This window comes from Platalea leucorodia (genome assembly GCF_965183815.1).
Source record: "Platalea leucorodia genome assembly, contig: HAP1_HAP1_SCAFFOLD_112, whole genome shotgun sequence".
In the NCBI taxonomy this organism is placed as follows: Eukaryota; Metazoa; Chordata; class Aves; order Pelecaniformes; family Threskiornithidae; genus Platalea; species Platalea leucorodia.
Window position 1 is genome coordinate 3,452 of NW_028121422.1, and position 69,054 is coordinate 72,505.

A 69,054-nucleotide genomic window follows, 5' to 3' on the forward strand; every position below is an offset into this window, starting at 1 on the left:
GTCTCCTTGTTATTCGCCTCATTGTGAGTGCAGGGAATAGAACACAAGTGAAGAGAAGAGAAGGGTTGAGTTGGAAGGGACCTGCAGCGATCCTTCCGGACTCTCTAGCTGAGGTGAAGACGACCAGCAGGAGCAAGGCAAAGGCTGAGAGGGCTGCCGTCACTTTCAGGAAAGGTATGGAGGGTGAAGGCCAAGGGGGGAGAAAAGCTCTTGAGTGCAAGGAAAACGATGGTCAAGAAGAGAAAAGGATTTGGGACTTCTTTCCCAGAAGAAGACCTCAGCATAAGCAGGGGAGTAGCAAATGTGCCTTGGTGCATGGGTCAGGAACGGCGAGGCCATCCTGCACGTGCTCTCCGTCTCTGCCCAGTTCACGCCGAGGGAAGCAAAAGCCTTGCTTTCACCTCTGGCATCCCCCCAACCAAAGGAATGCAGATGGGACAAACAGCCTTCACGACGTAGTCTGAATGTCCAGATGTATTTAGCAGGACGCCCAGCAGCTGTGCCCAGGGCATGGCCAGCAAGGGCAGGGACAGCCTCCTGAGCCTCCTGGGCGCAGGGACTGCCTCGGGGCCAGCAGCCCAAAGGCCTTCCTGGGAAGGATGCTGGGCGGAGGGCCGGCGGGCGGGGCTGCGCAGGGGGGGCCCCATCACCCCCGTGTCACAGTGCCAGCACCCGGCAACGCAGCAGTCACCATGCCCCGGGGCAGCCTAAAAGGGAGCACGCTCCCGCATCGCGCTGCCATAGCTGGCCTGGGGGCAGCGCCAAGACGTGCGAGAGGAAGTCCTTGAGGAGGCGGTGGAATTACTTGGCGAGGGCTGAGGGAGGAAGGCCGCAGGAGGCTCAACGAGGCTGCTGGAGACGAGAAGAACCCCCAACAGCTGGAGGTTGGTGAGGCTGGCTGGCCTTTTCAGCTGGCTAGCAGTGGCAAGAGCAAGGGAATGCCTTCCTGAGGAGCACTGCAGAGCTCGCCATCCTCATCCGCTGCGGAGCCAGGGTCAGCAGCCATGAGGAATGGGATGCAGAGATGTTGGCGGGGGTGCCGGTGCTTTGGAGCAGCCACTGGTGCCTTGCCAGGCGCAGGAAGGATGGTTGTCCCGCAGATGGATCAGGCCGAGGGCGTTTTGCCCCTCTGGGAAGGCCCTGAGGTGGCAGCAGGTGGAGGGAGAATGGGGGTTGGGCATCTCCTGGGAGGCGTGAGCAGCCTGCGGGCCGAGGAGGCAGGTCTTGCTCACGTGCTGAGGGAATATCCCATGGCCGGCGACGCTGGGGTCAGGAAGGAATTTTGCCCCGGGGCAGATTGGCTCTGGTGCCCGGGGGTTTTTGCCTTCCTCTGCAGCATTGAGCATGAGCACTTGTCAGGGCTCCTCTGGGCCATTTTGGCTGGGTTACTGCCTGCTGCTCATGCACCACGAAGGTGGCCTCTCGTGGCCTGCAGCTGCGGGGAGGAAGGCTTTTTTCCCCCCACGGTGGGCTAGCAAGTGTCCCCGGGGGTTTTTTGCCTTCCTCTGCAGCACTGAGCACGGCCCCTTGCCAGGGCTCCTTTGGGCCGTTTTGGCTAGGTGCCTGCTGCTCCTGCTCCACCAAGGTGGCCCTCGTGCCCCGCATGCGGGGGGAGGACGCTTTCCGGACTCCGAGGGCGGACGCCCAGGGTGGCCCCCGGGGGTTGCTTCTTCTCCTGCGTAGCATTGAGCGCAGCCCCTTGTCAGGGCTCCTCTGGGCCCTTTGGGCTCAGTTCTTGCCCGCTGCTCTTGCACCTGCGAGGCGCCCCTCGTGCCCTGGCGCTCCCTGGCTCTTTTGCCCATTGCAGGTTTGGAGCGGGAGCGAGCTCTGCTCTTCCCTTGGCTCCGTTTCCCGAGGTGTCCTTGCTTGTGCAAAACAGCCTGTGCTTGGAAGGGCTGCAGGCTTGCTGCACCATGCGGAGCTGCCGCTTTTCAGCTCCCCCTGCATGCGATGCAAGCGCAGGGCAGGCAGGAGAGCGCTTTTCATGCCTCCCTGGCCAAGCAGCACAGCGGAGCAAGTTTTGGAAGGCAAAAGGGGTGCTTGTCATCGACACGTGTCCTACTTGTGAAAATAGCCCAGGGCACCACACCCCTCCTCTTCTTCTGCTTTTCGGTGTGGGGTCGGTCCCCATCCTCCTTCTTCAAGTTCTTCTGCACTGTTGAGAAACGAGGGACTGCTTGGCCTGTCTTCCTGCTGCTCCTTTCTGCAGCTTTCCTTTGCCAGACTGCAAGGGATGCTTTTTCAAACTAAACTAAAGAACACATCAGCCTGCTCCTGGCTGCACATGCGCATTGTGTTCATGCTTGTGAGCCTCGGCTCTGAAAGAGATTCAGCAAAATAGCCTAAAAGAGCCTAAACCAAAATAAGATCAAATAAAATGATAAAATAATAAAATAACAAACCAAAATAAAAACGCGTAAAGCAAGGTCAAATAAAATAAGATAAACCAACATAAAATAAAATCATAAGAAATAACCCCAAGAAAATATAGTAAAATCAAATCCAATAACATCACAGGAAAGAAACAAAACTAAACTAACATAAACCAACCTAACAAGACAGAAAATAAAAGAAAGCAGAAGAAAGTCAAATCAAATGAAATCAAATCCTCTTTCTACTTGTATCCTTTTTGATTTGTGTCCTCGAAAGTGTTTCTGGAGCTGTAAACCCCCTGGCATTTCAGGCAAACAGTGGTCTCCTTGTTATTCGCCTCATTGTGAGTGCAGGGAATAGAACACAAGTGAAGAGAAGAGAAGGGTTGAGTTGGAAGGGACCTGCAGCGATCCTTCTGGACTCTCTAGCTGAGGTGAAGACGACCAGCAGGAGCAAGGCAAAGGCTGAGAGGGCTGCCGTCACTTTCCGGAAAGGTATGGAGGGTGAAGGCCAAGGGGGGAGAAAAGCTCTTGAGTGCAAGGAAAACGATGGTCAAGAAGAGAAAAGGATTTGGGACTTCTTTCCCAGAAGAAGACCTCCCCATAAGCAGGGGAGTAGCAAATGTTGCTTGGTGCATGGGTCAGGAACGGCGAGGCCATCCTGCACGTGCTCTCCGTCTCTGCCCAGTTCACGCCGAGGGAAGCAAAAGCCTTGCTTTCACCTCTGGCATCCCCCCAACCAAAGGAATGCAGATGGGACAAACAGCCTTCACGACGTAGTCTGAATGTCCAGATGTATTTAGCGGGACACCCAGCAGCTGTGCCCAGGGCGTGGCCAGCAAGGGCAGGGACAGCCCCCTGAGCCTCCTGGGCCCAGGGACTGCCTCGGGGCCAGCAGCCCAAAGGCCTTCCTGGGAAGGATGCTGGGCGGAGGGCCGGCGGGCGGGGCTGCGCAGGGGGGGCCCCATCACCCCCGTGTCACAGTGCCAGCACCCGGCAACGCAGCAGTCACCATGCCCCGGGGCAGCCTAAAAGGGAGCACGCTCCCGCATCGCGCTGCCATAGCTGGCCTGGGGGCAGCGCCAAGACGTGCGAGAGGAAGTCCTTGAGGAGGCGGTGGAATTACTTGGCGAGGGCTGAGGGAGGAAGGCCGCAGGAGGCTCGACGAGGCTGCTGGAGACGAGAAGAACCCCCAACAGCTGGAGGTTGGTGAGGCTGGCTGGCCTTTTCAGCTGGCTAGCAGTGGCAAGAGCAAGGGAATGCCTTCCTGAGGAGCACTGCAGAGCTCGCCATCCTCATCCACTGCGGAGCCAGGGTCAGCAGCCATGAGGAATGGGATGCAGAGATGTTGGCGGGGGTGCCGGTGCTTTGGAGCAGCCACTGGTGCCTTGCCAGGCGCAGGAAGGATCGTTGTCCCCCAGATGGATCAGGCCGGGGGCGTTTTGCCCCTCTGGGAAGGCCCTGAGGTGGCAGCAGGTGGAGGGAGAATGGGGGTTGGGCATCTCCTGGGAGGCGTGAGCAGCCTGCGGGCCGAGGAGGCAGGTCTTGCTCACGTGCTGAGGGAATATCCCATGGCCGGCGACGCTGGGGTCAGGAAGGAATTTTGCCCCGGGGCAGATTGGCTCTGGTGCCCGGGGGTTTTTGCCTTCCTCTGCAGCATTGAGCATGAGCACTTGTCAGGGCTCCTCTGGGCCATTTTGGCTGGGTTACTGCCTGCTGCTCATGCACCACGAAGGTGGCCTCTCGTGGCCTGCAGCTGCGGGGAGGAAGGCTTTTTTCCCCCCACGGTGGGCTAGCAAGTGTCCCCGGGGGTTTTTTGCCTTCCTCTGCAGCACTGAGCACGGCCCCTTGCCAGGGCTCCTTTGGGCCGTTTTGGCTAGGTGCCTGCTGCTCCTGCTCCACCAAGGTGGCCCTCGTGCCCCGCATGCGGGGGGAGGACGCTTTCCGGACTCCGAGGGCGGACGCCCAGGGTGGCCCCCGGGGGTTGCTTCTTCTCCTCCGTAGCATTGAGCGCAGCCCCTTGTCAGGGCTCCTCTGGGCCCTTTGGGCTCAGTTCTTGCCCGCTGCTCTTGCACCTGCGAGGCGGCCCTCGTGCCCTGGCGCTCCCTGGCTCTTTTGCCCATTGCAGGTTTGGAGCAGGAGCGAGCTCTGCTCTTGCCTTGGCTCCGTTTCCCGAGGTGTCCTTGCTTGTGCAAAACAGCCTGTGCTTGGAAGGGCTGCAGGCTTGCTGCACCATGCGGAGCTGCCGCTTTTCAGCTCTCCCTGCATGCGATGCCAGCGCAGGGCAGGCAGGAGAGCGCTTTTCATGCCTCCCTGGCCAAGAAGCGCAGCGGAGCAAGTTTTGGAAGGCAAAAGGGGTGCTTGTCATCGACACGTGTCCTACTTGTGAAAATAGCCCAGGGCACCACACCCCTCCTCTTCTTCTGCTTTTCGGTGTGGGGTCGGTCCCCATCCTCCTTCTTCAAGTTCTTCTGCACTGTTGAGAAACGAGGGACTGCTTGGCCTGTCTTCCTGCTGCTCCTTTCTGCAGCTTTCCTTTGCCAGACTGCAAGGGATGCTTTTTCAAACTAAACTAAAGAACACATCAGCCTGCTCCTGGCTGCACATGCGCATTGTGTTCATGCTTGTGAGCCTCGGCTCTGAAAGAGATTCAGCAAAATAGCCTAAAAGAGCCTAAACCAAAATAAGATCAAATAAAATGATAAAATAATAAAATAACAAACCAAAATAAAAACGCGTAAAGCAAGGTCAAATAAAATAAGATAAACCAACATAAAATAAAATCATAAGAAATAACCCCAAGAAAATATAGTAAAATCAAATCCAATAACATCACAGGAAAGAAACGAAACTAAACTAACATAAACCAACCTAACAAGACAGAAAATAAAAGAAAGCAGAAGAAAGTCAAATCAAATGAAATCAAATCCTCTTTCTACTTGTATCCTTTTTGATTTGTGTCCTCGAAAGTGTTTCTGGAGCTGTAAACCCCCTGGCATTTCAGGCAAACAGTGGTCTCCTTGTTATTCGCCTCATTGTGAGTGCAGGGAATAGAACACAAGTGAAGAGAAGAGAAGGGTTGAGTTGGAAGGGACCTGCAGCGATCCTTCTGGACTCTCTAGCTGAGGTGAAGACGACCAGCAGGAGCAAGGCAAAGGCTGAGAGGGCTGCCGTCACTTTCCGGAAAGGTATGGAGGGTGAAGGCCAAGGGGGGAGAAAAGCTCTTGAGTGCAAGGAAAACGATGGTCAAGAAGAGAAAAGGATTTGGGACTTCTTTCCCAGAAGAAGACCTCCCCATAAGCAGGGGAGTAGCAAATGTGCCTTGGTGCATGGGTCAGGAACGGCGAGGCCATCCTGCACGTGCTCTCCGTCTCTGCCCAGTTCACGCCGAGGGAAGCAAAAGCCTTGCTTTCACCTCTGGCATCCCCCCAACCAAAGGAATGCAGATGGGACAAACAGCCTTCACGACGTAGTCTGAATGTCCAGATGTATTTAGCGGGACGCCCAGCAGCTGTGCCCAGGGCGTGGCCAGCAAGGGCAGGGACAGCCCCCTGAGCCTCCTGGGCCCAGGGACTGCCTCGGGGCCAGCAGCCCAAAGGCCTTCCTGGGAAGGATGCTGGGCGGAGGGCCGGCGGGCGGGGCTGCGCAGGGGGGGCCCCGTCACCCCCGTGTCACGGTGCCAGCACCCGGCAACGCAGCAGTCACCATGCCCCGGGGCAGCCTAAAAGGGAGCACGCTCCCGCGTCGCGCTGCCATAGCTGGCCTGGGGGCAGCCCCAAGACGTGCGAGAGGAAGTCCTTGAGGAGTCGGTGGAATTACTTGGGGAGGGCTGAGGGAGGAAGGCCGCAGGAGGCTCGACGAGGCTGCTGGAGACGAGAAGAACCCCCAACAGCTGGAGGTTGGTGAGGCTGGCTGGCCTTTTCAGCTGGCTAGCAGTGGCAAGAGCAAGGGAATGCCTTCCTGAGGAGCACTGCAGAGCTCGCCATCCTCATCCGCTGCGGAGCCAGTGTCAGCAGCCGTGAGGAATGGGATGCAGAGATGTTGGCGGGGGTGCGGGTGCTTTGGAGCAGCCACTGGTGCCTTGCCAGGCGCAGGAAGGATCGTTGTCCCCCAGATGGATCAGGCCGGGGGCGTTTTGCCCCTCTGGGAAGGCCCTGAGGTGGCAGCAGGTGGAGGGAGAATGGGGGTTGGGCATCTCCTGGGAGGCGTGAGCAGCCTGCGGGCCGAGGAGGCAGGTCTTGCTCACGTGCTGAGGGAATAGCCCATGGCCGGCGACGCTGGGGTCAGGAAGGAATTTTGCCCCGGGGCAGATTGGCTCTGGTGCCCGGGGGTTTTTGCCTTCCTCTGCAGCATTGAGCATGAGCACTTGTCAGGGCTCCTCTGGGCCATTTTGGCTGGGTTACTGCCTGCTGCTCATGCACCACGAAGGTGGCCTCTCGTGGCCTGCAGCTGCGGGGAGGAAGGCTTTTTTCCCCCCACGGTGGGCTAGCAAGTGTCCCCGGGGGTTTTTTGCCTTCCTCTGCAGCACTGAGCACGGCCCCTTGCCAGGGCTCCTTTGGGCCGTTTTGGCTAGGTGCCTGCTGCTCCTGCTCCACCAAGGTGGCCCTCGTGCCCCGCATGCGGGGGGAGGACGCTTTCCAGACTCCCAGGGCGGACGCCCAGGGTGGCCCCGGGGGTTGCTTCTTCTCCTGCGTAGCATTGAGCGCAGCCCCTTGTCAGGGCTCCTCTGGGCCCTTTGGGCTCAGTTCTTGCCCGCTGCTCTTGCACCTGCGAGGCGCCCCTCGTGCCCTGGCGCTCCCTGGCTCTTTTGCCCATTGCAGGTTTGGAGCGGGAGCGAGCTCTGCTCTTGCCTTGGCTCCGTTTCCCGAGGTGTCCTTGCTTGTGCAAAACAGCCTGTGCTTGGAAGGGCTGCAGGCTTGCTGCACCATGCGGAGCTGCCGCTTTTCAGCTCTCCCTGCATGCGATGCAAGCGCAGGGCAGGCAGGAGAGCGCTTTTCATGCCTCCCTGGCCAAGAAGCGCAGCGGAGCAAGTTTTGGAAGGCAAAAGGGGTGCTTGTCATCGACACGTGTCCTACTTGTGAAAATAGCCCAGGGCACCACACCCCTCCTCTTCTTCTGCTTTTCGGTGTGGGGTCGGTCCCCATCCTCCTTCTTCAAGTTCTTCTGCACTGTTGAGAAACGAGGGACTGCTTGGCCTGTCTTCCTGCTGCTCCTTTCTGCAGCTTTCCTTTGCCAGACTGCAAGGGATGCTTTTTCAAACTAAACTAAAGAACACATCAGCCTGCTCCTGGCTGCACATGCGCATTGTGTTCATGCTTGTGAGCCTCGGCTCTGAAAGAGATTCAGCAAAATAGCCTAAAAGAGCCTAAACCAAAATAAGATCAAATAAAATGATAAAATAATAAAATAACAAACCAAAATAAAAACGCGTAAAGCAAGGTCAAATAAAATAAGATAAACCAACATAAAATAAAATCATAAGAAATAACCCCAAGAAAATATAGTAAAATCAAATCCAATAACATCACAGGAAAGAAACGAAACTAAACTAACATAAACCAACCTAACAAGACAGAAAATAAAAGAAAGCAGAAGAAAGTCAAATCAAATGAAATCAAATCCTCTTTCTACTTGTATCCTTTTTGATTTGTGTCCTCGAAAGTGTTTCTGGAGCTGTAAACCCCCTGGCATTTCAGGCAAACAGTGGTCTCCTTGTTATTCGCCTCATTGTGAGTGCAGGGAATAGAACACAAGTGAAGAGAAGAGAAGGGTTGAGTTGGAAGGGACCTGCAGCGATCCTTCTGGACTCTCTAGCTGAGGTGAAGACGACCAGCAGGAGCAAGGCAAAGGCTGAGAGGGCTGCCGTCACTTTCCGGAAAGGTATGGAGGGTGAAGGCCAAGGGGGGAGAAAAGCTCTTGAGTGCAAGGAAAACGATGGTCAAGAAGAGAAAAGGATTTGGGACTTCTTTCCCAGAAGAAGACCTCAGCATAAGCAGGGGAGTAGCAAATGTGCCTTGGTGCATGGGTCAGGAACGGCGAGGCCATCCTGCACGTGCTCTCCGTCTCTGCCCAGTTCACGCCGAGGGAAGCAAAAGCCTTGCTTTCACCTCTGGCATCCCCCCAACCAAAGGAATGCAGATGGGACAAACAGCCTTCACGACGTAGTCTGAATGTCCAGATGTATTTAGCAGGACGCCCAGCAGCTGTGCCCAGGGCATGGCCAGCAAGGGCAGGGACAGCCTCCTGAGCCTCCTGGGCCCAGGGACTGCCTCGGGGCCAGCAGCCCAAAGGCCTTCCTGGGAAGGATGCTGGGCGGAGGGCCGGCGGGCGGGGCTGCGCAGGGGGGGCCCCATCACCCCCGTGTCACAGTGCCAGCACCCGGCAACGCAGCAGTCACCATGCCCCGGGGCAGCCTAAAAGGGAGCACGCTCCCGCATCGCGCTGCCATAGCTGGCCTGGGGGCAGCGCCAAGACGTGCGAGAGGAAGTCCTTGAGGAGGCGGTGGAATTACTTGGCGAGGGCTGAGGGAGGAAGGCCGCAGGAGGCTCGACGAGGCTGCTGGAGACGAGAAGAACCCCCAACAGCTGGAGGTTGGTGAGGCTGGCTGGCCTTTTCAGCTGGCTAGCAGTGGCAAGAGCAAGGGAATGCCTTCCTGAGGAGCACTGCAGAGCTCGCCATCCTCATCCGCTGCGGAGCCAGGGTCAGCAGCCATGAGGAATGGGATGCAGAGATGTTGGCGGGGGTGCGGGTGCTTTGGAGCAGCCACTGGTGCCTTGCCAGGCGCAGGAAGGATCGTTGTCCCCCAGATGGATCAGGCCGGGGGCGTTTTGCCCCTCTGGGAAGGCCCTGAGGTGGCAGCAGGTGGAGGGAGAATGGGGGTTGGGCATCTCCTGGGAGGCGTGAGCAGCCTGCGGGCCGAGGAGGCAGGTCTTGCTCACGTGCTGAGGGAATAGCCCATGGCCGGCGACGCTGGGGTCAGGAAGGAATTTTGCCCCGGGGCAGATTGGCTCTGGTGCCCGGGGGTTTTTGCCTTCCTCTGCAGCATTGAGCATGAGCACTTGTCAGGGCTCCTCTGGGCCATTTTGGCTGGGTTACTGCCTGCTGCTCATGCACCACGAAGGTGGCCTCTCGTGGCCTGCAGCTGCGGGGAGGAAGGCTTTTTTCCCCCCACGGTGGGCTAGCAAGTGTCCCCGGGGGTTTTTTGCCTTCCTCTGCAGCACTGAGCACGGCCCCTTGCCAGGGCTCCTTTGGGCCGTTTTGGCTAGGTGCCTGCTGCTCCTGCTCCACCAAGGTGGCCCTCGTGCCCCGCATGCGGGGGGAGGACGCTTTCCAGACTCCCAGGGCGGACGCCCAGGGTGGCCCCGGGGGTTGCTCTTCTCCTCCGTAGCATTGAGCGCAGCCCCTTGTCAGGGCTCCTCTGGGCCCTTTGGGCTCAGTTCTTGCCCGCTGCTCTTGCACCTGCGAGGCGCCCCTCGTGCCCTGGCGCTCCCTGGCTCTTTTGCCCATTGCAGGTTTGGAGCGGGAGCGAGCTCTGCTCTTGCCTTGGCTCCGTTTCCCGAGGTGTCCTTGCTTGTGCAAAACAGCCTGTGCTTGGAAGGGCTGCAGGCTTGCTGCACCATGCGGAGCTGCCGCTTTTCAGCTCTCCCTGCATGCGATGCAAGCGCAGGGCAGGCAGGAGAGCGCTTTTCATGCCTCCCTGGCCAAGAAGCGCAGCGGAGCAAGTTTTGGAAGGCAAAAGGGGTGCTTGTCATCGACACGTGTCCTACTTGTGAAAATAGCCCAGGGCACCACACCCCTCCTCTTCTTCTGCTTTTCGGTGTGGGGTCGGTCCCCATCCTCCTTCTTCAAGTTCTTCTGCACTGTTGAGAAACGAGGGACTGCTTGGCCTGTCTTCCTGCTGCTCCTTTCTGCAGCTTTCCTTTGCCAGACTGCAAGGGATGCTTTTTCAAACTAAACTAAAGAACACATCAGCCTGCTCCTGGCTGCACATGCGCATTGTGTTCATGCTTGTGAGCCTCGGCTCTGAAAGAGATTCAGCAAAATAGCCTAAAAGAGCCTAAACCAAAATAAGATCAAATAAAATGATAAAATAATAAAATAACAAACCAAAATAAAAACGCGTAAAGCAAGGTCAAATAAAATAAGATAAACCAACATAAAATAAAATCATAAGAAATAACCCCAAGAAAATATAGTAAAATCAAATCCAATAACATCACAGGAAAGAAACGAAACTAAACTAACATAAACCAACCTAACAAGACAGAAAATAAAAGAAAGCAGAAGAAAGTCAAATCAAATGAAATCAAATCCTCTTTCTACTTGTATCCTTTTTGATTTGTGTCCTCGAAAGTGTTTCTGGAGCTGTAAACCCCCTGGCATTTCAGGCAAACAGTGGTCTCCTTGTTATTCGCCTCATTGTGAGTGCAGGGAATAGAACACAAGTGAAGAGAAGAGAAGGGTTGAGTTGGAAGGGACCTGCAGCGATCCTTCTGGACTCTCTAGCTGAGGTGAAGACGACCAGCAGGAGCAAGGCAAAGGCTGAGAGGGCTGCCGTCACTTTCCGGAAAGGTATGGAGGGTGAAGGCCAAGGGGGGAGAAAAGCTCTTGAGTGCAAGGAAAACGATGGTCAAGAAGAGAAAAGGATTTGGGACTTCTTTCCCAGAAGAAGACCTCAGCATAAGCAGGGGAGTAGCAAATGTGCCTTGGTGCATGGGTCAGGAACGGCGAGGCCATCCTGCACGTGCTCTCCGTCTCTGCCCAGTTCACGCCGAGGGAAGCAAAAGCCTTGCTTTCACCTCTGGCATCCCCCCAACCAAAGGAATGCAGATGGGACAAACAGCCTTCACGACGTAGTCTGAATGTCCAGATGTATTTAGCAGGACGCCCAGCAGCTGTGCCCAGGGCATGGCCAGCAAGGGCAGGGACAGCCTCCTGAGCCTCCTGGGCCCAGGGACTGCCTCGGGGCCAGCAGCCCAAAGGCCTTCCTGGGAAGGATGCTGGGCGGAGGGCCGGCGGGCGGGGCTGCGCAGGGGGGGCCCCATCACCCCCGTGTCACAGTGCCAGCACCCGGCAACGCAGCAGTCACCATGCCCCGGGGCAGCCTAAAAGGGAGCACGCTCCCGCATCGCGCTGCCATAGCTGGCCTGGGGGCAGCGCCAAGACGTGCGAGAGGAAGTCCTTGAGGAGGCGGTGGAATTACTTGGCGAGGGCTGAGGGAGGAAGGCCGCAGGAGGCTCGACGAGGCTGCTGGAGACGAGAAGAACCCCCAACAGCTGGAGGTTGGTGAGGCTGGCTGGCCTTTTCAGCTGGCTAGCAGTGGCAAGAGCAAGGGAATGCCTTCCTGAGGAGCACTGCAGAGCTCGCCATCCTCATCCGCTGCGGAGCCAGGGTCAGCAGCCATGAGGAATGGGATGCAGAGATGTTGGCGGGGGTGCGGGTGCTTTGGAGCAGCCACTGGTGCCTTGCCAGGCGCAGGAAGGATCGTTGTCCCCCAGATGGATCAGGCCGGGGGCGTTTTGCCCCTCTGGGAAGGCCCTGAGGTGGCAGCAGGTGGAGGGAGAATGGGGGTTGGGCATCTCCTGGGAGGCGTGAGCAGCCTGCGGGCCGAGGAGGCAGGTCTTGCTCACGTGCTGAGGGAATAGCCCATGGCCGGCGACGCTGGGGTCAGGAAGGAATTTTGCCCCGGGGCAGATTGGCTCTGGTGCCCGGGGGTTTTTGCCTTCCTCTGCAGCATTGAGCATGAGCACTTGTCAGGGCTCCTCTGGGCCATTTTGGCTGGGTTACTGCCTGCTGCTCATGCACCACGAAGGTGGCCTCTCGTGGCCTGCAGCTGCGGGGAGGAAGGCTTTTTTCCCCCCACGGTGGGCTAGCAAGTGTCCCCGGGGGTTTTTTGCCTTCCTCTGCAGCACTGAGCACGGCCCCTTGCCAGGGCTCCTTTGGGCCGTTTTGGCTAGGTGCCTGCTGCTCCTGCTCCACCAAGGTGGCCCTCGTGCCCCGCATGCGGGGGGAGGACGCTTTCCAGACTCCCAGGGCGGACGCCCAGGGTGGCCCCGGGGGTTGCTTCTTCTCCTCCGTAGCATTGAGCGCAGCCCCTTGTCAGGGCTCCTCTGGGCCCTTTGGGCTCAGTTCTTGCCCGCTGCTCTTGCACCTGCGAGGCGCCCCTCGTGCCCTGGCGCTCCCTGGCTCTTTTGCCCATTGCAGGTTTGGAGCGGGAGCGAGCTCTGCTCTTGCCTTGGCTCCGTTTCCCGAGGTGTCCTTGCTTGTGCAAAACAGCCTGTGCTTGGAAGGGCTGCAGGCTTGCTGCACCATGCGGAGCTGCCGCTTTTCAGCTCTCCCTGCATGCGATGCAAGCGCAGGGCAGGCAGGAGAGCGCTTTTCATGCCTCCCTGGCCAAGAAGCGCAGCGGAGCAAGTTTTGGAAGGCAAAAGGGGTGCTTGTCATCGACACGTGTCCTACTTGTGAAAATAGCCCAGGGCACCACACCCCTCCTCTTCTTCTGCTTTTCGGTGTGGGGTCGGTCCCCATCCTCCTTCTTCAAGTTCTTCTGCACTGTTGAGAAACGAGGGACTGCTTGGCCTGTCTTCCTGCTGCTCCTTTCTGCAGCTTTCCTTTGCCAGACTGCAAGGGATGCTTTTTCAAACTAAACTAAAGAACACATCAGCCTGCTCCTGGCTGCACATGCGCATTGTGTTCATGCTTGTGAGCCTCGGCTCTGAAAGAGATTCAGCAAAATAGCCTAAAAGAGCCTAAACCAAAATAAGATCAAATAAAATGATAAAATAATAAAATAACAAACCAAAATAAAAACGCGTAAAGCAAGGTCAAATAAAATAAGATAAACCAACATAAAATAAAATCATAAGAAATAACCCCAAGAAAATATAGTAAAATCAAATCCAATAACATCACAGGAAAGAAACGAAACTAAACTAACATAAACCAACCTAACAAGACAGAAAATAAAAGAAAGCAGAAGAAAGTCAAATCAAATGAAATCAAATCCTCTTTCTACTTGTATCCTTTTTGATTTGTGTCCTCGAAAGTGTTTCTGGAGCTGTAAACCCCCTGGCATTTCAGGCAAACAGTGGTCTCCTTGTTATTCGCCTCATTGTGAGTGCAGGGAATAGAACACAAGTGAAGAGAAGAGAAGGGTTGAGCTGGAAGGGACCTGCAGCGATCCTTCTGGACTCTCTAGCTGAGGTGAAGACGACCAGCAGGAGCAAGGCAAAGGCTGAGAGGGCTGCCGTCACTTTCCGGAAAGGTATGGAGGGTGAAGGCCAAGGGGGGAGAAAAGCTCTTGAGTGCAAGGAAAACGATGGTCAAGAAGAGAAAATGATTTGGGACTTCTTTCCCAGAAGAAGACCTCAGCATAAGCAGGGGAGTAGCAAATGTCCCTTGGTGCATGGGTCAGGAACGGCGAGGCCATCCTGCACGTGCTCTCCGTCTCTGCCCAGTTCACGCCGAGGGAAGCAAAAGCCTTGCTTTCACCTCTGGCATCCCCCCAACCAAAGGAATGCAGATGGGACAAACAGCCTTCACGACGTAGTCTGAATGTCCAGATGTATTTAGCAGGACGCCCAGCAGCTGTGCCCAGGGCATGGCCAACAAGGGCAGGGACAGCCCCCTGAGCCTCCTGGGCCCAGGGAGTGCCTCGGGGCCAGCAGCCCAAAGGCCTTCCTGGGAAGGATGCTGGGCGGAGGGCCGGCGGGCGGGGCTGCGCAGGGGGGGCCCCATCACCCCCGTGTCACAGTGCCAGCACCCGGCAACGCAGCAGTCACCATGCCCCGGGGCAGCCTAAAAGGGAGCACGCTCCCGCATCGCGCTGCCATAGCTGGCCTGGGGGCAGCGCCAAGACGTGCGAGAGGAAGTCCTTGAGGAGGCGGTGGAATTACTTGGCGAGGGCTGAGGGAGGAAGGCCGCAGGAGGCTCGACGAGGCTGCTGGAGACGAGAAGAACCCCCAACAGCTGGAGGTTGGTGAGGCTGGCTGGCCTTTTCAGCTGGCTAGCAGTGGCAAGAGCAAGGGAATGCCTTCCTGAGGAGCACTGCAGAGCTCGCCATCCTCATCCGCTGCGGAGCCAGGGTCAGCAGCCATGAGGAATGGGATGCAGAGATGTTGGCGGGGGTGCCGGTGCTTTGGAGCAGCCACTGGTGCCTTGCCAGGCGCAGGAAGGATCGTTGTCCCCCAGATGGATCAGGCCGGGGGCGTTTTGCCCCTCTGGGAAGGCCCTGAGGTGGCAGCAGGTGGAGGGAGAATGGGGGTTGGGCATCTCCTGGGAGGCGTGAGCAGCCTGCGGGCCGAGGAGGCAGGTCTTGCTCACGTGCTGAGGGAATAGCCCATGGCCGGCGACGCTGGGGTCAGGAAGGAATTTTGCCCCGGGGCAGATTGGCTCTGGTGCCCGGGGGTTTTTGCCTTCCTCTGCAGCATTCAGCATGAGCACTTGTCAGGGCTCCTCTGGGCCATTTTGGCTGGGTTACTGCCTGCTGCTCATGCACCACGAAGGTGGCCTCTCGTGGCCTGCAGCTGCGGGGAGGAAGGCTTTTTTCCCCCCACGGTGGGCTAGCAAGTGTCCCCGGGGGTTTTTTGCCTTCCTCTGCAGCACTGAGCACGGCCCCTTGCCAGGGCTCCTTTGGGCCGTTTTGGCTAGGTGCCTGCTGCTCCTGCTCCACCAAGGTGGCCCTCGTGCCCCGCAGGCGGGGGGAGGACGCTTTCCAGACTCCCAGGGCGCACGGCCAGGGTGGCCCCCGGGGGTTGCTGCTTCTCCTGCGTAGCATTGAGCGCAGCCCCTTGTCAGGGCTCCTCTGGGCCCTTTGGGCTCAGTTCTTGCCCGCTGCTCTTGCACCTGCGAGGCGGCCCTCGTGCCCTGGCGCTCCCTGGCTCTTTTGCCCATTGCAGGTTTGGAGCAGGAGCGAGCTCTGCTCTTGCCTTGGCTCCGTTTCCCGAGGTGTCCTTGCTTGTGCAAAACAGCCTGTGCTTGGAAGGGCTGCAGGCTTGCTGCACCATGCGGAGCTGCCGCTTTTCAGCTCTCCCTGCATGCGATGCAAGCGCAGGGCAGGCAGGAGAGCGCTTTTCATGCCTCCCTGGCCAAGAAGCGCAGCGGAGCAAGTTTTGGAAGGCAAAAGGGGTGCTTGTCATCGACACGTGTCCTACTTGTGAAAATAGCCCAGGGCACCACACCCCTCCTCTTCTTCTGCTTTTCGGTGTGGGGTCGGTCCCCATCCTCCTTCTTCAAGTTCTTCTGCACTGTTGAGAAACGAGGGACTGCTTGGCCTGTCTTCCTGCTGCTCCTTTCTGCAGCTTTCCTTTGCCAGACTGCAAGGGATGCTTTTTCAAACTAAACTAAAGAACACATCAGCCTGCTCCTGGCTGCACATGCGCATTGTGTTCATGCTTGTGAGCCTCGGCTCTGAAAGAGATTCAGCAAAATAGCCTAAAAGAGCCTAAACCAAAATAAGATCAAATAAAATGATAAAATAATAAAATAACAAACCAAAATAAAAACGCGTAAAGCAAGGTCAAATAAAATAAGATAAACCAACATAAAATAAAATCATAAGAAATAACCCCAAGAAAATATAGTAAAATCAAATCCAATAACATCACAGGAAAGAAACGAAACTAAACTAACATAAACCAACCTAACAAGACAGAAAATAAAAGAAAGCAGAAGAAAGTCAAATCAAATGAAATCAAATCCTCTTTCTACTTGTATCCTTTTTGATTTGTGTCCTCGAAAGTGTTTCTGGAGCTGTAAACCCCCTGGCATTTCAGGCAAACAGTGGTCTCCTTGTTATTCGCCTCATCGTGAGTGCAGGGAATAGAACACAAGTGAAGAGAAGAGAAGGGTTGAGCTGGAAGGGACCTGCAGCGATCCTTCTGGACTCTCTAGCTGAGGTGAAGACGACCAGCAGGAGCAAGGCAAAGGCTGAGAGGGCTGCCGTCACTTTCCGGAAAGGTATGGAGGGTGAAGGCCAAGGGGGGAGAAAAGCTCTTGAGTGCAAGGAAAACGATGGTCAAGAAGAGAAAATGATTTGGGACTTCTTTCCCAGAAGAAGACCTCAGCATAAGCAGGGGAGTAGCAAATGTCCCTTGGTGCATGGGTCAGGAACGGCGAGGCCATCCTGCACGTGCTCTCCGTCTCTGCCCAGTTCACGCCGAGGGAAGCAAAAGCCTTGCTTTCACCTCTGGCATCCCCCCAACCAAAGGAATGCAGATGGGACAAACAGCCTTCACGACGTAGTCTGAATGTCCAGATGTATTTAGCAGGACGCCCAGCAGCTGTGCCCAGGGCATGGCCAACAAGGGCAGGGACAGCCCCCTGATCCTCCTGGGCCCAGGGAGTGCCTCGGGGCCAGCAGCCCAAAGGCCTTCCTGGGAAGGATGCTGGGCGGAGGGCCGGCGGGCGGGGCTGCGCAGGGGGGGCCCCATCACCCCCGTGTCACAGTGCCAGCACCCGGCAACGCAGCAGTCACCATGCCCCGGGGCAGCCTAAAAGGGAGCACGCTCCCGCATCGCGCTGCCATAGCTGGCCTGGGGGCAGCGCCAAGACGTGCGAGAGGAAGTCCTTGAGGAGGCGGTGGAATTACTTGGCGAGGGCTGAGGGAGGAAGGCCGCAGGAGGCTCGACGAGGCTGCTGGAGACGAGAAGAACCCCCAACAGCTGGAGGTTGGTGAGGCTGGCTGGCCTTTTCAGCTGGCTAGCAGTGGCAAGAGCAAGGGAATGCCTTCCTGAGGAGCACTGCAGAGCTCGCCATCCTCATCCGCTGCGGAGCCAGGGTCAGCAGCCATGAGGAATGGGATGCAGAGATGTTGGCGGGGGTGCCGGTGCTTTGGAGCAGCCACTGGTGCCTTGCCAGGCGCAGGAAGGATCGTTGTCCCCCAGATGGATCAGGCCGGGGGCGTTTTGCCCCTCTGGGAAGGCCCTGAGGTGGCAGCAGGTGGAGGGAGAATGGGGGTTGGGCATCTCCTGGGAGGCGTGAGCAGCCTGCGGGCCGAGGAGGCAGGTCTTGCTCACGTGCTGAGGGAATAGCCCATGGCCGGCGACGCTGGGGTCAGGAAGGAATTTTGCCCCGGGGCAGATTGGCTCTGGTGCCCGGGGGTTTTTGCCTTCCTCTGCAGCATTGAGCATGAGCACTTGTCAGGGCTCCTCTGGGCCATTTTGGCTGGGTTACTGCCTGCTGCTCATGCACCACGAAGGTGGCCTCTCGTGGCCTGCAGCTGCGGGGAGGAAGGCTTTTTTCCCCCCACGGTGGGCTAGCAAGTGTCCCCGGGGGTTTTTTGCCTTCCTCTGCAGCACTGAGCACGGCCCCTTGCCAGGGCTCCTTTGGGCCGTTTTGGCTAGGTGCCTGCTGCTCCTGCTCCACCAAGGTGGCCCTCGTGCCCCGCAGGCGGGGGGAGGACGCTTTCCAGACTCCCAGGGCGGACGCCCAGGGTGGCCCCGGGGGTTGCTTCTTCTCCTGCATAGCATTGAGCGCAGCCCCTTGTCAGGGCTCCTCTGGGCCCTTTGGGCTCAGTTCTTGCCCGCTGCTCTTGCACCTGCGAGGCGCCCCTCGTGCCCTGGCGCTCCCTGGCTCTTTTGCCCATTGCAGGTTTGGAGCGGGAGCGAGCTCTGCTCTTCCCTTGGCTCCGTTTCCCGAGGTGTCCTTGCTTGTGCAAAACAGCCTGTGCTTGGAAGGGCTGCAGGCTTGCTGCACCATGCGGAGCTGCCGCTTTTCAGCTCTCCCTGCATGCGATGCAAGCGCAGGGCAGGCAGGAGAGCGCTTTTCATGCCTCCCTGGCCAAGAAGCGCAGCGGAGCAAGTTTTGGAAGGCAAAAGGGGTGCTTGTCATCGACACGTGTCCTACTTGTGAAAATAGCCCAGGGCACCACACCCCTCCTCTTCTTCTGCTTTTCGGTGTGGGGTCGGTCCCCATCCTCCTTCTTCAAGTTCTTCTGCACTGTTGAGAAACGAGGGACTGCTTGGCCTGTCTTCCTGCTGCTCCTTTCTGCAGCTTTCCTTTGCCAGACTGCAAGGGATGCTTTTTCAAACTAAACTAAAGAACACATCAGCCTGCTCCTGGCTGCACATGCGCATTGTGTTCATGCTTGTGAGCCTCGGCTCTGAAAGAGATTCAGCAAAATAGCCTAAAAGAGCCTAAACCAAAATAAGATCAAATAAAATGATAAAATAATAAAATAACAAACCAAAATAAAAACGCGTAAAGCAAGGTCAAATAAAATAAGATAAACCAACATAAAATAAAATAATAAGAAATAACCCCAAGAAAATATAGTAAAATCAAATCCAATAACATCACAGGAAAGAAACGAAACTAAACTAACATAAACCAACCTAACAAGACAGAAAATAAAAGAAAGCAGAAGAAAGTCAAATCAAATGAAATCAAATCCTCTTTCTACTTGTATCCTTTTTGATTTGTGTCCTCGAAAGTGTTTCTGGAGCTGTAAACCCCCTGGCATTTCAGGCAAACAGTGGTCTCCTTGTTATTCGCCTCATTGTGAGTGCAGGGAATAGAACACAAGTGAAGAGAAGAGAAGGGTTGAGTTGGAAGGGACCTGCAGCAATCCTTCTGGACTCTCTAGCTGAGGTGAAGACGACTAGCAGGAGCAAGGCAAAGGCTGAGAGGGCTGCCGTCACTTTCAGGAAAGGTATGGAGGGTGAAGGCCAAGGGGGGAGAAAAGCTCTTGAGTGCAAGGAAAACAATGGTCAAGAAGAGAAAAGGATTTGGGACTTCTTTCCCAGAAGAAGACCTCAGCATAAGCAGGGGAGTAGCAAATGTGCCTTGGTGCATGGGTCAGGAACGGCGAGGCCATCCTGCACGTGCTCTCCATCTCTGCCCAGTTCACGCCGAGGGAAGCAAAAGCCTTGCTTTCACCTCTGGCATCCCCCCAACCAAAGGAATGCAGATGGGACAAAGAGCCTTCACGACGTAGTCTGAATGTCCAGATGTATTTAGCAGGACGCCCAGCAGCTGTGCCCAGGGCATGGCCAGCAAGGGCAGGGACAGCCTCCTGAGCCTCCTGGGCCCAGGGACTGCCTCGGGGCCAGCAGCCCAAAGGCCTTCCTGGGAAGGATGCTGGGCGGAGGGCCGGCGGGCGGGGCTGCGCAGGGGGGGCCCCATCACCCCCGTGTCACAGTGCCAGCACCCGGCAACGCAGCAGTCACCATGCCCCGGGGCAGCCTAAAAGGGAGCACGCTCCCGCATCGCGCTGCCATAGCTGGCCTGGGGGCAGCGCCAAGACGTGCGAGAGGAAGTCCTTGAGGAGGCGGTGGAATTACTTGGCGAGGGCTGAGGGAGGAAGGCCGCAGGAGGCTCGACGAGGCTGCTGGAGACGAGAAGAACCCCCAACAGCTGGAGGTTGGTGAGGCTGGCTGGCCTTTTCAGCTGGCTAGCAGTGGCAAGAGCAAGGGAATGCCTTCCTGAGGAGCACTGCAGAGCTCGCCATCCTCATCCGCTGCGGAGCCAGGGTCAGCAGCCATGAGGAATGGGATGCAGAGATGTTGGCGGGGGTGCCGGTGCTTTGGAGCAGCCACTGGTGCCTTGCCAGGCGCAGGAAGGATCGTTGTCCCCCAGATGGATCAGGCCGGGGGCGTTTTGCCCCTCTGGGAAGGCCCTGAGGTGGCAGCAGGTGGAGGGAGAATGGGGGTTGGGCATCTCCTGGGAGGCGTGAGCAGCCTGCGGGCCGAGGAGGCAGGTCTTGCTCACGTGCTGAGGGAATATCCCATGGCCGGCGACGCTGGGGTCAGGAAGGAATTTTGCCCCGGGGCAGATTGGCTCTGGTGCCCGGGGGTTTTTGCCTTCCTCTGCAGCATTGAGCATGAGCACTTGTCAGGGCTCCTCTGGGCCATTTTGGCTGGGTTACTGCCTGCTGCTCATGCACCACGAAGGTGGCCTCTCGTGGCCTGCAGCTGCGGGGAGGAAGGCTTTTTTCCCCCCACGGTGGGCTAGCAAGTGTCCCCGGGGGTTTTTTGCCTTCCTCTGCAGCACTGAGCACGGCCCCTTGCCAGGGCTCCTTTGGGCCGTTTTGGCTAGGTGCCTGCTGCTCCTGCTCCACCAAGGTGGCCCTCGTGCCCCGCAGGCGGGGGGAGGACGCTTTCCAGACTCCCAGGGCGGACGCCCAGGGTGGCCCCGGGGGTTGCTTCTTCTCCTGCGTAGCATTGAGCGCAGCCCCTTGTCAGGGCTCCTCTGGGCCCTTTGGGCTCAGTTCTTGCCCGCTGCTCTTGCACCTGCGAGGCGCCCCTCGTGCCCTGGCGCTCCCTGGCTCTTTTGCCCATTGCAGGTTTGGAGCGGGAGCGAGCTCTGCTCTTCCCTTGGCTCCGTTTCCCGAGGTGTCCTTGCTTGTGCAAAACAGCCTGTGCTTGGAAGGGCTGCAGGCTTGCTGCACCATGCAGAGCTGCCGCTTTTCAGCTCTCCCTGCATGCGATGCAAGCGCAGGGCAGGCAGGAGAGCGCTTTTCATGCCTCCCTGGCCAAGAAGCGCAGCGGAGCAAGTTTTGGAAGGCAAAAGGGGTGCTTGTCATCGACACGTGTCCTACTTGTGAAAATAGCCCAGGGCACCACACCCCTCCTCTTCTTCTGCTTTTCGGTGTGGGGTCGGTCCCCATCCTCCTTCTTCAAGTTCTTCTGCACTGTTGAGAAACGAGGGACTGCTTGGCCTGTCTTCCTGCTGCTCCTTTCTGCAGCTTTCCTTTGCCAGACTGCAAGGGATGCTTTTTCAAACTAAACTAAAGAACACATCAGCCTGCTCCTGGCTGCACATGCGCATTGTGTTAATGCTTGTGAGCCTCGGCTCTGAAAGAGATTCAGCAAAATAGCCTAAAAGAGCCTAAACCAAAATAAGATCAAATAAAATGATAAAATAATAAAATAACAAACCAAAATAAAAACGCGTAAAGCAAGGTCAAATAAAATAAGATAAACCAACATAAAATAAAATCATAAGAAATAACCCCAAGAAAATATAGTAAAATCAAATCCAATAACATCACAGGAAAGAAACGAAACTAAACTAACATAAACCAACCTAACAAGACAGAAAATAAAAGAAAGCAGAAGAAAGTCAAATCAAATGAAATCAAATCCTCTTTCTACTTGTATCCTTTTTGATTTGTGTCCTCGAAAGTGTTTCTGGAGCTGTAAACCCCCTGGCATTTCAGGCAAACAGTGGTCTCCTTGTTATTCGCCTCATTGTGAGTGCAGGGAATAGAACACAAGTGAAGAGAAGAGAAGGGTTGAGTTGGAAGGGACCTGCAGCGATCCTTCCGGACTCTCTAGCTGAGGTGAAGACGACCAGCAGGAGCAAGGCAAAGGCTGAGAGGGCTGCCGTCACTTTCAGGAAAGGTATGGAGGGTGAAGGCCAAGGGGGGAGAAAAGCTCTTGAGTGCAAGGAAAACGATGGTCAAGAAGAGAAAAGGATTTGGGACTTCTTTCCCAGAAGAAGACCTCAGCATAAGCAGGGGAGTAGCAAATGTGCCTTGGTGCATGGGTCAGGAACGGCGAGGCCATCCTGCACGTGCTCTCCGTCTCTGCCCAGTTCACGCCGAGGGAAGCAAAAGCCTTGCTTTCACCTCTGGCATCCCCCCAACCAAAGGAATGCAGATGGGACAAACAGCCTTCACGACGTAGTCTGAATGTCCAGATGTATTTAGCAGGACGCCCAGCAGCTGTGCCCAGGGCATGGCCAGCAAGGGCAGGGACAGCCTCCTGAGCCTCCTGGGCGCAGGGACTGCCTCGGGGCCAGCAGCCCAAAGGCCTTCCTGGGAAGGATGCTGGGCGGAGGGCCGGCGGGCGGGGCTGCGCAGGGGGGGCCCCATCACCCCCGTGTCACAGTGCCAGCACCCGGCAACGCAGCAGTCACCATGCCCCGGGGCAGCCTAAAAGGGAGCACGCTCCCGCATCGCGCTGCCATAGCTGGCCTGGGGGCAGCGCCAAGACGTGCGAGAGGAAGTCCTTGAGGAGGCGGTGGAATTACTTGGCGAGGGCTGAGGGAGGAAGGCCGCAGGAGGCTCAACGAGGCTGCTGGAGACGAGAAGAACCCCCAACAGCTGGAGGTTGGTGAGGCTGGCTGGCCTTTTCAGCTGGCTAGCAGTGGCAAGAGCAAGGGAATGCCTTCCTGAGGAGCACTGCAGAGCTCGCCATCCTCATCCGCTGCGGAGCCAGGGTCAGCAGCCATGAGGAATGGGATGCAGAGATGTTGGCGGGGGTGCCGGTGCTTTGGAGCAGCCACTGGTGCCTTGCCAGGCGCAGGAAGGATGGTTGTCCCGCAGATGGATCAGGCCGAGGGCGTTTTGCCCCTCTGGGAAGGCCCTGAGGTGGCAGCAGGTGGAGGGAGAATGGGGGTTGGGCATCTCCTGGGAGGCGTGAGCAGCCTGCGGGCCGAGGAGGCAGGTCTTGCTCACGTGCTGAGGGAATATCCCATGGCCGGCGACGCTGGGGTCAGGAAGGAATTTTGCCCCGGGGCAGATTGGCTCTGGTGCCCGGGGGTTTTTGCCTTCCTCTGCAGCATTGAGCATGAGCACTTGTCAGGGCTCCTCTGGGCCATTTTGGCTGGGTTACTGCCTGCTGCTCATGCACCACGAAGGTGGCCTCTCGTGGCCTGCAGCTGCGGGGAGGAAGGCTTTTTTCCCCCCACGGTGGGCTAGCAAGTGTCCCCGGGGGTTTTTTGCCTTCCTCTGCAGCACTGAGCACGGCCCCTTGCCAGGGCTCCTTTGGGCCGTTTTGGCTAGGTGCCTGCTGCTCCTGCTCCACCAAGGTGGCCCTCGTGCCCCGCATGCGGGGGGAGGACGCTTTCCAGACTCCGAGGGCGGACGCCCAGGGTGGCCCCCGGGGGTTGCTTCTTCTCCTGCGTAGCATTGAGCGCAGCCCCTTGTCAGGGCTCCTCTGGGCCCTTTGGGCTCAGTTCTTGCCCGCTGCTCTTGCACCTGCGAGGCGCCCCTCGTGCCCTGGCGCTCCCTGGCTCTTTTGCCCATTGCAGGTTTGGAGCGGGAGCGAGCTCTGCTCTTCCCTTGGCTCCGTTTCCCGAGGTGTCCTTGCTTGTGCAAAACAGCCTGTGCTTGGAAGGGCTGCAGGCTTGCTGCACCATGCGGAGCTGCCGCTTTTCAGCTCCCCCTGCATGCGATGCAAGCGCAGGGCAGGCAGGAGAGCGCTTTTCATGCCTCCCTGGCCAAGCAGCACAGCGGAGCAAGTTTTGGAAGGCAAAAGGGGTGCTTGTCATCGACACGTGTCCTACTTGTGAAAATAGCCCAGGGCACCACACCCCTCCTCTTCTTCTGCTTTTCGGTGTGGGGTCGGTCCCCATCCTCCTTCTTCAAGTTCTTCTGCACTGTTGAGAAACGAGGGACTGCTTGGCCTGTCTTCCTGCTGCTCCTTTCTGCAGCTTTCCTTTGCCAGACTGCAAGGGATGCTTTTTCAAACTAAACTAAAGAACACATCAGCCTGCTCCTGGCTGCACATGCGCATTGTGTTCATGCTTGTGAGCCTCGGCTCTGAAAGAGATTCAGCAAAATAGCCTAAAAGAGCCTAAACCAAAATAAGATCAAATAAAATGATAAAATAATAAAATAACAAACCAAAATAAAAACGCGTAAAGCAAGGTCAAATAAAATAAGATAAACCAACATAAAATAAAATCATAAGAAATAACCCCAAGAAAATATAGTAAAATCAAATCCAATAACATCACAGGAAAGAAACAAAACTAAACTAACATAAACCAACCTAACAAGACAGAAAATAAAAGAAAGCAGAAGAAAGTCAAATCAAATGAAATCAAATCCTCTTTCTACTTGTATCCTTTTTGATTTGTGTCCTCGAAAGTGTTTCTGGAGCTGTAAACCCCCTGGCATTTCAGGCAAACAGTGGTCTCCTTGTTATTCGCCTCATTGTGAGTGCAGGGAATAGAACACAAGTGAAGAGAAGAGAAGGGTTGAGTTGGAAGGGACCTGCAGCGATCCTTCTGGACTCTCTAGCTGAGGTGAAGACGACCAGCAGGAGCAAGGCAAAGGCTGAGAGGGCTGCCGTCACTTTCCGGAAAGGTATGGAGGGTGAAGGCCAAGGGGGGAGAAAAGCTCTTGAGTGCAAGGAAAACGATGGTCAAGAAGAGAAAAGGATTTGGGACTTCTTTCCCAGAAGAAGACCTCAGCATAAGCAGGGGAGTAGCAAATGTTGCTTGGTGCATGGGTCAGGAACGGCGAGGCCATCCTGCACGTGCTCTCCGTCTCTGCCCAGTTCACGCCGAGGGAAGCAAAAGCCTTGCTTTCACCTCTGGCATCCCCCCAACCAAAGGAATGCAGATGGGACAAACAGCCTTCACGACGTAGTCTGAATGTCCAGATGTATTTAGCGGGACACCCAGCAGCTGTGCCCAGGGCGTGGCCAGCAAGGGCAGGGACAGCCCCCTGAGCCTCCTGGGCCCAGGGACTGCCTCGGGGCCAGCAGCCCAAAGGCCTTCCTGGGAAGGATGCTGGGCGGAGGGCCGGCGGGCGGGGCTGCGCAGGGGGGGCCCCATCACCCCCGTGTCACAGTGCCAGCACCCGGCAACGCAGCAGTCACCATGCCCCGGGGCAGCCTAAAAGGGAGCACGCTCCCGCATCGCGCTGCCATAGCTGGCCTGGGGGCAGCGCCAAGACGTGCGAGAGGAAGTCCTTGAGGAGGCGGTGGAATTACTTGGCGAGGGCTGAGGGAGGAAGGCCGCAGGAGGCTCGACGAGGCTGCTGGAGACGAGAAGAACCCCCAACAGCTGGAGGTTGGTGAGGCTGGCTGGCCTTTTCAGCTGGCTAGCAGTGGCAAGAGCAAGGGAATGCCTTCCTGAGGAGCACTGCAGAGCTCGCCATCCTCATCCACTGCGGAGCCAGGGTCAGCAGCCATGAGGAATGGGATGCAGAGATGTTGGCGGGGGTGCCGGTGCTTTGGAGCAGCCACTGGTGCCTTGCCAGGCGCAGGAAGGATCGTTGTCCCCCAGATGGATCAGGCCGGGGGCGTTTTGCCCCTCTGGGAAGGCCCTGAGGTGGCAGCAGGTGGAGGGAGAATGGGGGTTGGGCATCTCCTGGGAGGCGTGAGCAGCCTGCGGGCCGAGGAGGCAGGTCTTGCTCACGTGCTGAGGGAATATCCCATGGCCGGCGACGCTGGGGTCAGGAAGGAATTTTGCCCCGGGGCAGATTGGCTCTGGTGCCCGGGGGTTTTTGCCTTCCTCTGCAGCATTGAGCATGAGCACTTGTCAGGGCTCCTCTGGGCCATTTTGGCTGGGTTACTGCCTGCTGCTCATGCACCACGAAGGTGGCCTCTCGTGGCCTGCAGCTGCGGGGAGGAAGGCTTTTTTCCCCCCACGGTGGGCTAGCAAGTGTCCCCGGGGGTTTTTTGCCTTCCTCTGCAGCACTGAGCACGGCCCCTTGCCAGGGCTCCTTTGGGCCGTTTTGGCTAGGTGCCTGCTGCTCCTGCTCCACCAAGGTGGCCCTCGTGCCCCGCATGCGGGGGGAGGACGCTTTCCGGACTCCGAGGGCGGACGCCCAGGGTGGCCCCCGGGGGTTGCTTCTTCTCCTCCGTAGCATTGAGCGCAGCCCCTTGTCAGGGCTCCTCTGGGCCCTTTGGGCTCAGTTCTTGCCCGCTGCTCTTGCACCTGCGAGGCGGCCCTCGTGCCCTGGCGCTCCCTGGCTCTTTTGCCCATTGCAGGTTTGGAGCAGGAGCGAGCTCTGCTCTTGCCTTGGCTCCGTTTCCCGAGGTGTCCTTGCTTGTGCAAAACAGCCTGTGCTTGGAAGGGCTGCAGGCTTGCTGCACCATGCGGAGCTGCCGCTTTTCAGCTCTCCCTGCATGCGATGCCAGCGCAGGGCAGGCAGGAGAGCGCTTTTCATGCCTCCCTGGCCAAGAAGCGCAGCGGAGCAAGTTTTGGAAGGCAAAAGGGGTGCTTGTCATCGACACGTGTCCTACTTGTGAAAATAGCCCAGGGCACCACACCCCTCCTCTTCTTCTGCTTTTCGGTGTGGGGTCGGTCCCCATCCTCCTTCTTCAAGTTCTTCTGCACTGTTGAGAAACGAGGGACTGCTTGGCCTGTCTTCCTGCTGCTCCTTTCTGCAGCTTTCCTTTGCCAGACTGCAAGGGATGCTTTTTCAAACTAAACTAAAGAACACATCAGCCTGCTCCTGGCTGCACATGCGCATTGTGTTCATGCTTGTGAGCCTCGGCTCTGAAAGAGATTCAGCAAAATAGCCTAAAAGAGCCTAAACCAAAATAAGATCAAATAAAATGATAAAATAATAAAATAACAAACCAAAATAAAAACGCGTAAAGCAAGGTCAAATAAAATAAGATAAACCAACATAAAATAAAATCATAAGAAATAACCCCAAGAAAATATAGTAAAATCAAATCCAATAACATCACAGGAAAGAAACGAAACTAAACTAACATAAACCAACCTAACAAGACAGAAAATAAAAGAAAGCAGAAGAAAGTCAAATCAAATGAAATCAAATCCTCTTTCTACTTGTATCCTTTTTGATTTGTGTCCTCGAAAGTGTTTCTGGAGCTGTAAACCCCCTGGCATTTCAGGCAAACAGTGGTCTCCTTGTTATTCGCCTCATTGTGAGTGCAGGGAATAGAACACAAGTGAAGAGAAGAGAAGGGTTGAGTTGGAAGGGACCTGCAGCGATCCTTCTGGACTCTCTAGCTGAGGTGAAGACGACCAGCAGGAGCAAGGCAAAGGCTGAGAGGGCTGCCGTCACTTTCCGGAAAGGTATGGAGGGTGAAGGCCAAGGGGGGAGAAAAGCTCTTGAGTGCAAGGAAAACGATGGTCAAGAAGAGAAAAGGATTTGGGACTTCTTTCCCAGAAGAAGACCTCCCCATAAGCAGGGGAGTAGCAAATGTGCCTTGGTGCATGGGTCAGGAACGGCGAGGCCATCCTGCACGTGCTCTCCGTCTCTGCCCAGTTCACGCCGAGGGAAGCAAAAGCCTTGCTTTCACCTCTGGCATCCCCCCAACCAAAGGAATGCAGATGGGACAAACAGCCTTCACGACGTAGTCTGAATGTCCAGATGTATTTAGCGGGACGCCCAGCAGCTGTGCCCAGGGCGTGGCCAGCAAGGGCAGGGACAGCCCCCTGAGCCTCCTGGGCCCAGGGACTGCCTCGGGGCCAGCAGCCCAAAGGCCTTCCTGGGAAGGATGCTGGGCGGAGGGCCGGCGGGCGGGGCTGCGCAGGGGGGGCCCCGTCACCCCCGTGTCACGGTGCCAGCACCCGGCAACGCAGCAGTCACCATGCCCCGGGGCAGCCTAAAAGGGAGCACGCTCCCGCGTCGCGCTGCCATAGCTGGCCTGGGGGCAGCGCCAAGACGTGCGAGAGGAAGTCCTTGAGGAGTCGGTGGAATTACTTGGGGAGGGCTGAGGGAGGAAGGCCGCAGGAGGCTCGACGAGGCTGCTGGAGACGAGAAGAACCCCCAACAGCTGGAGGTTGGTGAGGCTGGCTGGCCTTTTCAGCTGGCTAGCAGTGGCAAGAGCAAGGGAATGCCTTCCTGAGGAGCACTGCAGAGCTCGCCATCCTCATCCGCTGCGGAGCCAGTGTCAGCAGCCGTGAGGAATGGGATGCAGAGATGTTGGCGGGGGTGCGGGTGCTTTGGAGCAGCCACTGGTGCCTTGCCAGGCGCAGGAAGGATCGTTGTCCCCCAGATGGATCAGGCCGGGGGCGTTTTGCCCCTCTGGGAAGGCCCTGAGGTGGCAGCAGGTGGAGGGAGAATGGGGGTTGGGCATCTCCTGGGAGGCGTGAGCAGCCTGCGGGCCGAGGAGGCAGGTCTTGCTCACGTGCTGAGGGAATAGCCCATGGCCGGCGACGCTGGGGTCAGGAAGGAATTTTGCCCCGGGGCAGATTGGCTCTGGTGCCCGGGGGTTTTTGCCTTCCTCTGCAGCATTGAGCATGAGCACTTGTCAGGGCTCCTCTGGGCCATTTTGGCTGGGTTACTGCCTGCTGCTCATGCACCACGAAGGTGGCCTCTCGTGGCCTGCAGCTGCGGGGAGGAAGGCTTTTTTCCCCCCACGGTGGGCTAGCAAGTGTCCCCGGGGGTTTTTTGCCTTCCTCTGCAGCACTGAGCACGGCCCCTTGCCAGGGCTCCTTTGGGCCGTTTTGGCTAGGTGCCTGCTGCTCCTGCTCCACCAAGGTGGCCCTCGTGCCCCGCATGCGGGGGGAGGACGCTTTCCAGACTCCCAGGGCGGACGCCCAGGGTGGCCCCGGGGGTTGCTTCTTCTCCTGCGTAGCATTGAGCGCAGCCCCTTGTCAGGGCTCCTCTGGGCCCTTTGGGCTCAGTTCTTGCCCGCTGCTCTTGCACCTGCGAGGCGCCCCTCGTGCCCTGGCGCTCCCTGGCTCTTTTGCCCATTGCAGGTTTGGAGCGGGAGCGAGCTCTGCTCTTGCCTTGGCTCCGTTTCCCGAGGTGTCCTTGCTTGTGCAAAACAGCCTGTGCTTGGAAGGGCTGCAGGCTTGCTGCACCATGCGGAGCTGCCGCTTTTCAGCTCTCCCTGCATGCGATGCAAGCGCAGGGCAGGCAGGAGAGCGCTTTTCATGCCTCCCTGGCCAAGAAGCGCAGCGGAGCAAGTTTTGGAAGGCAAAAGGGGTGCTTGTCATCGACACGTGTCCTACTTGTGAAAATAGCCCAGGGCACCACACCCCTCCTCTTCTTCTGCTTTTCGGTGTGGGGTCGGTCCCCATCCTCCTTCTTCAAGTTCTTCTGCACTGTTGAGAAACGAGGGACTGCTTGGCCTGTCTTCCTGCTGCTCCTTTCTGCAGCTTTCCTTTGCCAGACTGCAAGGGATGCTTTTTCAAACTAAACTAAAGAACACATCAGCCTGCTCCTGGCTGCACATGCGCATTGTGTTCATGCTTGTGAGCCTCGGCTCTGAAAGAGATTCAGCAAAATAGCCTAAAAGAGCCTAAACCAAAATAAGATCAAATAAAATGATAAAATAATAAAATAACAAACCAAAATAAAAACGCGTAAAGCAAGGTCAAATAAAATAAGATAAACCAACATAAAATAAAATCATAAGAAATAACCCCAAGAAAATATAGTAAAATCAAATCCAATAACATCACAGGAAAGAAACGAAACTAAACTAACATAAACCAACCTAACAAGACAGAAAATAAAAGAAAGCAGAAGAAAGTCAAATCAAATGAAATCAAATCCTCTTTCTACTTGTATCCTTTTTGATTTGTGTCCTCGAAAGTGTTTCTGGAGCTGTAAACCCCCTGGCATTTCAGGCAAACAGTGGTCTCCTTGTTATTCGCCTCATTGTGAGTGCAGGGAATAGAACACAAGTGAAGAGAAGAGAAGGGTTGAGTTGGAAGGGACCTGCAGCGATCCTTCTGGACTCTCTAGCTGAGGTGAAGACGACCAGCAGGAGCAAGGCAAAGGCTGAGAGGGCTGCCGTCACTTTCCGGAAAGGTATGGAGGGTGAAGGCCAAGGGGGGAGAAAAGCTCTTGAGTGCAAGGAAAACGATGGTCAAGAAGAGAAAAGGATTTGGGACTTCTTTCCCAGAAGAAGACCTCAGCATAAGCAGGGGAGTAGCAAATGTGCCTTGGTGCATGGGTCAGGAACGGCGAGGCCATCCTGCACGTGCTCTCCGTCTCTGCCCAGTTCACGCCGAGGGAAGCAAAAGCCTTGCTTTCACCTCTGGCATCCCCCCAACCAAAGGAATGCAGATGGGACAAACAGCCTTCACGACGTAGTCTGAATGTCCAGATGTATTTAGCAGGACGCCCAGCAGCTGTGCCCAGGGCATGGCCAGCAAGGGCAGGGACAGCCTCCTGAGCCTCCTGGGCCCAGGGACTGCCTCGGGGCCAGCAGCCCAAAGGCCTTCCTGGGAAGGATGCTGGGCGGAGGGCCGGCGGGCGGGGCTGCGCAGGGGGGGCCCCATCACCCCCGTGTCACAGTGCCAGCACCCGGCAACGCAGCAGTCACCATGCCCCGGGGCAGCCTAAAAGGGAGCACGCTCCCGCATCGCGCTGCCATAGCTGGCCTGGGGGCAGCGCCAAGACGTGCGAGAGGAAGTCCTTGAGGAGGCGGTGGAATTACTTGGCGAGGGCTGAGGGAGGAAGGCCGCAGGAGGCTCGACGAGGCTGCTGGAGACGAGAAGAACCCCCAACAGCTGGAGGTTGGTGAGGCTGGCTGGCCTTTTCAGCTGGCTAGCAGTGGCAAGAGCAAGGGAATGCCTTCCTGAGGAGCACTGCAGAGCTCGCCATCCTCATCCGCTGCGGAGCCAGGGTCAGCAGCCATGAGGAATGGGATGCAGAGATGTTGGCGGGGGTGCGGGTGCTTTGGAGCAGCCACTGGTGCCTTGCCAGGCGCAGGAAGGATCGTTGTCCCCCAGATGGATCAGGCCGGGGGCGTTTTGCCCCTCTGGGAAGGCCCTGAGGTGGCAGCAGGTGGAGGGAGAATGGGGGTTGGGCATCTCCTGGGAGGCGTGAGCAGCCTGCGGGCCGAGGAGGCAGGTCTTGCTCACGTGCTGAGGGAATAGCCCATGGCCGGCGACGCTGGGGTCAGGAAGGAATTTTGCCCCGGGGCAGATTGGCTCTGGTGCCCGGGGGTTTTTGCCTTCCTCTGCAGCATTGAGCATGAGCACTTGTCAGGGCTCCTCTGGGCCATTTTGGCTGGGTTACTGCCTGCTGCTCATGCACCACGAAGGTGGCCTCTCGTGGCCTGCAGCTGCGGGGAGGAAGGCTTTTTTCCCCCCACGGTGGGCTAGCAAGTGTCCCCGGGGGTTTTTTGCCTTCCTCTGCAGCACTGAGCACGGCCCCTTGCCAGGGCTCCTTTGGGCCGTTTTGGCTAGGTGCCTGCTGCTCCTGCTCCACCAAGGTGGCCCTCGTGCCCCGCATGCGGGGGGAGGACGCTTTCCAGACTCCCAGGGCGGACGCCCAGGGTGGCCCCGGGGGTTGCTTCTTCTCCTCCGTAGCATTGAGCGCAGCCCCTTGTCAGGGCTCCTCTGGGCCCTTTGGGCTCAGTTCTTGCCCGCTGCTCTTGCACCTGCGAGGCGCCCCTCGTGCCCTGGCGCTCCCTGGCTCTTTTGCCCATTGCAGGTTTGGAGCGGGAGCGAGCTCTGCTCTTGCCTTGGCTCCGTTTCCCGAGGTGTCCTTGCTTGTGCAAAACAGCCTGTGCTTGGAAGGGCTGCAGGCTTGCTGCACCATGCGGAGCTGCCGCTTTTCAGCTCTCCCTGCATGCGATGCAAGCGCAGGGCAGGCAGGAGAGCGCTTTTCATGCCTCCCTGGCCAAGAAGCGCAGCGGAGCAAGTTTTGGAAGGCAAAAGGGGTGCTTGTCATCGACACGTGTCCTACTTGTGAAAATAGCCCAGGGCACCACACCCCTCCTCTTCTTCTGCTTTTCGGTGTGGGGTCGGTCCCCATCCTCCTTCTTCAAGTTCTTCTGCACTGTTGAGAAACGAGGGACTGCTTGGCCTGTCTTCCTGCTGCTCCTTTCTGCAGCTTTCCTTTGCCAGACTGCAAGGGATGCTTTTTCAAACTAAACTAAAGAACACATCAGCCTGCTCCTGGCTGCACATGCGCATTGTGTTCATGCTTGTGAGCCTCGGCTCTGAAAGAGATTCAGCAAAATAGCCTAAAAGAGCCTAAACCAAAATAAGATCAAATAAAATGATAAAATAATAAAATAACAAACCAAAATAAAAACGCGTAAAGCAAGGTCAAATAAAATAAGATAAACCAACATAAAATAAAATCATAAGAAATAACCCCAAGAAAATATAGTAAAATCAAATCCAATAACATCACAGGAAAGAAACGAAACTAAACTAACATAAACCAACCTAACAAGACAGAAAATAAAAGAAAGCAGAAGAAAGTCAAATCAAATGAAATCAAATCCTCTTTCTACTTGTATCCTTTTTGATTTGTGTCCTCGAAAGTGTTTCTGGAGCTGTAAACCCCCTGGCATTTCAGGCAAACAGTGGTCTCCTTGTTATTCGCCTCATTGTGAGTGCAGGGAATAGAACACAAGTGAAGAGAAGAGAAGGGTTGAGTTGGAAGGGACCTGCAGCGATCCTTCTGGACTCTCTAGCTGAGGTGAAGACGACCAGCAGGAGCAAGGCAAAGGCTGAGAGGGCTGCCGTCACTTTCCGGAAAGGTATGGAGGGTGAAGGCCAAGGGGGGAGAAAAGCTCTTGAGTGCAAGGAAAACGATGGTCAAGAAGAGAAAAGGATTTGGGACTTCTTTCCCAGAAGAAGACCTCAGCATAAGCAGGGGAGTAGCAAATGTGCCTTGGTGCATGGGTCAGGAACGGCGAGGCCATCCTGCACGTGCTCTCCGTCTCTGCCCAGTTCACGCCGAGGGAAGCAAAAGCCTTGCTTTCACCTCTGGCATCCCCCCAACCAAAGGAATGCAGATGGGACAAACAGCCTTCACGACGTAGTCTGAATGTCCAGATGTATTTAGCAGGACGCCCAGCAGCTGTGCCCAGGGCATGGCCAGCAAGGGCAGGGACAGCCTCCTGAGCCTCCTGGGCCCAGGGACTGCCTCGGGGCCAGCAGCCCAAAGGCCTTCCTGGGAAGGATGCTGGGCGGAGGGCCGGCGGGCGGGGCTGCGCAGGGGGGGCCCCATCACCCCCGTGTCACAGTGCCAGCACCCGGCAACGCAGCAGTCACCATGCCCCGGGGCAGCCTAAAAGGGAGCACGCTCCCGCATCGCGCTGCCATAGCTGGCCTGGGGGCAGCGCCAAGACGTGCGAGAGGAAGTCCTTGAGGAGGCGGTGGAATTACTTGGCGAGGGCTGAGGGAGGAAGGCCGCAGGAGGCTCGACGAGGCTGCTGGAGACGAGAAGAACCCCCAACAGCTGGAGGTTGGTGAGGCTGGCTGGCCTTTTCAGCTGGCTAGCAGTGGCAAGAGCAAGGGAATGCCTTCCTGAGGAGCACTGCAGAGCTCGCCATCCTCATCCGCTGCGGAGCCAGGGTCAGCAGCCATGAGGAATGGGATGCAGAGATGTTGGCGGGGGTGCGGGTGCTTTGGAGCAGCCACTGGTGCCTTGCCAGGCGCAGGAAGGATCGTTGTCCCCCAGATGGATCAGGCCGGGGGCGTTTTGCCCCTCTGGGAAGGCCCTGAGGTGGCAGCAGGTGGAGGGAGAATGGGGGTTGGGCATCTCCTGGGAGGCGTGAGCAGCCTGCGGGCCGAGGAGGCAGGTCTTGCTCACGTGCTGAGGGAATAGCCCATGGCCGGCGACGCTGGGGTCAGGAAGGAATTTTGCCCCGGGGCAGATTGGCTCTGGTGCCCGGGGGTTTTTGCCTTCCTCTGCAGCATTGAGCATGAGCACTTGTCAGGGCTCCTCTGGGCCATTTTGGCTGGGTTACTGCCTGCTGCTCATGCACCACGAAGGTGGCCTCTCGTGGCCTGCAGCTGCGGGGAGGAAGGCTTTTTTCCCCCCACGGTGGGCTAGCAAGTGTCCCCGGGGGTTTTTTGCCTTCCTCTGCAGCACTGAGCACGGCCCCTTGCCAGGGCTCCTTTGGGCCGTTTTGGCTAGGTGCCTGCTGCTCCTGCTCCACCAAGGTGGCCCTCGTGCCCCGCATGCGGGGGGAGGACGCTTTCCAGACTCCCAGGGCGGACGCCCAGGGTGGCCCCGGGGGTTGCTTCTTCTCCTCCGTAGCATTGAGCGCAGCCCCTTGTCAGGGCTCCTCTGGGCCCTTTGGGCTCAGTTCTTGCCCGCTGCTCTTGCACCTGCGAGGCGCCCCTCGTGCCCTGGCGCTCCCTGGCTCTTTTGCCCATTGCAGGTTTGGAGCGGGAGCGAGCTCTGCTCTTGCCTTGGCTCCGTTTCCCGAGGTGTCCTTGCTTGTGCAAAACAGCCTGTGCTTGGAAGGGCTGCAGGCTTGCTGCACCATGCGGAGCTGCCGCTTTTCAGCTCTCCCTGCATGCGATGCAAGCGCAGGGCAGGCAGGAGAGCGCTTTTCATGCCTCCCTGGCCAAGAAGCGCAGCGGAGCAAGTTTTGGAAGGCAAAAGGGGTGCTTGTCATCGACACGTGTCCTACTTGTGAAAATAGCCCAGGGCACCACACCCCTCCTCTTCTTCTGCTTTTCGGTGTGGGGTCGGTCCCCATCCTCCTTCTTCAAGTTCTTCTGCACTGTTGAGAAACGAGGGACTGCTTGGCCTGTCTTCCTGCTGCTCCTTTCTGCAGCTTTCCTTTGCCAGACTGCAAGGGATGCTTTTTCAAACTAAACTAAAGAACACATCAGCCTGCTCCTGGCTGCACATGCGCATTGTGTTCATGCTTGTGAGCCTCGGCTCTGAAAGAGATTCAGCAAAATAGCCTAAAAGAGCCTAAACCAAAATAAGATCAAATAAAATGATAAAATAATAAAATAACAAACCAAAATAAAAACGCGTAAAGCAAGGTCAAATAAAATAAGATAAACCAACATAAAATAAAATCATAAGAAATAACCCCAAGAAAATATAGTAAAATCAAATCCAATAACATCACAGGAAAGAAACGAAACTAAACTAACATAAACCAACCTAACAAGACAGAAAATAAAAGAAAGCAGAAGAAAGTCAAATCAAATGAAATCAAATCCTCTTTCTACTTGTATCCTTTTTGATTTGTGTCCTCGAAAGTGTTTCTGGAGCTGTAAACCCCCTGGCATTTCAGGCAAACAGTGGTCTCCTTGTTATTCGCCTCATCGTGAGTGCAGGGAATAGAACACAAGTGAAGAGAAGAGAAGGGTTGAGCTGGAAGGGACCTGCAGCGATCCTTCTGGACTCTCTAGCTGAGGTGAAGACGACCAGCAGGAGCAAGGCAAAGGCTGAGAGGGCTGCCGTCACTTTCCGGAAAGGTATGGAGGGTGAAGGCCAAGGGGGGAGAAAAGCTCTTGAGTGCAAGGAAAACGATGGTCAAGAAGAGAAAATGATTTGGGACTTCTTTCCCAGAAGAAGACCTCAGCATAAGCAGGGGAGTAGCAAATGTCCCTTGGTGCATGGGTCAGGAACGGCGAGGCCATCCTGCACGTGCTCTCCGTCTCTGCCCAGTTCACGCCGAGGGAAGCAAAAGCCTTGCTTTCACCTCTGGCATCCCCCCAACCAAAGGAATGCAGATGGGACAAACAGCCTTCACGACGTAGTCTGAATGTCCAGATGTATTTAGCAGGACGCCCAGCAGCTGTGCCCAGGGCATGGCCAACAAGGGCAGGGACAGCCCCCTGAGCCTCCTGGGCCCAGGGAGTGCCTCGGGGCCAGCAGCCCAAAGGCCTTCCTGGGAAGGATGCTGGGCGGAGGGCCGGCGGGCGGGGCTGCGCAGGGGGGGCCCCATCACCCCCGTGTCACAGTGCCAGCACCCGGCAACGCAGCAGTCACCATGCCCCGGGGCAGCCTAAAAGGGAGCACGCTCCCGCATCGCGCTGCCATAGCTGGCCTGGGGGCAGCGCCAAGACGTGCGAGAGGAAGTCCTTGAGGAGGCGGTGGAATTACTTGGCGAGGGCTGAGGGAGGAAGGCCGCAGGAGGCTCGACGAGGCTGCTGGAGACGAGAAGAACCCCCAACAGCTGGAGGTTGGTGAGGCTGGCTGGCCTTTTCAGCTGGCTAGCAGTGGCAAGAGCAAGGGAATGCCTTCCTGAGGAGCACTGCAGAGCTCGCCATCCTCATCCGCTGCGGAGCCAGGGTCAGCAGCCATGAGGAATGGGATGCAGAGATGTTGGCGGGGGTGCCGGTGCTTTGGAGCAGCCACTGGTGCCTTGCCAGGCGCAGGAAGGATCGTTGTCCCCCAGATGGATCAGGCCGGGGGCGTTTTGCCCCTCTGGGAAGGCCCTGAGGTGGCAGCAGGTGGAGGGAGAATGGGGGTTGGGCATCTCCTGGGAGGCGTGAGCAGCCTGCGGGCCGAGGAGGCAGGTCTTGCTCACGTGCTGAGGGAATAGCCCATGGCCGGCGACGCTGGGGTCAGGAAGGAATTTTGCCCCGGGGCAGATTGGCTCTGGTGCCCGGGGGTTTTTGCCTTCCTCTGCAGCATTCAGCATGAGCACTTGTCAGGGCTCCTCTGGGCCATTTTGGCTGGGTTACTGCCTGCTGCTCATGCACCACGAAGGTGGCCTCTCGTGGCCTGCAGCTGCGGGGAGGAAGGCTTTTTTCCCCCCACGGTGGGCTAGCAAGTGTCCCCGGGGGTTTTTTGCCTTCCTCTGCAGCACTGAGCACGGCCCCTTGCCAGGGCTCCTTTGGGCCGTTTTGGCTAGGTGCCTGCTGCTCCTGCTCCACCAAGGTGGCCCTCGTGCCCCGCAGGCGGGGGGAGGACGCTTTCCAGACTCCCAGGGCGCACGGCCAGGGTGGCCCCCGGGGGTTGCTGCTTCTCCTGCGTAGCATTGAGCGCAGCCCCTTGTCAGGGCTCCTCTGGGCCCTTTGGGCTCAGTTCTTGCCCGCTGCTCTTGCACCTGCGAGGCGGCCCTCGTGCCCTGGCGCTCCCTGGCTCTTTTGCCCATTGCAGGTTTGGAGCAGGAGCGAGCTCTGCTCTTGCCTTGGCTCCGTTTCCCGAGGTGTCCTTGCTTGTGCAAAACAGCCTGTGCTTGGAAGGGCTGCAGGCTTGCTGCACCATGCGGAGCTGCCGCTTTTCAGCTCTCCCTGCATGCGATGCAAGCGCAGGGCAGGCAGGAGAGCGCTTTTCATGCCTCCCTGGCCAAGAAGCGCAGCGGAGCAAGTTTTGGAAGGCAAAAGGGGTGCTTGTCATCGACACGTGTCCTACTTGTGAAAATAGCCCAGGGCACCACACCCCTCCTCTTCTTCTGCTTTTCGGTGTGGGGTCGGTCCCCATCCTCCTTCTTCAAGTTCTTCTGCACTGTTGAGAAACGAGGGACTGCTTGGCCTGTCTTCCTGCTGCTCCTTTCTGCAGCTTTCCTTTGCCAGACTGCAAGGGATGCTTTTTCAAACTAAACTAAAGAACACATCAGCCTGCTCCTGGCTGCACATGCGCATTGTGTTCATGCTTGTGAGCCTCGGCTCTGAAAGAGATTCAGCAAAATAGCCTAAAAGAGCCTAAACCAAAATAAGATCAAATAAAATGATAAAATAATAAAATAACAAACCAAAATAAAAACGCGTAAAGCAAGGTCAAATAAAATAAGATAAACCAACATAAAATAAAATCATAAGAAATAACCCCAAGAAAATATAGTAAAATCAAATCCAATAACATCACAGGAAAGAAACGAAACTAAACTAACATAAACCAACCTAACAAGACAGAAAATAAAAGAAAGCAGAAGAAAGTCAAATCAAATGAAATCAAATCCTCTTTCTACTTGTATCCTTTTTGATTTGTGTCCTCGAAAGTGTTTCTGGAGCTGTAAACCCCCTGGCATTTCAGGCAAACAGTGGTCTCCTTGTTATTCGCCTCATCGTGAGTGCAGGGAATAGAACACAAGTGAAGAGAAGAGAAGGGTTGAGCTGGAAGGGACCTGCAGCGATCCTTCTGGACTCTCTAGCTGAGGTGAAGACGACCAGCAGGAGCAAGGCAAAGGCTGAGAGGGCTGCCGTCACTTTCCGGAAAGGTATGGAGGGTGAAGGCCAAGGGGGGAGAAAAGCTCTTGAGTGCAAGGAAAACGATGGTCAAGAAGAGAAAATGATTTGGGACTTCTTTCCCAGAAGAAGACCTCAGCATAAGCAGGGGAGTAGCAAATGTCCCTTGGTGCATGGGTCAGGAACGGCGAGGCCATCCTGCACGTGCTCTCCGTCTCTGCCCAGTTCACGCCGAGGGAAGCAAAAGCCTTGCTTTCACCTCTGGCATCCCCCCAACCAAAGGAATGCAGATGGGACAAACAGCCTTCACGACGTAGTCTGAATGTCCAGATGTATTTAGCAGGACGCCCAGCAGCTGTGCCCAGGGCATGGCCAACAAGGGCAGGGACAGCCCCCTGATCCTCCTGGGCCCAGGGAGTGCCTCGGGGCCAGCAGCCCAAAGGCCTTCCTGGGAAGGATGCTGGGCGGAGGGCCGGCGGGCGGGGCTGCGCAGGGGGGGCCCCATCACCCCCGTGTCACAGTGCCAGCACCCGGCAACGCAGCAGTCACCATGCCCCGGGGCAGCCTAAAAGGGAGCACGCTCCCGCATCGCGCTGCCATAGCTGGCCTGGGGGCAGCGCCAAGACGTGCGAGAGGAAGTCCTTGAGGAGGCGGTGGAATTACTTGGCGAGGGCTGAGGGAGGAAGGCCGCAGGAGGCTCGACGAGGCTGCTGGAGACGAGAAGAACCCCCAACAGCTGGAGGTTGGTGAGGCTGGCTGGCCTTTTCAGCTGGCTAGCAGTGGCAAGAGCAAGGGAATGCCTTCCTGAGGAGCACTGCAGAGCTCGCCATCCTCATCCGCTGCGGAGCCAGGGTCAGCAGCCATGAGGAATGGGATGCAGAGATGTTGGCGGGGGTGCCGGTGCTTTGGAGCAGCCACTGGTGCCTTGCCAGGCGCAGGAAGGATCGTTGTCCCCCAGATGGATCAGGCCGGGGGCGTTTTGCCCCTCTGGGAAGGCCCTGAGGTGGCAGCAGGTGGAGGGAGAATGGGGGTTGGGCATCTCCTGGGAGGCGTGAGCAGCCTGCGGGCCGAGGAGGCAGGTCTTGCTCACGTGCTGAGGGAATATCCCATGGCCGGCGACGCTGGGGTCAGGAAGGAATTTTGCCCCGGGGCAGATTGGCTCTGGTGCCCGGGGGTTTTTGCCTTCCTCTGCAGCATTCAGCATGAGCACTTGTCAGGGCTCCTCTGGGCCATTTTGGCTGGGTTACTGCCTGCTGCTCATGCACCACGAAGGTGGCCTCTCGTGGCCTGCAGCTGCGGGGAGGAAGGCTTTTTTCCCCCCACGGTGGGCTAGCAAGTGTCCCCGGGGGTTTTTTGCCTTCCTCTGCAGCACTGAGCACGGCCCCTTGCCAGGGCTCCTTTGGGCCGTTTTGGCTAGGTGCCTGCTGCTCCTGCTCCACCAAGGTGGCCCTCGTGCCCCGCAGGCGGGGGGAGGACGCTTTCCAGACTCCCAGGGCGCACGGCCAGGGTGGCCCCCGGGGGTTGCTGCTTCTCCTGCGTAGCATTGAGCGCAGCCCCTTGTCAGGGCTCCTCTGGGCCCTTTGGGCTCAGTTCTTGCCCGCTGCTCTTGCACCTGCGAGGCGGCCCTCGTGCCCTGGCGCTCCCTGGCTCTTTTGCCCATTGCAGGTTTGGAGCAGGAGCGAGCTCTGCTCTTGCCTTGGCTCCGTTTCCCGAGGTGTCCTTGCTTGTGCAAAACAGCCTGTGCTTGGAAGGGCTGCAGGCTTGCTGCACCATGCGGAGCTGCCGCTTTTCAGCTCTCCCTGCATGCGATGCAAGCGCAGGGCAGGCAGGAGAGCGCTTTTCATGCCTCCCTGGCCAAGAAGGACAGCGGAGCAAGTTTTGGAAGGCAAAAGGGGTGCTTGTCATCGACACGTGTCCTACTTGTGAAAATAGCCCAGGGCACCACACCCCTCCTCTTCTTCTGCTTTTCGGTGTGGGGTCGGTCCCCATCCTCCTTCTTCAAGTTCTTCTGCACTGTTGAGAAACGAGGGACTGCTTGGCCTGTCTTCCTGCTGCTCCTTTCTGCAGCTTTCCTTTGCCAGACTGCAAGGGATGCTTTTTCAAACTAAACTAAAGAACACATCAGCCTGCTCCTGGCTGCACATGCGCATTGTGTTCATGCTTGTGAGCCTCGGCTCTGAAAGAGATTCAGCAAAATAGCCTAAAAGAGCCTAAACCAAAATAAGATCAAATAAAATGATAAAATAATAAAATAACAAACCAAAATAAAAACGCGTAAAGCAAGGTCAAATAAAATAAGATAAACCAACATAAAATAAAATCATAAGAAATAACCCCAAGAAAATATAGTAAAATCAAATCCAATAACATCACAGGAAAGAAACGAAACTAAACTAACATAAACCAACCTAACAAGACAGAAAATAAAAGAAAGCAGAAGAAAGTCAAATCAACTGAAATCAAATCCTCTTTCTACTTGTATCCTTTTTGATTTGTGTCCTCGAAAGTGTTTCTGGAGCTGTAAACCCCCTGGCATTTCAGGCAAACAGTGGTCTCCTTGTTATTCGCCTCATCGTGAGTGCAGGGAATAGAACACAAGTGAAGAGAAGAGAAGGGTTGAGCTGGAAGGGACCTGCAGCGATCCTTCTGGACTCTCTAGCTGAGGTGAAGACGACCAGCAGGAGCAAGGCAAAGGCTGAGAGGGCTGCCGTCACTTTCCGGAAAGGTATGGAGGGTGAAGGCCAAGGGGGGAGAAAAGCTCTTGAGTGCAAGGAAAACGATGGTCAAGAAGAGAAAATGATTTGGGACTTCTTTCCCAGAAGAAGACCTCAGCATAAGCAGGGGAGTAGCAAATGTCCCTTGGCGCATGGGTCAGGAACGGCGAGGCCATCCTGCACGTGCTCTCCGTCTCTGCCCAGTTCACGCCGAGGGAAGCAAAAGCCTTGCTTTCACCTCTGGCATCCCCCCAACCAAAGGAATGCAGATGGGACAAACAGCCTTCACGACGTAGTCTGAATGTCCAGATGTATTTAGCAGGACGCCCAGCAGCTGTGCCCAGGGCATGGCCAGCAAGGGCAGGGACAGCCTCCTGAGCCTCCTGGGCCCAGGGACTGCCTCGGGGCCAGCAGCCCAAAGGCCTTCCTGGGAAGGATGCTGGGCGGAGGGCCGGCGGGCGGGGCTGCGCAGGGGGGGCCCCATCACCCCCGTGTCACAGTGCCAGCACCCGGCAACGCAGCAGTCACCATGCCCCGGGGCAGCCTAAAAGGGAGCACGCTCCCGCATCGCGCTGCCATAGCTGGCCTGGGGGCAGCGCCAAGACGTGCGAGAGGAAGTCCTTGAGGAGGCGGTGGAATTACTTGGCGAGGGCTGAGGGAGGAAGGCCGCAGGAGGCTCGACGAGGCTGCTGGAGACGAGAAGAACCCCCAACAGCTGGAGGTTGGTGAGGCTGGCTGGCCTTTTCAGCTGGCTAGCAGTGGCAAGAGCAAGGGAATGCCTTCCTGAGGAGCACTGCAGAGCTCGCCATCCTCATCCGCTGCGGAGCCAGGGTCAGCAGCCATGAGGAATGGGATGCAGAGATGTTGGCGGGGGTGCCGGTGCTTTGGAGCAGCCACTGGTGCCTTGCCAGGCGCAGGAAGGATCGTTGTCCCCCAGATGGATCAGGCCGGGGGCGTTTTGCCCCTCTGGGAAGGCCCTGAGGTGGCAGCAGGTGGAGGGAGAATGGGGGTTGGGCATCTCCTGGGAGGCGTGAGCAGCCTGCGGGCCGAGGAGGCAGGTCTTGCTCACGTGCTGAGGGAATATCCCATGGCCGGCGACGCTGGGGTCAGGAAGGAATTTTGCCCCGGGGCAGATTGGCTCTGGTGCCCGGGGGTTTTTGCCTTCCTCTGCAGCATTGAGCATGAGCACTTGTCAGGGCTCCTCTGGGCCATTTTGGCTGGGTTACTGCCTGCTGCTCATGCACCACGAAGGTGGCCTCTCGTGGCCTGCAGCTGCGGGGAGGAAGGCTTTTTTCCCCCCACGGTGGGCTAGCAAGTGTCCCCGGGGGTTTTTTGCCTTCCTCTGCAGCACTGAGCACGGCCCCTTGCCAGGGCTCCTTTGGGCCGTTTTGGCTAGGTGCCTGCTGCTCCTGCTCCACCAAGGTGGCCCTCGTGCCCCGCAGGCGGGGGGAGGACGCTTTCCAGACTCCCAGGGCGCACGGCCAGGGTGGCCCCCGGGGGTTGCTGCTTCTCCTGCGTAGCATTGAGCGCAGCCCCTTGTCAGGGCTCCTCTGGGCCCTTTGGGCTCAGTTCTTGCCCGCTGCTCTTGCACCTGCGAGGCGGCCCTCGTGCCCTGGCGCTCCCTGGCTCTTTTGCCCATTGCAGGTTTGGAGCAGGAGCGAGCTCTGCTCTTGCCTTGGCTCCGTTTCCCGAGGTGTCCTTGCTTGTGCAAAACAGCCTGTGCTTGGAAGGGCTGCAGGCTTGCTGCACCATGCGGAGCTGCCGCTTTTCAGCTCTCCCTGCATGCGATGCAAGCGCAGGGCAGGCAGGAGAGCGCTTTTCATGCCTCCCTGGCCAAGAAGGACAGCGGAGCAAGTTTTGGAAGGCAAAAGGGGTGCTTGTCATCGACACGTGTCCTACTTGTGAAAATAGCCCAGGGCACCACACCCCTCCTCTTCTTCTGCTTTTCGGTGTGGGGTCGGTCCCCATCCTCCTTCTTCAAGTTCTTCTGCACTGTTGAGAAACGAGGGACTGCTTGGCCTGTCTTCCTGCTGCTCCTTTCTGCAGCTTTCCTTTGCCAGACTGCAAGGGATGCTTTTTCAAACTAAACTAAAGAACACATCAGCCTGCTCCTGGCTGCACATGCGCATTGTGTTCATGCTTGTGAGCCTCGGCTCTGAAAGAGATTCAGCAAAATAGCCTAAAAGAGCCTAAACCAAAATAAGATCAAATAAAATGATAAAATAATAAAATAACAAACCAAAATAAAAACGCGTAAAGCAAGGTCAAATAAAATAAGATAAACCAACATAAAATAAAATCATAAGAAATAACCCCAAGAAAATATAGTAAAATCAAATCCAATAACATCACAGGAAAGAAACGAAACTAAACTAACATAAACCAACCTAACAAGACAGAAAATAAAAGAAAGCAGAAGAAAGTCAAATCAACTGAAATCAAATCCTCTTTCTACTTGTATCCTTTTTGATTTGTGTCCTCGAAAGTGTTTCTGGAGCTGTAAACCCCCTGGCATTTCAGGCAAACAGTGGTCTCCTTGTTATTCGCCTCATCGTGAGTGCAGGGAATAGAACACAAGTGAAGAGAAGAGAAGGGTTGAGCTGGAAGGGACCTGCAGCGATCCTTCTGGACTCTCTAGCTGAGGTGAAGACGACCAGCAGGAGCAAGGCAAAGGCTGAGAGGGCTGCCGTCACTTTCCGGAAAGGTATGGAGGGTGAAGGCCAAGGGGGGAGAAAAGCTCTTGAGTGCAAGGAAAACGATGGTCAAGAAGAGAAAATGATTTGGGACTTCTTTCCCAGAAGAAGACCTCAGCATAAGCAGGGGAGTAGCAAATGTCCCTTGGTGCATGGGTCAGGAACGGCGAGGCCATCCTGCACGTGCTCTCCGTCTCTGCCCAGTTCACGCCGAGGGAAGCAAAAGCCTTGCTTTCACCTCTGGCATCCCCCCAACCAAAGGAATGCAGATGGGACAAACAGCCTTCACGACGTAGTCTGAATGTCCAGATGTATTTAGCAGGACGCCCAGCAGCTGTGCCCAGGGCATGGCCAGCAAGGGCAGGGACAGCCTCCTGAGCCTCCTGGGCCCAGGGACTGCCTCGGGGCCAGCAGCCCAAAGGCCTTCCTGGGAAGGATGCTGGGCGGAGGGCCGGCGGGCGGGGCTGCGCAGGGGGGGCCCCATCACCCCCGTGTCACAGTGCCAGCACCCGGCAACGCAGCAGTCACCATGCCCCGGGGCAGCCTAAAAGGGAGCACGCTCCCGCATCGCGCTGCCATAGCTGGCCTGGGGGCAGCGCCAAGACGTGCGAGAGGAAGTCCTTGAGGAGGCGGTGGAATTACTTGGCGAGGGCTGAGGGAGGAAGGCCGCAGGAGGCTCGACGAGGCTGCTGGAGACGAGAAGAACCCCCAACAGCTGGAGGTTGGTGAGGCTGGCTGGCCTTTTCAGCTGGCTAGCAGTGGCAAGAGCAAGGGAATGCCTTCCTGAGGAGCACTGCAGAGCTCGCCATCCTCATCCGCTGCGGAGCCAGGGTCAGCAGCCATGAGGAATGGGATGCAGAGATGTTGGCGGGGGTGCGGGTGCTTTGGAGCAGCCACTGGTGCCTTGCCAGGCGCAGGAAGGATCGTTGTCCCCCAGATGGATCAGGCCGGGGGCGTTTTGCCCCTCTGGGAAGGCCCTGAGGTGGCAGCAGGTGGAGGGAGAATGGGGGTTGGGCATCTCCTGGGAGGCGTGAGCAGCCTGCGGGCCGAGGAGGCAGGTCTTGCTCACGTGCTGAGGGAATAGCCCATGGCCGGCGACGCTGGGGTCAGGAAGGAATTTTGCCCCGGGGCAGATTGGCTCTGGTGCCCGGGGGTTTTTGCCTTCCTCTGCAGCATTGAGCATGAGCACTTGTCAGGGCTCCTCTGGGCCATTTTGGCTGGGTTACTGCCTGCTGCTCATGCACCACGAAGGTGGCCTCTCGTGGCCTGCAGCTGCGGGGAGGAAGGCTTTTTTCCCCCCACGGTGGGCTAGCAAGTGTCCCCGGGGGTTTTTTGCCTTCCTCTGCAGCACTGAGCACGGCCCCTTGCCAGGGCTCCTTTGGGCCGTTTTGGCTAGGTGCCTGCTGCTCCTGCTCCACCAAGGTGGCCCTCGTGCCCCGCATGCGGGGGGAGGACGCTTTCCAGACTCCCAGGGCGGACGCCCAGGGTGGCCCCGGGGGTTGCTTCTTCTCCTGCGTAGCATTGAGCGCAGCCCCTTGTCAGGGCTCCTCTGGGCCCTTTGGGCTCAGTTCTTGCCCGCTGCTCTTGCACCTGCGAGGCGCCCCTCGTGCCCTGGCGCTCCCTGGCTCTTTTGCCCATTGCAGGTTTGGAGCGGGAGCGAGCTCTGCTCTTGCCTTGGCTCCGTTTCCCGAGGTGTCCTTGCTTGTGCAAAACAGCCTGTGCTTGGAAGGGCTGCAGGCTTGCTGCACCATGCGGAGCTGCCGCTTTTCAGCTCTCCCTGCATGCGATGCAAGCGCAGGGCAGGCAGGAGAGCGCTTTTCATGCCTCCCTGGCCAAGAAGCGCAGCGGAGCAAGTTTTGGAAGGCAAAAGGGGTGCTTGTCATCGACACGTGTCCTACTTGTGAAAATAGCCCAGGGCACCACACCCCTCCTCTTCTTCTGCTTTTCGGTGTGGGGTCGGTCCCCATCCTCCTTCTTCAAGTTCTTCTGCACTGTTGAGAAACGAGGGACTGCTTGGCCTGTCTTCCTGCTGCTCCTTTCTGCAGCTTTCCTTTGCCAGACTGCAAGGGATGCTTTTTCAAACTAAACTAAAGAACACATCAGCCTGCTCCTGGCTGCACATGCGCATTGTGTTAATGCTTGTGAGCCTCGGCTCTGAAAGAGATTCAGCAAAATAGCCTAAAAGAGCCTAAACCAAAATAAGATCAAATAAAATGATAAAATAATAAAATAACAAACCAAAATAAAAACGCGTAAAGCAAGGTCAAATAAAATAAGATAAACCAACATAAAATAAAATCATAAGAAATAACCCCAAGAAAATATAGTAAAATCAAATCCAATAACATCACAGGAAAGAAACGAAACTAAACTAACATAAACCAACCTAACAAGACAGAAAATAAAAGAAAGCAGAAGAAAGTCAAATCAACTGAAATCAAATCCTCTTTCTACTTGTATCCTTTTTGATTTGTGTCCTCGAAAGTGTTTCTGGAGCTGTAAACCCCCTGGCATTTCAGGCAAACAGTGGTCTCCTTGTTATTCGCCTCATCGTGAGTGCAGGGAATAGAACACAAGTGAAGAGAAGAGAAGGGTTGAGCTGGAAGGGACCTGCAGCGATCCTTCTGGACTCTCTAGCTGAGGTGAAGACGACCAGCAGGAGCAAGGCAAAGGCTGAGAGGGCTGCCGTCACTTTCCGGAAAGGTATGGAGGGTGAAGGCCAAGGGGGGAGAAAAGCTCTTGAGTGCAAGGAAAACGATGGTCAAGAAGAGAAAATGATTTGGGACTTCTTTCCCAGAAGAAGACCTCAGCATAAGCAGGGGAGTAGCAAATGTCCCTTGGTGCATGGGTCAGGAACGGCGAGGCCATCCTGCACGTGCTCTCCGTCTCTGCCCAGTTCACGCCGAGGGAAGCAAAAGCCTTGCTTTCACCTCTGGCATCCCCCCAACCAAAGGAATGCAGATGGGACAAACAGCCTTCACGACGTAGTCTGAATGTCCAGATGTATTTAGCAGGACGCCCAGCAGCTGTGCCCAGGGCATGGCCAGCAAGGGCAGGGACAGCCTCCTGAGCCTCCTGGGCCCAGGGACTGCCTCGGGGCCAGCAGCCCAAAGGCCTTCCTGGGAAGGATGCTGGGCGGAGGGCCGGCGGGCGGGGCTGCGCAGGGGGGGCCCCATCACCCCCGTGTCACAGTGCCAGCACCCGGCAACGCAGCAGTCACCATGCCCCGGGGCAGCCTAAAAGGGAGCACGCTCCCGCATCGCGCTGCCATAGCTGGCCTGGGGGCAGCGCCAAGACGTGCGAGAGGAAGTCCTTGAGGAGGCGGTGGAATTACTTGGCGAGGGCTGAGGGAGGAAGGCCGCAGGAGGCTCGACGAGGCTGCTGGAGACGAGAAGAACCCCCAACAGCTGGAGGTTGGTGAGGCTGGCTGGCCTTTTCAGCTGGCTAGCAGTGGCAAGAGCAAGGGAATGCCTTCCTGAGGAGCACTGCAGAGCTCGCCATCCTCATCCGCTGCGGAGCCAGGGTCAGCAGCCATGAGGAATGGGATGCAGAGATGTTGGCGGGGGTGCGGGTGCTTTGGAGCAGCCACTGGTGCCTTGCCAGGCGCAGGAAGGATCGTTGTCCCCCAGATGGATCAGGCCGGGGGCGTTTTGCCCCTCTGGGAAGGCCCTGAGGTGGCAGCAGGTGGAGGGAGAATGGGGGTTGGGCATCTCCTGGGAGGCGTGAGCAGCCTGCGGGCCGAGGAGGCAGGTCTTGCTCACGTGCTGAGGGAATAGCCCATGGCCGGCGACGCTGGGGTCAGGAAGGAATTTTGCCCCGGGGCAGATTGGCTCTGGTGCCCGGGGGTTTTTGCCTTCCTCTGCAGCATTGAGCATGAGCACTTGTCAGGGCTCCTCTGGGCCATTTTGGCTGGGTTACTGCCTGCTGCTCATGCACCACGAAGGTGGCCTCTCGTGGCCTGCAGCTGCGGGGAGGAAGGCTTTTTTCCCCCCACGGTGGGCTAGCAAGTGTCCCCGGGGGTTTTTTGCCTTCCTCTGCAGCACTGAGCACGGCCCCTTGCCAGGGCTCCTTTGGGCCGTTTTGGCTAGGTGCCTGCTGCTCCTGCTCCACCAAGGTGGCCCTCGTGCCCCGCATGCGGGGGGAGGACGCTTTCCAGACTCCCAGGGCGGACGCCCAGGGTGGCCCCGGGGGTTGCTTCTTCTCCTGCGTAGCATTGAGCGCAGCCCCTTGTCAGGGCTCCTCTGGGCCCTTTGGGCTCAGTTCTTGCCCGCTGCTCTTGCACCTGCGAGGCGCCCCTCGTGCCCTGGCGCTCCCTGGCTCTTTTGCCCATTGCAGGTTTGGAGCGGGAGCGAGCTCTGCTCTTGCCTTGGCTCCGTTTCCCGAGGTGTCCTTGCTTGTGCAAAACAGCCTGTGCTTGGAAGGGCTGCAGGCTTGCTGCACCATGCGGAGCTGCCGCTTTTCAGCTCTCCCTGCATGCGATGCAAGCGCAGGGCAGGCAGGAGAGCGCTTTTCATGCCTCCCTGGCCAAGAAGCGCAGCGGAGCAAGTTTTGGAAGGCAAAAGGGGTGCTTGTCATCGACACGTGTCCTACTTGTGAAAATAGCCCAGGGCACCACACCCCTCCTCTTCTTCTGCTTTTCGGTGTGGGGTCGGTCCCCATCCTCCTTCTTCAAGTTCTTCTGCACTGTTGAGAAACGAGGGACTGCTTGGCCTGTCTTCCTGCTGCTCCTTTCTGCAGCTTTCCTTTGCCAGACTGCAAGGGATGCTTTTTCAAACTAAACTAAAGAACACATCAGCCTGCTCCTGGCTGCACATGCGCATTGTGTTCATGCTTGTGAGCCTCGGCTCTGAAAGAGATTCAGCAAAATAGCCTAAAAGAGCCTAAACCAAAATAAGATCAAATAAAATGATAAAATAATAAAATAACAAACCAAAATAAAAACGCGTAAAGCAAGGTCAAATAAAATAAGATAAACCAACATAAAATAAAATCATAAGAAATAACCCCAAGAAAATATAGTAAAATCAAATCCAATAACATCACAGGATAGAAACGAAACTAAACTAACATAAACCAACCTAACAAGACAGAAAATAAAAGAAAGCAGAAGAAAGTCAAATCAACTGAAATCAAATCCTCTTTCTACTTGTATCCTTTTTGATTTGTGTCCTCGAAAGTGTTTCTGGAGCTGTAAACCCCCTGGCATTTCAGGCAAACAGTGGTCTCCTTGTTATTCGCCTCATTGTGAGTGCAGGGAATAGAACACAAGTGAAGAGAAGAGAAGGCTTGAGTTGGAAGGGACCTGCAGCGATCCTTCCGGACTCTCTAGCTGAGGTGAAGACGACCAGCAGGAGCAAGGCAAAGGCTGAGAGGGCTGCCGTCACTTTCCGGAAAGGTATGGAGGGTGAAGGCCAAGGGGGGAGAAAAGCTCTTGAGTGCAAGGAAAACGATGGTCAAGAAGAGAAAAGGATTTGGGACTTCTTTCCCAGAAGAAGACCTCAGCATAAGCAGGGGAGTAGCAAATGTGCCTTGGTGCATGGGTCAGGAACGGCGAGGCCATCCTGCACGTGCTCTCCGTCTCTGCCCAGTTCACGCCGAGGGAAGCAAAAGCCTTGCTTTCACCTCTGGCATCCCCCCAACCAAAGGAATGCAGATGGGACAAAGAGCCTTCACGACGTAGTCTGAATGTCCAGATGTATTTAGCGGGACGCCCAGCAGCTGTGCCCAGGGCGTGGCCAGCAAGGGCAGGGACAGCCCCCTGAGCCTCCTGGGCCCAGGGAGTGCCTCGGGGCCAGCAGCCCAAAGGCCTTCCTGGGAAGGATGCTGGGCGGAGGGCCGGCGGGCGGGGCTGCGCAGGGGGGGCCCCGTCACCCCCGTGTCACAGTGCCAGCACCCGGCAACGCAGCAGTCACCATGCCCCGGGGCAGCCTAAAAGGGAGCACGCTCCCGCGTCGCGCTGCCATAGCTGGCCTGGGGGCAGCGCCAAGACGTGCGAGAGGAAGTCCTTGAGGAGGCGGTGGAATTACTTGGGGAGGGCTGAGGGAGGAAGGCCGCAGGAGGCTCGACGAGGCTGCTGGAGACGAGAAGAACCCCCAACAGCTGGAGGTTGGTGAGGCTGGCTGGCCTTTTCAGCTGGCTAGCAGTGGCAAGAGCAAGGGAATGCCTTCCTGAGGAGCACTGCAGAGCTCGCCATCCTCATCCGCTGCGGAGCCAGGGTCAGCAGCCATGAGGAATGGGATGCAGAGATGTTGGCGGGGGTGCCGGTGCTTTGGAGCAGCCACTGGTGCCTTGCCAGGCGCAGGAAGGATCGTTGTCCCCCAGATGGATCAGGCCGGGGGCGTTTTGCCCCTCTGGGAAGGCCCTGAGGTGGCAGCAGGTGGAGGGAGAATGGGGGTTGGGCATCTCCTGGGAGGCGTGAGCAGCCTGCGGGCCGAGGAGGCAGGTCTTGCTCACGTGCTGAGGGAATATCCCATGGCCGGCGACGCTGGGGTCAGGAAGGAATTTTGCCCCGGGGCAGATTGGCTCTGGTGCCCGGGGGTTTTTGCCTTCCTCTGCAGCATTGAGCATGAGCACTTGTCAGGGCTCCTCTGGGCCATTTTGGCTGGGTTACTGCCTGCTGCTCATGCACCACGAAGGTGGCCTCTCGTGGCCTGCAGCTGCGGGGAGGAAGGCTTTTTTCCCCCCACGGTGGGCTAGCAAGTGTCCCCGGGGGTTTTTTGCCTTCCTCTGCAGCACTGAGCACGGCCCCTTGCCAGGGCTCCTTTGGGCCGTTTTGGCTAGGTGCCTGCTGCTCCTGCTCCACCAAGGTGGCCCTTGTGCCCCGCAGGCGGGGGGAGGACGCTTTCCAGACTCCCAGGGCGCACGGCCAGGGTGGCCCCCGGGGGTTGCTGCTTCTCCTGCGTAGCATTGAGCGCAGCCCCTTGTCAGGGCTCCTCTGGGCCCTTTGGGCTCAGTTCTTGCCCGCTGCTCTTGCACCTGCGAGGCGGCCCTCGTGCCCTGGCGCTCCCTGGCTCTTTTGCCCATTGCAGGTTTGGAGCAGGAGCGAGCTCTGCTCTTGCCTTGGCTCCGTTTCCCGAGGTGTCCTTGCTTGTGCAAAACAGCCTGTGCTTGGAAGGGCTGCAGGCTTGCTGCACCATGCGGAGCTGCCGCTTTTCAGCTCTCCCTGCATGCGATGCAAGCGCAGGGCAGGCAGGAGAGCGCTTTTCATGCCTCCCTGGCCAAGAAGCGCAGCGGAGCAAGTTTTGGAAGGCAAAAGGGGTGCTTGTCATCGACACGTGTCCTACTTGTGAAAATAGCCCAGGGCACCACACCCCTCCTCTTCTTCTGCTTTTCGGTGTGGGGTCGGTCCCCATCCTCCTTCTTCAAGTTCTTCTGCACTGTTGAGAAACGAGGGACTGCTTGGCCTGTCTTCCTGCTGCTCCTTTCTGCAGCTTTCCTTTGCCAGACTGCAAGGGATGCTTTTTCAAACTAAACTAAAGAACACATCAGCCTGCTCCTGGCTGCACATGCGCATTGTGTTCATGCTTGTGAGCCTCGGCTCTGAAAGAGATTCAGCAAAATAGCCTAAAAGAGCCTAAACCAAAATAAGATCAAATAAAATGATAAAATAATAAAATAACAAACCAAAATAAAAACGCGTAAAGCAAGGTCAAATAAAATAAGATAAACCAACATAAAATAAAATCATAAGAAATAACCCCAAGAAAATATAGTAAAATCAAATCCAATAACATCACAGGAAAGAAACGAAACTAAACTAACATAAACCAACCTAACAAGACAGAAAATAAAAGAAAGCAGAAGAAAGTCAAATCAAATGAAATCAAATCCTCTTTCTACTTGTATCCTTTTTGATTTGTGTCCTCGAAAGTGTTTCTGGAGCTGTAAACCCCCTGGCATTTCAGGCAAACAGTGGTCTCCTTGTTATTCGCCTCATTGTGAGTGCAGGGAATAGAACACAAGTGAAGAGAAGAGAAGGGTTGAGTTGGAAGGGACCTGCAGCGATCCTTCTGGACTCTCTAGCTGAGGTGAAGACGACCAGCAGGAGCAAGGCAAAGGCTGAGAGGGCTGCCGTCACTTTCCGGAAAGGTATGGAGGGTGAAGGCCAAGGGGGGAGAAAAGCTCTTGAGTGCAAGGAAAACGATGGTCAAGAAGAGAAAAGGATTTGGGACTTCTTTCCCAGAAGAAGACCTCAGCATAAGCAGGGGAGTAGCAAATGTGCCTTGGTGCATGGGTCAGGAACGGCGAGGCCATCCTGCACGTGCTCTCCGTCTCTGCCCAGTTCACGCCGAGGGAAGCAAAAGCCTTGCTTTCACCTCTGGCATCCCCCCAACCAAAGGAATGCAGATGGGACAAACAGCCTTCACGACGTAGTCTGAATGTCCAGATGTATTTAGCAGGACGCCCAGCAGCTGTGCCCAGGGCATGGCCAGCAAGGGCAGGGACAGCCTCCTGAGCCTCCTGGGCCCAGGGACTGCCTCGGGGCCAGCAGCCCAAAGGCCTTCCTGGGAAGGATGCTGGGCGGAGGGCCGGCGGGCGGGGCTGCGCAGGGGGGGCCCCATCACCCCCGTGTCACAGTGCCAGCACCCGGCAACGCAGCAGTCACCATGCCCCGGGGCAGCCTAAAAGGGAGCACGCTCCCGCATCGCGCTGCCATAGCTGGCCTGGGGGCAGCGCCAAGACGTGCGAGAGGAAGTCCTTGAGGAGGCGGTGGAATTACTTGGCGAGGGCTGAGGGAGGAAGGCCGCAGGAGGCTCGACGAGGCTGCTGGAGACGAGAAGAACCCCCAACAGCTGGAGGTTGGTGAGGCTGGCTGGCCTTTTCAGCTGGCTAGCAGTGGCAAGAGCAAGGGAATGCCTTCCTGAGGAGCACTGCAGAGCTCGCCATCCTCATCCGCTGCGGAGCCAGGGTCAGCAGCCATGAGGAATGGGATGCAGAGATGTTGGCGGGGGTGCGGGTGCTTTGGAGCAGCCACTGGTGCCTTGCCAGGCGCAGGAAGGATCGTTGTCCCCCAGATGGATCAGGCCGGGGGCGTTTTGCCCCTCTGGGAAGGCCCTGAGGTGGCAGCAGGTGGAGGGAGAATGGGGGTTGGGCATCTCCTGGGAGGCGTGAGCAGCCTGCGGGCCGAGGAGGCAGGTCTTGCTCACGTGCTGAGGGAATATCCCATGGCCGGCGACGCTGGGGTCAGGAAGGAATTTTGCCCCGGGGCAGATTGGCTCTGGTGCCCGGGGGTTTTTGCCTTCCTCTGCAGCATTCAGCATGAGCACTTGTCAGGGCTCCTCTGGGCCATTTTGGCTGGGTTACTGCCTGCTGCTCATGCACCACGAAGGTGGCCTCTCGTGGCCTGCAGCTGCGGGGAGGAAGGCTTTTTTCCCCCCACGGTGGGCTAGCAAGTGTCCCCGGGGGTTTTTTGCCTTCCTCTGCAGCACTGAGCACGGCCCCTTGCCAGGGCTCCTTTGGGCCGTTTTGGCTAGGTGCCTGCTGCTCCTGCTCCACCAAGGTGGCCCTCGTGCCCCGCATGCGGGGGGAGGACGCTTTCCAGACTCCCAGGGCGGACGCCCAGGGTGGCCCCGGGGGTTGCTTCTTCTCCTGCGTAGCATTGAGCGCAGCCCCTTGTCAGGGCTCCTCTGGGCCCTTTGGGCTCAGTTCTTGCCCGCTGCTCTTGCACCTGCGAGGCGCCCCTCGTGCCCTGGCGCTCCCTGGCTCTTTTGCCCATTGCAGGTTTGGAGCGGGAGCGAGCTCTGCTCTTGCCTTGGCTCCGTTTCCCGAGGTGTCCTTGCTTGTGCAAAACAGCCTGTGCTTGGAAGGGCTGCAGGCTTGCTGCACCATGCGGAGCTGCCGCTTTTCAGCTCTCCCTGCATGCGATGCAAGCGCAGGGCAGGCAGGAGAGCGCTTTTCATGCCTCCCTGGCCAAGAAGCGCAGCGGAGCAAGTTTTGGAAGGCAAAAGGGGTGCTTGTCATCGACACGTGTCCTACTTGTGAAAATAGCCCAGGGCACCACACCCCTCCTCTTCTTCTGCTTTTCGGTGTGGGGTCGGTCCCCATCCTCCTTCTTCAAGTTCTTCTGCACTGTTGAGAAACGAGGGACTGCTTGGCCTGTCTTCCTGCTGCTCCTTTCTGCAGCTTTCCTTTGCCAGACTGCAAGGGATGCTTTTTCAAACTAAACTAAAGAACACATCAGCCTGCTCCTGGCTGCACATGCGCATTGTGTTCATGCTTGTGAGCCTCGGCTCTGAAAGAGATTCAGCAAAATAGCCTAAAAGAGCCTAAACCAAAATAAGATCAAATAAAATGATAAAATAATAAAATAACAAACCAAAATAAAAACGCATAAAGCAAGGTCAAATAAAATAAGATAAACCAACATAAAATAAAATCATAAGAAATAACCCCAAGAAAATATAGTAAAATCAAATCCAATAACATCACAGGAAAGAAACGAAACTAAACTAACATAAACCAACCTAACAAGACAGAAAATAAAAGAAAGCAGAAGAAAGTCAAATCAAATGAAATCAAATCCTCTTTCTACTTGTATCCTTTTTGATTTGTGTCCTCGAAAGTGTTTCTGGAGCTGTAAACCCCCTGGCATTTCAGGCAAACAGTGGTCTCCTTGTTATTCGCCTCATTGTGAGTGCAGGGAATAGAACACAAGTGAAGAGAAGAGAAGGGTTGAGCTGGAAGGGACCTGCAGCGATCCTTCTGGACTCTCTAGCTGAGGTGAAGACGACCAGCAGGAGCAAGGCAAAGGCTGAGAGGGCTGCCGTCACTTTCCGGAAAGGTATGGAGGGTGAAGGCCAAGGGGGGAGAAAAGCTCTTGAGTGCAAGGAAAACGATGGTCAAGAAGAGAAAATGATTTGGGACTTCTTTCCCAGAAGAAGACCTCAGCATAAGCAGGGGAGTAGCAAATGTCCCTTGGTGCATGGGTCAGGAACGGCGAGGCCATCCTGCACGTGCTCTCCGTCTCTGCCCAGTTCACGCAGAGGGAAGCAAAAGCCTTGCTTTCACCTCTGGCATCCCCCCAACCAAAGGAATGCAGATGGGACAAACAGCCTTCACGACGTAGTCTGAATGTCCAGATGTATTTAGCAGGACGCCCAGCAGCTGTGCCCAGGGCATGGCCAGCAAGGGCAGGGACAGCCCCCTGAGCCTCCTGGGCCCAGGGACTGCCTCGGGGCCAGCAGCCCAAAGGCCTTCCTGGGAAGGATGCTGGGCGGAGGGCCGGCGGGCGGGGCTGCGCAGGGGGGGCCCCATCACCCCCGTGTCACAGTGCCAGCACCCGGCAACGCAGCAGTCACCATGCCCCGGGGCAGCCTAAAAGGGAGCACGCTCCCGCATCGCGCTGCCATAGCTGGCCTGGGGGCAGCGCCAAGACGTGCGAGAGGAAGTCCTTGAGGAGGCGGTGGAATTACTTGGCGAGGGCTGAGGGAGGAAGGCCGCAGGAGGCTCGACGAGGCTGCTGGAGACGAGAAGAACCCCCAACAGCTGGAGGTTGGTGAGGCTGGCTGGCCTTTTCAGCTGGCTAGCAGTGGCAAGAGCAAGGGAATGCCTTCCTGAGGAGCACTGCAGAGCTCGCCATCCTCATCCGCTGCGGAGCCAGGGTCAGCAGCCATGAGGAATGGGATGCAGAGATGTTGGCGGGGGTGCGGGTGCTTTGGAGCAGCCACTGGTGCCTTGCCAGGCGCAGGAAGGATCGTTGTCCCCCAGATGGATCAGGCCGGGGGCGTTTTGCCCCTCTGGGAAGGCCCTGAGGTGGCAGCAGGTGGAGGGAGAATGGGGGTTGGGCATCTCCTGGGAGGCGTGAGCAGCCTGCGGGCCGAGGAGGCAGGTCTTGCTCACGTGCTGAGGGAATATCCCATGGCCGGCGACGCTGGGGTCAGGAAGGAATTTTGCCCCGGGGCAGATTGGCTCTGGTGCCCGGGGGTTTTTGCCTTCCTCTGCAGCATTGAGCATGAGCACTTGTCAGGGCTCCTCTGGGCCATTTTGGCTGGGTTACTGCCTGCTGCTCATGCACCACGAAGGTGGCCTCTCGTGGCCTGCAGCTGCGGGGAGGAAGGCTTTTTTCCCCCCACGGTGGGCTAGCAAGTGTCCCCGGGGGTTTTTTGCCTTCCTCTGCAGCACTGAGCACGGCCCCTTGCCAGGGCTCCTTTGGGCCGTTTTGGCTAGGTGCCTGCTGCTCCTGCTCCACCAAGGTGGCCCTCGTGCCCCGCAGGCGGGGGGAGGACGCTTTCCAGACTCCCAGGGCGCACGGCCAGGGTGGCCCCCGGGGGTTGCTGCTTCTCCTGCGTAGCATTGAGCGCAGCCCCTTGTCAGGGCTCCTCTGGGCCCTTTGGGCTCAGTTCTTGCCCGCTGCTCTTGCACCTGCGAGGCGGCCCTCGTGCCCTGGCGCTCCCTGGCTCTTTTGCCCATTGCAGGTTTGGAGCAGGAGCGAGCTCTGCTCTTGCCTTGGCTCCGTTTCCCGAGGTGTCCTTGCTTGTGCAAAACAGCCTGTGCTTGGAAGGGCTGCAGGCTTGCTGCACCATGCGGAGCTGCCGCTTTTCAGCTCTCCCTGCATGCGATGCAAGCGCAGGGCAGGCAGGAGAGCGCTTTTCATGCCTCCCTGGCCAAGAAGGACAGCGGAGCAAGTTTTGGAAGGCAAAAGGGGTGCTTGTCATCGACACGTGTCCTACTTGTGAAAATAGCCCAGGGCACCACACCCCTCCTCTTCTTCTGCTTTTCGGTGTGGGGTCGGTAGCCATCCTCCTTCTTCAAGTTCTTCTGCACTGTTGAGAAACGAGGGACTGCTTGGCCTGTCTTCCTGCTGCTCCTTTCTGCAGCTTTCCTTTGCCAGACTGCAAGGGATGCTTTTTCAAACTAAACTAAAGAACACATCAGCCTGCTCCTGGCTGCACATGCGCATTGTGTTCATGCTTGTGAGCCTCGGCTCTGAAAGAGATTCAGCAAAATAGCCTAAAAGAGCCTAAACCAAAATAAGATCAAATAAAATGATAAAATAATAAAATAACAAACCAAAATAAAAACGCGTAAAGCAAGGTCAAATAAAATAAGATAAACCAACATAAAATAAAATAATAAGAAATAACCCCAAGAAAATATAGTAAAATCAAATCCAATAACATCACAGGAAAGAAACGAAACTAAACTAACATAAACCAACCTAACAAGACAGAAAATAAAAGAAAGCAGAAGAAAGTCAAATCAAATGAAATCAAATCCTCTTTCTACTTGTATCCTTTTTGATTTGTGTCCTCGAAAGTGTTTCTGGAGCTGTAAACCCCCTGGCATTTCAGGCAAACAGTGGTCTCCTTGTTATTCGCCTCATCGTGAGTGCAGGGAATAGAACACAAGTGAAGAGAAGAGAAGGGTTGAGCTGGAAGGGACCTGCAGCGATCCTTCTGGACTCTCTAGCTGAGGTGAAGACGACCAGCAGGAGCAAGGCAAAGGCTGAGAGGGCTGCCGTCACTTTCCGGAAAGGTATGGAGGGTGAAGGCCAAGGGGGGAGAAAAGCTCTTGAGTGCAAGGAAAACGATGGTCAAGAAGAGAAAATGATTTGGGACTTCTTTCCCAGAAGAAGACCTCAGCATAAGCAGGGGAGTAGCAAATGTGCCTTGGTGCATGGGTCAGGAACGGCGAGGCCATCCTGCACGTGCTCTCCGTCTCTGCCCAGTTCACGCAGAGGGAAGCAAAAGCCTTGCTTTCACCTCTGGCATCCCCCCAACCAAAGGAATGCAGATGGGACAAACAGCCTTCACGACGTAGTCTGAATGTCCAGATGTATTTAGCAGGACGCCCAGCAGCTGTGCCCAGGGCATGGCCAGCAAGGGCAGGGACAGCCCCCTGAGCCTCCTGGGCCCAGGGACTGCCTCGGGGCCAGCAGCCCAAAGGCCTTCCTGGGAAGGATGCTGGGCGGAGGGCCGGCGGGCGGGGCTGCGCAGGGGGGGCCCCATCACCCCCGTGTCACAGTGCCAGCACCCGGCAACGCAGCAGTCACCATGCCCCGGGGCAGCCTAAAAGGGAGCACGCTCCCGCATCGCGCTGCCATAGCTGGCCTGGGGGCAGCGCCAAGACGTGCGAGAGGAAGCCCTTGAGGAGGCGGTGGAATTACTTGGCGAGGGCTGAGGGAGGAAGGCCGCAGGAGGCTCGACGAGGCTGCTGGAGACGAGAAGAACCCCCAACAGCTGGAGGTTGGTGAGGCTGGCTGGCCTTTTCAGCTGGCTAGCAGTGGCAAGAGCAAGGGAATGCCTTCCTGAGGAGCACTGCAGAGCTCGCCATCCTCATCCGCTGCGGAGCCAGGGTCAGCAGCCATGAGGAATGGGATGCAGAGATGTTGGCGGGGGTGCGGGTGCTTTGGAGCAGCCACTGGTGCCTTGCCAGGCGCAGGAAGGATCGTTGTCCCCCAGATGGATCAGGCCGGGGGCGTTTTGCCCCTCTGGGAAGGCCCTGAGGTGGCAGCAGGTGGAGGGAGAATGGGGGTTGGGCATCTCCTGGGAGGCGTGAGCAGCCTGCGGGCCGAGGAGGCAGGTCTTGCTCACGTGCTGAGGGAATAGCCCATGGCCGGCGACGCTGGGGTCAGGAAGGAATTTTGCCCCGGGGCAGATTGGCTCTGGTGCCCGGGGGTTTTTGCCTTCCTCTGCAGCATTGAGCATGAGCACTTGTCAGGGCTCCTCTGGGCCATTTTGGCTGGGTTACTGCCTGCTGCTCATGCACCACGAAGGTGGCCTCTCGTGGCCTGCAGCTGCGGGGAGGAAGGCTTTTTTCCCCCCACGGTGGGCTAGCAAGTGTCCCCGGGGGTTTTTTGCCTTCCTCTGCAGCACTGAGCACGGCCCCTTGCCAGGGCTCCTTTGGGCCGTTTTGGCTAGGTGCCTGCTGCTCCTGCTCCACCAAGGTGGCCCTCGTGCCCCGCAGGCGGGGGGAGGACGCTTTCCAGACTCCCAGGGCGGACGCCCAGGGTGGCCCCGGGGGTTGCTTCTTCTCCTCCGTAGCATTGAGCGCAGCCCCTTGTCAGGGCTCCTCTGGGCCCTTTGGGCTCAGTTCTTGCCCGCTGCTCTTGCACCTGCGAGGCGCCCCTCGTGCCCTGGCGCTCCCTGGCTCTTTTGCCCATTGCAGGTTTGGAGCGGGAGCGAGCTCTGCTCTTGCCTTGGCTCCGTTTCCCGAGGTGTCCTTGCTTGTGCAAAACAGCCTGTGCTTGGAAGGGCTGCAGGCTTGCTGCACCATGCGGAGCTGCCGCTTTTCAGCTCTCCCTGCATGCGATGCAAGCGCAGGGCAGGCAGGAGAGCGCTTTTCATGCCTCCCTGGCCAAGAAGCGCAGCGGAGCAAGTTTTGGAAGGCAAAAGGGGTGCTTGTCATCGACACGTGTCCTACTTGTGAAAATAGCCCAGGGCACCACACCCCTCCTCTTCTTCTGCTTTTCGGTGTGGGGTCGGTCCCCATCCTCCTTCTTCAAGTTCTTCTGCACTGTTGAGAAACGAGGGACTGCTTGGCCTGTCTTCCTGCTGCTCCTTTCTGCAGCTTTCCTTTGCCAGACTGCAAGGGATGCTTTTTCAAACTAAACTAAAGAACACATCAGCCTGCTCCTGGCTGCACATGCGCATTGTGTTCATGCTTGTGAGCCTCGGCTCTGAAAGAGATTCAGCAAAATAGCCTAAAAGAGCCTAAACCAAAATAAGATCAAATAAAATGATAAAATAATAAAATAACAAACCAAAATAAAAACGCGTAAAGCAAGGTCAAATAAAATAAGATAAACCAACATAAAATAAAATCATAAGAAATAACCCCAAGAAAATATAGTAAAATCAAATCCAATAACATCACAGGAAAGAAACGAAACTAAACTAACATAAACCAACCTAACAAGACAGAAAATAAAAGAAAGCAGAAGAAAGTCAAATCAAATGAAATCAAATCCTCTTTCTACTTGTATCCTTTTTGATTTGTGTCCTCGAAAGTGTTTCTGGAGCTGTAAACCCCCTGGCATTTCAGGCAAACAGTGGTCTCCTTGTTATTCGCCTCATTGTGAGTGCAGGGAATAGAACACAAGTGAAGAGAAGAGAAGGGTTGAGTTGGAAGGGACCTGCAGCGATCCTTCTGGACTCTCTAGCTGAGGTGAAGACGACCAGCAGGAGCAAGGCAAAGGCTGAGAGGGCTGCCGTCACTTTCCGGAAAGGTATGGAGGGTGAAGGCCAAGGGGGGAGAAAAGCTCTTGAGTGCAAGGAAAACGATGGTCAAGAAGAGAAAAGGATTTGGGACTTCTTTCCCAGAAGAAGACCTCAGCATAAGCAGGGGAGTAGCAAATGTGCCTTGGTGCATGGGTCAGGAACGGCGAGGCCATCCTGCACGTGCTCTCCGTCTCTGCCCAGTTCACGCCGAGGGAAGCAAAAGCCTTGCTTTCACCTCTGGCATCCCCCCAACCAAAGGAATGCAGATGGGACAAACAGCCTTCACGACGTAGTCTGAATGTCCAGATGTATTTAGCAGGACGCCCAGCAGCTGTGCCCAGGGCATGGCCAGCAAGGGCAGGGACAGCCTCCTGAGCCTCCTGGGCCCAGGGACTGCCTCGGGGCCAGCAGCCCAAAGGCCTTCCTGGGAAGGATGCTGGGCGGAGGGCCGGCGGGCGGGGCTGCGCAGGGGGGGCCCCATCACCCCCGTGTCACAGTGCCAGCACCCGGCAACGCAGCAGTCACCATGCCCCGGGGCAGCCTAAAAGGGAGCACGCTCCCGCATCGCGCTGCCATAGCTGGCCTGGGGGCAGCGCCAAGACGTGCGAGAGGAAGCCCTTGAGGAGGCGGTGGAATTACTTGGCGAGGGCTGAGGGAGGAAGGCCGCAGGAGGCTCGACGAGGCTGCTGGAGACGAGAAGAACCCCCAACAGCTGGAGGTTGGTGAGGCTGGCTGGCCTTTTCAGCTGGCTAGCAGTGGCAAGAGCAAGGGAATGCCTTCCTGAGGAGCACTGCAGAGCTCGCCATCCTCATCCGCTGCGGAGCCAGGGTCAGCAGCCATGAGGAATGGGATGCAGAGATGTTGGCGGGGGTGCCGGTGCTTTGGAGCAGCCACTGGTGCCTTGCCAGGCGCAGGAAGGATCGTTGTCCCCCAGATGGATCAGGCCGGGGGCATTTTGCCCCTCTGGGAAGGCCCTGAGGTGGCAGCAGGTGGAGGGAGAATGGGGGTTGGGCATCTCCTGGGAGGCGTGAGCAGCCTGCGGGCCGAGGAGGCAGGTCTTGCTCACGTGCTGAGGGAATAGCCCATGGCCGGCGACGCTGGGGTCAGGAAGGAATTTTGCCCCGGGGCAGATTGGCTCTGGTGCCCGGGGGTTTTTGCCTTCCTCTGCAGCATTGAGCATGAGCACTTGTCAGGGCTCCTCTGGGCCATTTTGGCTGGGTTACTGCCTGCTGCTCATGCACCACGAAGGTGGCCTCTCGTGGCCTGCAGCTGCGGGGAGGAAGGCTTTTTTCCCCCCACGGTGGGCTAGCAAGTGTCCCCGGGGGTTTTTTGCCTTCCTCTGCAGCACTGAGCACGGCCCCTTGCCAGGGCTCCTTTGGGCCGTTTTGGCTAGGTGCCTGCTGCTCCTGCTCCACCAAGGTGGCCCTCGTGCCCCGCAGGCGGGGGGAGGACGCTTTCCAGACTCCCAGGGCGGACGCCCAGGGTGGCCCCGGGGGTTGCTTCTTCTCCTCCGTAGCATTGAGCGCAGCCCCTTGTCAGGGCTCCTCTGGGCCCTTTGGGCTCAGTTCTTGCCCGCTGCTCTTGCACCTGCGAGGCGCCCCTCGTGCCCTGGCGCTCCCTGGCTCTTTTGCCCATTGCAGGTTTGGAGCGGGAGCGAGCTCTGCTCTTCCCTTGGCTCCGTTTCCCGAGGTGTCCTTGCTTGTGCAAAACAGCCTGTGCTTGGAAGGGCTGCAGGCTTGCTGCACCATGCGGAGCTGCCGCTTTTCAGCTCTCCCTGCATGCGATGCAAGCGCAGGGCAGGCAGGAGAGCGCTTTTCATGCCTCCCTGGCCAAGAAGCGCAGCGGAGCAAGTTTTGGAAGGCAAAAGGGGTGCTTGTCATCGACACGTGTCCTACTTGTGAAAATAGCCCAGGGCACCACACCCCTCCTCTTCTTCTGCTTTTCGGTGTGGGGTCGGTCCCCATCCTCCTTCTTCAAGTTCTTCTGCACTGTTGAGAAACGAGGGACTGCTTGGCCTGTCTTCCTGCTGCTCCTTTCTGCAGCTTTCCTTTGCCAGACTGCAAGGGATGCTTTTTCAAACTAAACTAAAGAACACATCAGCCTGCTCCTGGCTGCACATGCGCATTGTGTTCATGCTTGTGAGCCTCGGCTCTGAAAGAGATTCAGCAAAATAGCCTAAAAGAGCCTAAACCAAAATAAGATCAAATAAAATGATAAAATAATAAAATAACAAACCAAAATAAAAACGCGTAAAGCAAGGTCAAATAAAATAAGATAAACCAACATAAAATAAAATCATAAGAAATAACCCCAAGAAAATATAGTAAAATCAAATCCAATAACATCACAGGAAAGAAACGAAACTAAACTAACATAAACCAACCTAACAAGACAGAAAATAAAAGAAAGCAGAAGAAAGTCAAATCAAATGAAATCAAATCCTCTTTCTACTTGTATCCTTTTTGATTTGTGTCCTCGAAAGTGTTTCTGGAGCTGTAAACCCCCTGGCATTTCAGGCAAACAGTGGTCTCCTTGTTATTCGCCTCATTGTGAGTGCAGGGAATAGAACACAAGTGAAGAGAAGAGAAGGGTTGAGTTGGAAGGGACCTGCAGCGATCCTTCTGGACTCTCTAGCTGAGGTGAAGACGACCAGCAGGAGCAAGGCAAAGGCTGAGAGGGCTGCCGTCACTTTCCGGAAAGGTATGGAGGGTGAAGGCCAAGGGGGGAGAAAAGCTCTTGAGTGCAAGGAAAACGATGGTCAAGAAGAGAAAAGGATTTGGGACTTCTTTCCCAGAAGAAGACCTCAGCATAAGCAGGGGAGTAGCAAATGTCCCTTGGTGCATGGGTCAGGAACGGCGAGGCCATCCTGCACGTGCTCTCCGTCTCTGCCCAGTTCACGCCGAGGGAAGCAAAAGCCTTGCTTTCACCTCTGGCATCCCCCCAACCAAAGGAATGCAGATGGGACAAACAGCCTTCACGACGTAGTCTGAATGTCCAGATGTATTTAGCAGGACGCCCAGCAGCTGTGCCCAGGGCATGGCCAGCAAGGGCAGGGACAGCCTCCTGAGCCTCCTGGGCCCAGGGACTGCCTCGGGGCCAGCAGCCCAAAGGCCTTCCTGGGAAGGATGCTGGGCGGAGGGCCGGCGGGCGGGGCTGCGCAGGGGGGGCCCCATCACCCCCGTGTCACAGTGCCAGCACCCGGCAACGCAGCAGTCACCATGCCCCGGGGCAGCCTAAAAGGGAGCACGCTCCCGCATCGCGCTGCCATAGCTGGCCTGGGGGCAGCGCCAAGACGTGCGAGAGGAAGTCCTTGAGGAGGCGGTGGAATTACTTGGCGAGGGCTGAGGGAGGAAGGCCGCAGGAGGCTCGACGAGGCTGCTGGAGACGAGAAGAACCCCCAACAGCTGGAGGTTGGTGAGGCTGGCTGGCCTTTTCAGCTGGCTAGCAGTGGCAAGAGCAAGGGAATGCCTTCCTGAGGAGCACTGCAGAGCTCGCCATCCTCATCCGCTGCGGAGCCAGGGTCAGCAGCCATGAGGAATGGGATGCAGAGATGTTGGCGGGGGTGCGGGTGCTTTGGAGCAGCCACTGGTGCCTTGCCAGGCGCAGGAAGGATCGTTGTCCCCCAGATGGATCAGGCCGGGGGCGTTTTGCCCCTCTGGGAAGGCCCTGAGGTGGCAGCAGGTGGAGGGAGAATGGGGGTTGGGCATCTCCTGGGAGGCGTGAGCAGCCTGCGGGCCGAGGAGGCAGGTCTTGCTCACGTGCTGAGGGAATAGCCCATGGCCGGCGACGCTGGGGTCAGGAAGGAATTTTGCCCCGGGGCAGATTGGCTCTGGTGCCCGGGGGTTTTTGCCTTCCTCTGCAGCATTGAGCATGAGCACTTGTCAGGGCTCCTCTGGGCCATTTTGGCTGGGTTACTGCCTGCTGCTCATGCACCACGAAGGTGGCCTCTCGTGGCCTGCAGCTGCGGGGAGGAAGGCTTTTTTCCCCCCACGGTGGGCTAGCAAGTGTCCCCGGGGGTTTTTTGCCTTCCTCTGCAGCACTGAGCACGGCCCCTTGCCAGGGCTCCTTTGGGCCGTTTTGGCTAGGTGCCTGCTGCTCCTGCTCCACCAAGGTGGCCCTCGTGCCCCGCAGGCGGGGGGAGGACGCTTTCCAGACTCCCAGGGCGGACGCCCAGGGTGGCCCCGGGGGTTGCTTCTTCTCCTCCGTAGCATTGAGCGCAGCCCCTTGTCAGGGCTCCTCTGGGCCCTTTGGGCTCAGTTCTTGCCCGCTGCTCTTGCACCTGCGAGGCGCCCCTCGTGCCCTGGCGCTCCCTGGCTCTTTTGCCCATTGCAGGTTTGGAGCGGGAGCGAGCTCTGCTCTTCCCTTGGCTCCGTTTCCCGAGGTGTCCTTGCTTGTGCAAAACAGCCTGTGCTTGGAAGGGCTGCAGGCTTGCTGCACCATGCGGAGCTGCCGCTTTTCAGCTCTCCCTGCATGCGATGCAAGCGCAGGGCAGGCAGGAGAGCGCTTTTCATGCCTCCCTGGCCAAGAAGCGCAGCGGAGCAAGTTTTGGAAGGCAAAAGGGGTGCTTGTCATCGACACGTGTCCTACTTGTGAAAATAGCCCAGGGCACCACACCCCTCCTCTTCTTCTGCTTTTCGGTGTGGGGTCGGTCCCCATCCTCCTTCTTCAAGTTCTTCTGCACTGTTGAGAAACGAGGGACTGCTTGGCCTGTCTTCCTGCTGCTCCTTTCTGCAGCTTTCCTTTGCCAGACTGCAAGGGATGCTTTTTCAAACTAAACTAAAGAACACATCAGCCTGCTCCTGGCTGCACATGCGCATTGTGTTAATGCTTGTGAGCCTCGGCTCTGAAAGAGATTCAGCAAAATAGCCTAAAAGAGCCTAAACCAAAATAAGATCAAATAAAATGATAAAATAATAAAATAACAAACCAAAATAAAAACGCGTAAAGCAAGGTCAAATAAAATAAGATAAACCAACATAAAATAAAATCATAAGAAATAACCCCAAGAAAATATAGTAAAATCAAATCCAATAACATCACAGGAAAGAAACGAAACTAAACTAACATAAACCAACCTAACAAGACAGAAAATAAAAGAAAGCAGAAGAAAGTCAAATCAAATGAAATCAAATCCTCTTTCTACTTGTATCCTTTTTGATTTGTGTCCTCGAAAGTGTTTCTGGAGCTGTAAACCCCCTGGCATTTCAGGCAAACAGTGGTCTCCTTGTTATTCGCCTCATTGTGAGTGCAGGGAATAGAACACAAGTGAAGAGAAGACAAGGGTTGAGTTGGAAGGGACCTGCAGCGATCCTTCTGGACTCTCTAGCTGAGGTGAAGACGACCAGCAGGAGCAAGGCAAAGGCTGAGAGGGCTGCCGTCACTTTCCGGAAAGGTATGGAGGGTGAAGGCCAAGGGGGGAGAAAAGCTCTTGAGTGCAAGGAAAACGATGGTCAAGAAGAGAAAAGGATTTGGGACTTCTTTCCCAGAAGAAGACCTCAGCATAAGCAGGGGAGTAGCAAATGTGCCTTGGTGCATGGGTCAGGAACGGCGAGGCCATCCTGCACGTGCTCTCCGTCTCTGCCCAGTTCACGCCGAGGGAAGCAAAAGCCTTGCTTTCACCTCTGGCATCCCCCCAACCAAAGGAATGCAGATGGGACAAACAGCCTTCACGACGTAGTCTGAATGTCCAGATGTATTTAGCAGGACGCCCAGCAGCTGTGCCCAGGGCATGGCCAGCAAGGGCAGGGACAGCCTCCTGAGCCTCCTGGGCCCAGGGACTGCCTCGGGGCCAGCAGCCCAAAGGCCTTCCTGGGAAGGATGCTGGGCGGAGGGCCGGCGGGCGGGGCTGCGCAGGGGGGGCCCCATCACCCCCGTGTCACAGTGCCAGCACCCGGCAACGCAGCAGTCACCATGCCCCGGGGCAGCCTAAAAGGGAGCACGCTCCCGCATCGCGCTGCCATAGCTGGCCTGGGGGCAGCCCCAAGACGTGCGAGAGGAAGTCCTTGAGGAGGCGGTGGAATTACTTGGCGAGGGCTGAGGGAGGAAGGCCGCAGGAGGCTCGACGAGGCTGCTGGAGACGAGAAGAACCCCCAACAGCTGGAGGTTGGTGAGGCTGGCTGGCCTTTTCAGCTGGCTAGCAGTGGCAAGAGCAAGGGAATGCCTTCCTGAGGAGCACTGCAGAGCTCGCCATCCTCATCCGCTGCGGAGCCAGGGTCAGCAGCCATGAGGAATGGGATGCAGAGATGTTGGCGGGGGTGCGGGTGCTTTGGAGCAGCCACTGGTGCCTTGCCAGGCGCAGGAAGGATCGTTGTCCCCCAGATGGATCAGGCCGGGGGCGTTTTGCCCCTCTGGGAAGGCCCTGAGGTGGCAGCAGGTGGAGGGAGAATGGGGGTTGGGCATCTCCTGGGAGGCGTGAGCAGCCTGCGGGCCGAGGAGGCAGGTCTTGCTCACGTGCTGAGGGAATAGCCCATGGCCGGCGACGCTGGGGTCAGGAAGGAATTTTGCCCCGGGGCAGATTGGCTCTGGTGCCCGGGGGTTTTTGCCTTCCTCTGCAGCATTGAGCATGAGCACTTGTCAGGGCTCCTCTGGGCCATTTTGGCTGGGTTACTGCCTGCTGCTCATGCACCACGAAGGTGGCCTCTCGTGGCCTGCAGCTGCGGGGAGGAAGGCTTTTTTCCCCCCACGGTGGGCTAGCAAGTGTCCCCGGGGGTTTTTTGCCTTCCTCTGCAGCACTGAGCACGGCCCCTTGCCAGGGCTCCTTTGGGCCGTTTTGGCTAGGTGCCTGCTGCTCCTGCTCCACCAAGGTGGCCCTCGTGCCCCGCAGGCGGGGGGAGGACGCTTTCCAGACTCCCAGGGCGGACGCCCAGGGTGGCCCCGGGGGTTGCTTCTTCTCCTCCGTAGCATTGAGCGCAGCCCCTTGTCAGGGCTCCTCTGGGCCCTTTGGGCTCAGTTCTTGCCCGCTGCTCTTGCACCTGCGAGGCGCCCCTCGTGCCCTGGCGCTCCCTGGCTCTTTTGCCCATTGCAGGTTTGGAGCGGGAGCGAGCTCTGCTCTTCCCTTGGCTCCGTTTCCCGAGGTGTCCTTGCTTGTGCAAAACAGCCTGTGCTTGGAAGGGCTGCAGGCTTGCTGCACCATGCGGAGCTGCCGCTTTTCAGCTCTCCCTGCATGCGATGCAAGCGCAGGGCAGGCAGGAGAGCGCTTTTCATGCCTCCCTGGCCAAGAAGCGCAGCGGAGCAAGTTTTGGAAGGCAAAAGGGGTGCTTGTCATCGACACGTGTCCTACTTGTGAAAATAGCCCAGGGCACCACACCCCTCCTCTTCTTCTGCTTTTCGGTGTGGGGTCGGTCCCCATCCTCCTTCTTCAAGTTCTTCTGCACTGTTGAGAAACGAGGGACTGCTTGGCCTGTCTTCCTGCTGCTCCTTTCTGCAGCTTTCCTTTGCCAGACTGCAAGGGATGCTTTTTCAAACTAAACTAAAGAACACATCAGCCTGCTCCTGGCTGCACATGCGCATTGTGTTCATGCTTGTGAGCCTCGGCTCTGAAAGAGATTCAGCAAAATAGCCTAAAAGAGCCTAAACCAAAATAAGATCAAATAAAATGATAAAATAATAAAATAACAAACCAAAATAAAAACGCGTAAAGCAAGGTCAAATAAAATAAGATAAACCAACATAAAATAAAATCATAAGAAATAACCCCAAGAAAATATAGTAAAATCAAATCCAATAACATCACAGGAAAGAAACGAAACTAAACTAACATAAACCAACCTAACAAGACAGAAAATAAAAGAAAGCAGAAGAAAGTCAAATCAACTGAAATCAAATCCTCTTTCTACTTGTATCCTTTTTGATTTGTGTCCTCGAAAGTGTTTCTGGAGCTGTAAACCCCCTGGCATTTCAGGCAAACAGTGGTCTCCTTGTTATTCGCCTCATTGTGAGTGCAGGGAATAGAACACAAGTGAAGAGAAGAGAAGGGTTGAGTTGGAAGGGACCTGCAGCGATCCTTCTGGACTCTCTAGCTGAGGTGAAGACGACCAGCAGGAGCAAGGCAAAGGCTGAGAGGGCTGCCGTCACTTTCCGGAAAGGTATGGAGGGTGAAGGCCAAGGGGGGAGAAAAGCTCTTGAGTGCAAGGAAAACGATGGTCAAGAAGAGAAAAGGATTTGGGACTTCTTTCCCAGAAGAAGACCTCAGCATAAGCAGGGGAGTAGCAAATGTCCCTTGGTGCATGGGTCAGGAACGGCGAGGCCATCCTGCACGTGCTCTCCGTCTCTGCCCAGTTCACGCCGAGGGAAGCAAAAGCCTTGCTTTCACCTCTGGCATCCCCCCAACCAAAGGAATGCAGATGGGACAAACAGCCTTCACGACGTAGTCTGAATGTCCAGATGTATTTAGCAGGACGCCCAGCAGCTGTGCCCAGGGCATGGCCAGCAAGGGCAGGGACAGCCTCCTGAGCCTCCTGGGCCCAGGGACTGCCTCGGGGCCAGCAGCCCAAAGGCCTTCCTGGGAAGGATGCTGGGCGGAGGGCCGGCGGGCGGGGCTGCGCAGGGGGGGCCCCATCACCCCCGTGTCACAGTGCCAGCACCCGGCAACGCAGCAGTCACCATGCCCCGGGGCAGCCTAAAAGGGAGCACGCTCCCGCATCGCGCTGCCATAGCTGGCCTGGGGGCAGCGCCAAGACGTGCGAGAGGAAGTCCTTGAGGAGGCGGTGGAATTACTTGGCGAGGGCTGAGGGAGGAAGGCCGCAGGAGGCTCGACGAGGCTGCTGGAGACGAGAAGAACCCCCAACAGCTGGAGGTTGGTGAGGCTGGCTGGCCTTTTCAGCTGGCTAGCAGTGGCAAGAGCAAGGGAATGCCTTCCTGAGGAGCACTGCAGAGCTCGCCATCCTCATCCGCTGCGGAGCCAGGGTCAGCAGCCATGAGGAATGGGATGCAGAGATGTTGGCGGGGGTGCGGGTGCTTTGGAGCAGCCACTGGTGCCTTGCCAGGCGCAGGAAGGATCGTTGTCCCCCAGATGGATCAGGCCGGGGGCGTTTTGCCCCTCTGGGAAGGCCCTGAGGTGGCAGCAGGTGGAGGGAGAATGGGGGTTGGGCATCTCCTGGGAGGCGTGAGCAGCCTGCGGGCCGAGGAGGCAGGTCTTGCTCACGTGCTGAGGGAATATCCCATGGCCGGCGACGCTGGGGTCAGGAAGGAATTTTGCCCCGGGGCAGATTGGCTCTGGTGCCCGGGGGTTTTTGCCTTCCTCTGCAGCATTGAGCATGAGCACTTGTCAGGGCTCCTCTGGGCCATTTTGGCTGGGTTACTGCCTGCTGCTCATGCACCACGAAGGTGGCCTCTCGTGGCCTGCAGCTGCGGGGAGGAAGGCTTTTTTCCCCCCACGGTGGGCTAGCAAGTGTCCCCGGGGGTTTTTTGCCTTCCTCTGCAGCACTGAGCACGGCCCCTTGCCAGGGCTCCTTTGGGCCGTTTTGGCTAGGTGCCTGCTGCTCCTGCTCCACCAAGGTGGCCCTCGTGCCACGCATGCGGGGGGAGGACGCTTTCCAGACTCCCAGGGCGGACGCCCAGGGTGGCCCCGGGGGTTGCTTCTTCTCCTCCGTAGCATTGAGCGCAGCCCCTTGTCAGGGCTCCTCTGGGCCCTTTGGGCTCAGTTCTTGCCCGCTGC